General features: G+C 38.2%; 2 protein-coding genes across 7 annotated transcripts; both read right to left on the bottom strand.

The window, feature by feature from the left end:
- Window positions 1–27,502: 27,502 nt before the first annotated feature.
- Window positions 27,503–29,701, bottom strand: LOC104595417 (high affinity nitrate transporter 2.4). The gene is given in 2 exon segments (XM_019197376.2): window positions 27,503–28,777; window positions 28,891–29,701. Coding segments are annotated over 2 exon segments (1,635 nt in total). The 5' UTR covers window positions 29,692–29,701; the 3' UTR covers window positions 27,503–27,943.
- Window positions 29,702–37,574: 7,873 nt separating this feature from the next.
- Window positions 37,575–61,095, bottom strand: LOC104595083 (SNF1-related protein kinase regulatory subunit beta-3). 6 transcript variants are annotated; one of them, XM_088898800.1, is made up of 5 exons: window positions 60,941–61,095; window positions 60,179–60,293; window positions 38,524–38,619; window positions 38,085–38,433; window positions 37,575–37,994 (listed from the first exon to the last, which is right to left on the bottom strand). In XM_088898800.1, exons 3-4 carry the CDS (start codon window positions 38,548–38,550, stop codon window positions 38,107–38,109), a joined length of 354 nt encoding a protein of 117 aa, XP_088754926.1. In that variant the 5' UTR covers window positions 38,551–38,619; window positions 60,179–60,293; window positions 60,941–61,095; the 3' UTR covers window positions 37,575–37,994; window positions 38,085–38,106. The 6 variants fall into 6 exon arrangements, with proteins under 6 accessions (XP_088754926.1, XP_088754925.1, XP_088754924.1 ...); XM_088898799.1 differs by having other exon boundaries at window positions 60,914–61,070; XM_088898798.1 differs by having other exon boundaries at window positions 60,688–60,942.
- Between the last annotated feature and the right edge of the window lie 7,316 nt (window positions 61,096–68,411).

Here is a 68,411-nt window from a genome sequence, read left to right as displayed (position 1 = left end):
CATAGTTGACGACTTTATTAACTTCCCAAAATTGGGTCACTGATCTGGACAACTGGGATCGTCTGATCCGTGCCGATTTCTAGTTATGTCTGATTCGACAGTTTCTGTTTGTCGTTTGGATGCTGTAAATTAACCCATACGTTTTACCCTCTGGACTCTGGTTCAGTCGGACCACGGTAAAATTCCCTCTTGCGGCTTCATCTCCGGGGACTAAAATCCTGAAGACAAAAATATCCCATGTCTCAGATATTTTTTTATTAATTTCGTACTCAGTCGACATGGTGTGAAAATTAAGCCAGTTGTTTGAAAATGGTGAGTCATTAATCAAAGTGTTGTTTGGTTTCTCGATTACGAAGAAATCCTTGGGAATATTGGGCTTTGTACTTGCTTAGCTTAGTTTAGCCTCTAATTAATCCAAGTTAACAGTTTGACAAGTTTGACCTTATTATTGGGTTGAATTACGAAATTACCCCCATGGGGATGGGTACGAAGTAAATAGGAATGCCAGCAGGCAGCCCATCTACCCCATTCAGTCGCCTAGGGCCCATGACACGACATGGCACAAGATAGTTTTAAATGGGCCCGTCATGAATGCAAAGCGCAAGTAAATTCATGATTCACCAAACACTAATATTGGAGTGGGAATTCCGAAACGCTCGTGGCACCATTGAACTCCAATGGTGTGTCACTGTATCAGTCAGACCTGCTTTCAATTTGGAAGTTTTGAAAAACAATTTAATCTATGGCTACACACCCATATGCCGTATTGGGTCTCCACAATATTGGTCCATCCCTGGATGGAATGGGCTTCGGCAAGCCCCCCTCAATTCCCCTCGTAGCGGACTATATATGAAAAAAGTTTCCTGCGACCGTGTTGCATGCGACATCAATGAAATAAGAACACGTGGTTACATCAGTGTTTAAAATAAAAAATCAGTTGGTGTGATGTTTTTAATTTAATTTATTACAAATGCTGAAGTGTTTGTATTTTATTGAGGGGTATTCAAATTGATGGGTGTATTATATATATATATATATATATTGGTTTCATGTGATTATGCAACAGGGAGTGGCCCATCACCCATACCATAACCCACAACCCTTATGACAGCGAGATTTGATCCCAAGTTTTAGCTATAATGGGGTGGCCATTCGATATAGATTGAGTCATATTGATCGATATGTATCATATTGAGAATCTTCTAATACGTTCCTCCAAGGGGTGTTTTGGAGTCTAACTCGGTTCAAGGGATAAACATTCCTTAAACTGATCCCTCTGAATCAGGTTGAAGAAAAAAAAAAAAACTAAAAAAACGAGAGTGATTCACGATACAGTCTGATACATTGATACTGTATCGATATATATATATATATATATATATATATATATATATATATATATATATATATATATATATATATATATATATATATATTAAAAGCATACTGTGTCAATATTTTGAAGCTTACTTAGAATATGCTGATTGCATTGCTGTGTATCACTTACCATATGACCAATCACAAATAAATTTGCTAGTATGTCATACAAATGTAGCTCGAATACCCGTGTATGAAATAAAACACTGACATATTCACTCGTAATTGATTATATAGCAAGTGATACACAGCGGTGCGGACAGTAGGTTTGGACTCCAAAAAATCTACGAAACTTCAGCTAACCGGCCAATAGATCTATGGTATGGGCTAATTACATCTCTCCACCGAAAGGGGAGTCTTCCTGTTGTAAAGGAGAAAAAATCTGCTGTAGTCGCATGCTGATGTGAATATACCAGTGTTTGAAATTAAAAAAAAAAAAAATCATGTGATGTCTTGAAATTATTTCAAAAATTAGTGTATCCACATTTCATTGCCGTCAGCCACAACCAGAATTTTTTTTCCTCATAGTAAAAGGTGTATATCTATTTCAAGCTTCAATCCCTTTAAAGGCCTATTCATTTTGTTGGTATTTAGCAAGGGGTAAGTTAGTCAACCTGTAAATTGATCATGATACTCACATTCATTTGCTACTGTATTAGGTCCCACAATAATTAAGGACATCGGAGAGTATTAGCTATTCCCTCTTGCATGGTGCATAAACAATCTATCTAGACACCAATAAATGCTGTCTCCCTCTCATTGCTCTCTTTTTAACATACAAGAACATTGGAATCTCACTTATCAGATAAATTTTACGTGCCCAAGTAAACATACTTACCTAGGTAAATAAAACGAATGGTGCCTAAGAATTATATTCTTAGTGAGGAATGTCGGAGAAGGGGCACTTAGATAATTGTTTTTCTCCAAGTATCGCCTCTATTTTTTCTCAAACCTGTGAAACGTTACACCCACAGATTTAGTCATAGAGTGCTTTACCAATACAGTAAAAACCTGAGGAGAAAATTCATATATATAGGCCCTCAAAGGTTTGAAATCCCCTCTCCCTTTCTTGGTGGGAAAGGGAAGTCATTCTCAGTTGATTTTAATTCAACAAGTGTTCTCTTAGGCTGTGTTTGATTTGAAGGAAAAAATAGGGAAAGGGAAATATAGGAAAATCTATACAAGGTTTATATAGGTGTTTTTATATTTTCCTTCCTTTCCCTACTTTTTCCTTCAAGCCAAACATATCTTTCACTTTAGAGTCGGTATCACTTCATGAAAAGTTAACTGCCGAAATTATTTTGAGACAAGCTTGACACCAACCTACGAGGTCTCAAAATTATTTTACCATCTTGTAATCCAAGGATATAAACAAACTGTTGAGACAACATTTCCCAGAGTTGTTTCGAGTTTTGGATAAATGCACATAATCTATCATTGATTAACTAAAACCAATGCACCATCAACTCTAACCCAACCCTACTTTATATATTGGGTTGGCATTTTTCAACCCTAAACTCAATGGTAACCCAACCCAACAATCCACGTTGTACTCTTTTAGTATGGGACATTGTTAAACAATTCTTGTCTTGTATGTAAAGAGATGACGATGATAAAAGAATATTATCTTGTGTGGTTCAAAAATGAATTTAGGATCTGTTTGGTTTGTAGTTAGAATCGAAATTAGAATCAGAATAGGAATGGTCTCTTCCTATAATCTATTTGGTTCAGACAGGAAATGGAAATGGGATTTCATTCCCAAGGGAGGGGGAATGAGTGGCCATTCCCTCAAATGGGGAATGCCGCTCTACCAGGAATGGGAATAGGATTCAGATTCCGCCCAATTAGGGCAGCAAATTGGGCCGGGTTAGGTCGGGTTGAGGCCAACTGTAGCCCAATCCTAAGTTCTAACCCCCCAATCCGACCTATTCAATTCTAACCCTAACTAAATTCCTTCAACCCTAACCCAACCTGAAGTCAACTTCGAATTGGTCCCAACCCAACCTTCTTCTCATCCCTTATAATCTCGTAGAACTTCTTAATATGAGATCTTTATTCAACTTTCACTATATATATTAATCTTATGTTTTATTAGTATTTGTTTTATGATGTTTTTATTTGTTCTTTAAGTACAAGATTCAGAAAAACAATATTTGAAATGACTATAGTTTATTATGAGTTATGACTTATAATAGATCTTTTATGGGCAACAAGCTATGGGTGGTGAACAACAGAGAGGAGATAAAGAATTAAATATTCAAAAATATAAAATATGTTATTAAGGTTTTAGTATTTCTAATTAGGATTAAGTGAAGTGATTATCTTAAAAAAAAAATAAATGATAGTATGTGGTGGGGGCTATACAACTATCATGCATCTAAACTAATCAATGTATGATATATCTATACTACTTTCAAAAGCATGAATGGCTCAAGAATATTTCTGGAATTTTCTAAGGACAAAATTTACCCTTCTATATTTAAATTTATTGATAAAAAATGAGGGCAAATAGGGTAATTGGTTCTTGATATTAAATGAGTTGAAAAGAGGTAATTTAAGGATATTCAATTCTGAAGTGATTATCTTAAAAGAAATAAATGATAATATGTGGTGGGGGCTATACAACTATCATGAATCTAAACAAATCAATGTATGACATATTTATACTACTTTAAAAAGCACGAGTGGCCTCAAGAATATTTCTGGAATTTTCTAAGGACAAAATTACCCCTCTATATTTAAGTTTATTGATAAAAAATGAGGACAAATAGGGTCATTGGTTCTTGATATTAAATGAGTTGAAAAGAGGTAATTTAAAGATATTCAATTCATTCAATTCTCTCTCATTAAATTCAACATTTAAGTTATTATCTTGCATTCATGTTCATTGAATCATATATTTAAGTCATTTTTGTGTATTCTCATCATTAAGTTTTATTAATTAAATCCATACTTAGTAAATTAATAATTTCAATAACATAAAAGCTTATACTTTTAAAATCTACCTAGCAAAAATAGTGTTTTCATCTAGGTGGTGGTAAGAAATTAAATCATTTTGGGTCAAATAGGTTAATCCTTGTTTCCACAACTAAACAATAAAATTAAAAAATAGATAAAATGAATAGAAATTAAAAAAATTGGGAACATTTTTAACATACATATTAAATAATAATAAGTATGATAAATAAGAAATGATTTTATTAATGATGGAAATGGAATGTAAAATTTAAAACCAATTGGAAATAAAAATATTTTCCTATTCTCTCTCATTAAATCTTATATTTAAGATATATTTTTCTCATCATTAAATTCTTGTAATTAAATCTACAATATTAATTTTAATAGTATAAAAATAAATATTTTGAAAAGTAATTTGAAAACAAAACCATTTTTGATGGAGGCCCATCACAAGGCCCATCTCACCCCTAGGGGCGACAGCTCCTAGGATAAGGATAAGTCTAACTAAGATCCAAGAATTCAAGATAAGCAAGGGATCCAAGAATCCAAGATTAGCAAGATAAAGCAAGACTCTTCCAAGACCTTTCCAAGATTATCAAGAAAGACTCCAAGAAGCATCAAGATTAGCAAGATAGTCCAAGATTCATGCATCTATCCTAGTTATTATTTTCTAGTTCTTTTACAATTTCCAAATGTATTATAAATACTGCTATTTTCCCAGAATTATTCATCAATTCATACTTCATATTTTCAGAATTTCTTCAAGTTCTCTTCTTCCAATTTTCGCCACCTTTTCTCTCTCCTAGAGAATTCGGTGCTCCTCGCTAGAAGCTAGCGATCGCCCGGTGCTTGCATAGCCAGCCCGGTTTCTCATTGCTTCCACGCTGTGTCAGGTGGTATCAGAGTAGGGAATTCGCCCAGTCATGTCCAACCCAGACGATAGCAGTCGCAACCCACCCTGTGACGGAGATCAGGGGTTTCCAGCTGTTTGGAGAGCAATCGAAGAACAACGTACAACCACACGTAACATCGAGCAGCAGTTGGCAGAGATGGCTAAACAACAACGAACCTTGTTACGGGATGTTGCTCCACGGAACCGGGAACATCCACAGCAAATCGAGGGAGACGACCACGACAGACCACCCGTCCATACTATGCTACGACAACCAATCCTGGACGATGACAGTGATGATGATCTGGAATTTGGTGGTGCTCCAGTTCTTCCCGGCAACGACAGAAACCGTAGAAATTGGCACAATCAAGGTAATTTCAATCTCAGTAGGAGCAATGATGAATTTAAAATCAAGGTAGATATTCCTACTTTTAGTGGAGATCTTGGCATAGAGGGACTTCTGGATTGGATCACAGAAGTCGATAGGTTCTTTGATTACATGGAGATACCAGAGGAACGAAGGGTAAAACTGGTAGCTTTCCGATTAAAGGGAGGCGCATCTGTTTGGTGGGAACAGATGAGAGAGACCCGGATGAGAGAAGGAAGGGGTCCTGTTCGAAGCTGGAGGCGCATGAAACAATTAATCAGAGGTAGATTTTTACCTCATGATTTTGAACAATATATGTTTGAATCTTATCAGAGGTGTGCGCAGGGTTCACGTAGTGTTAACGAGTACACATCATAATTTTTAAGATTAGCAGAAAGAAACCAGTTGTCTGAAAGTGATAACCAGCAGACAGCCCGTTATCTGAGCGGGTTGAGACCGTCCATTAGGGACAAAATTGGTGTACAGATGGTTCTCAGTGTGCAGGAAGCAAGGAACCTAGCCTTGAAAGCAGAATTAATGTTCCAAGACAAGGCACACAGTGATAATTACCGCCGGTACAGCGGGAGCGACAACAGACCGACAACTGTCGACAGGAACAAATCAGTCCCGGCAGTACAACCTTCTCACCCGGCAAGCACAAGTAACGCTGGTAAGGCTACTACAGGAGGACATACTCGAGGTAATCCTTCCAACCCTCCTAAACCCAGTAATCCTTATGCATGGCCTGCTCCAATTAAATGTTTTAAATGTAATGAGGTGGGATATAAATCCAGTGACTGTCCCCGGAGGAAGGTAGTTAATATGGTAGAAAGGGAGGACGAAGAAGATATTGAGGAGGAAGTATACTGTGGACCTGATGGGGAGGATGAAGAGGGTCCATATGAACATGAGGAGTATATTTGTGTGGTAAGAAAATTAAAGTTGTCCTAGAAAAATAAGGATACTTCTCAATGGCACAAATCATTTCGGTCCAGATGTACTATCAAGGGAAAATTATTTAATTTAATTATTGATAGTCGTAGTCAAGAAAATATTATTTGCAGGGATGTCATCCAACAATTACAGCTGATTCCTGAAAAACATCCCAACCCATACACAATTGGGTAGATCAAGGAAGGAGGCGGCGTACGAGTGGAAGAACGCTGCAAGGTACTTTTTTCGATTGGTAAGTACCATGATGAAGTATATTGTGATATTGTTGATATGGATGCTTGCCATATTTTGTTAGGAAGGCTTTGGCAGTTTGATACAGATGCAAGGCACATGGGTAGGAAGAATACGTATCAACTTGAAAAAGAAGGTACACGTTATAGTTTGTTACCCATAGTTGAGAAGAATATTACAAATGTTCCAAAAACACATGAGAGGAATTTCCTTACCATCACACATCATCATGCTGAATTTGTTAAAGAATGTAAGGATACTCATGAAATACATTTGTTAGTCGTAAAATGAGAAGATGTTAATGATGAAAAAAAAATTCCAACTGAAGTACTGGGACTACTGGATGAATTCAATGATGTAGTTCCAGAGGAGTTACCAAATGAACTCCCTCCCATGAGAGACATACAACACCATATTGATTTTGTTCCAAGTGCCAGTCTACCTAACCTCCCACATTACAGGATGAGTCCTAAGGAGAATAAAATCTTACGGGAAAAGGTAGAAGAATTATTGAGGAAGGGACACATTCAAATTAGTATGAGTCCTTGTGCAGTACTTGCCTTACTTACACCCAAGAATGATGGCAGTTGGAGAATGTGTGTCGACAACAGGGCCATTAACAAGATTACTATTGGGTACAAATTTCCCATTCTTAGGCTGGACGACATGCTGGACCAACTGAGCGAAGCTGTAGTTTTCTCAAAAATATATCTCAGGAGTGGGTATTATCAAATCAGGATCCGTCCCGGAGATGAATGGAAGACAACCTTCAAGACTAGAGATGGTTTGTTCGAGTGGTTAATCATGCCCTTTGGACTAAGCAACGCACCCAACACTTTCATGAGGCTGATGAACCAGGTATTGCGCCCTTCGTTGGTAAATTTGTGGTAGTCAATTTTGATGATATTTTGATATACAACAAATCTATCACTAAGCATGTGGGGCATATTAGGGAGGTCTTGAAAACATTAAGGGAAAATAAATTATATGCTATGAGTGATAATTTATTATTCCTGGGATTTATTATAAACAAGGATGGTGTAAAAGTAGATGAAGAAAAAGTGAAAGCTATTAGGGAGTGGCCGACTCCATCCACTGTCACAGATGTCAGGCGTTTTCATGGGTTGGTAGCCTTCTATAGGCACTTTATTAAGAATTTTAGTAGTATCATGACTCCCATTACTGAATGCTTGAAAAAGGGTAAATTTGAATGGGGAGAAGAACAAGAGCAAAGTTTTGCTCTCATAAAAGAAAAATTATGTACTGCTCATGTTCTTGCCTTGCCAAACTTTAATAAATTATTTGAAGTTGAATGTGATGCCAGTGGAGTTGGCATAGGGGCTATATTGTCCAAGAGAAGAGACCCATTGCTTTTTTCAGTGAAAAATTATGTGAAGCCAGGAGAAAGTGGTCTACTTATGACAAGGAGTTCTATGTTGTGGTTAGAGCCCTGAAGACTTAGGAACACTATTTAATTGCAAAAGAATTTGTTCTCTACACTGACCATTAGGCCCTAAAATATCTTAGTGGGCAAAAGCAATTAAGACGTGATTTGCATGCTAGATGGTCAGCCTTCCTAGGCAAGTTCCCATATAAAATTGTGTATAAGACTGGACAGCAAAATAAAGTGGCTGATGCACTTAGCCGGCGTGTAGCTCTCATCAAGACCCTCAGTGTTGAGATTGTGGGTTTTGAGTGCATAAAAGACTTATATGCCCAGGATGAAGACTTCCAACAGGTATGGGAGAAATGTGTGAATAAGTGGCCAGCAGAGGACTTTTTTATTTATGGTGGGTTCCTTATGAAAGGAGAACAACTGTGTATCCCTTGCACTTCCCTCCGTGAAAAGATCATCAGGGATTTGCATAGGGGTGGATTAGCAGGACACTTGGGAAGGGATAAAACAGTAGAAGCAGTTAAGGGGCGATATTACTGGCCAAAATTGAGAACGGACGTGTCTACTATTGTAAGTAGGTGCTATGTTTTCCAGACAGCTAAGGGACAAACCCAGAACACAGGTCTCTACATGCCCCGACCCGTTCCTACTGCTATATGGGAAGACTTGTCCATGGACTTTGTGCTACCAAAGACCCAGAGGAACATGGACTCCAACTTCGTGGTGGTTGATAGATTTTCAAAAATGGCTCACTTCCTCCCATGCAAGAAAACAATAGATGCATCTGCAACAGCCAAATTGTTTTTCAGGGAGATTGTCCGTTTGCATGGGGTACCCAAGATCATCACTTCAGATCATGACACACGATTCCTCAGTCACTTTTGGATGACTTTGTGGAGGTTGTTTGATTCATCACTTAATTTCAGCACTACAGCCCATCCGCAGACAGATGGACAGACAGAAATGGTAAACCGGACCTTAGGGAATTTAACTCGCAGCATATGTCGGGAGAGGCCAAAACAGTGGGACTTTGCCATAGCCCAAGCCGAGTTTTCCTATAACAATGTAGTTCCCAGTTCTACAGGCAGATCCCCATTCTCCATTGTGTACATGAAGGTCCCTAACCATGCACTGGATTTAGTGAAGTTACCCAGAGTACCCGGCGCCAGTATCTCAGCAGAATAGATGGCAGAACAAATCCAGTCCATTCAAGAAGCCGTGAAGCAGAAGATAGAGCAATCCAACGCCAAGTACAAGATGGCCGCAGACAAGCACCGCCGACCTCAAGTGTTTGATGTAAGTGATGAGGATGGTCTTCTTAAGGAAGGAAAGAATTCCCGTAGGTACTTACAACAAGCTGAAGCCTCGGAAGTATGGTCCATACAAGATCGTGGAGAAGATTAATGACAATGCCTATGTAGTGGACCTACCAGATCATATGGGTATTTCCAAGACCTTCAACGTTGCAGACCTTCATCGGTACCTGCCAGAAATAACACTCTCCTATCCTAGTCACGACTCGGGGTCGAGTTCTCACCAAGTGGGGGAGAATGATGGAGGCCCATCACAAGGCCCATCTCACCCCTAGGGGCGGCAGCTCCTAGGATAAGGATAAGTCTAACTAAGATCCAAGAATTCAAGATAAGCAAGGGATCCAAGAATCCAATATTAGCAATACTCTTCCAAGATTAGCAAGATAAAGCAAGACTCTTCCAAGATTATCAAGAAAGACTCCAAGAAGCATCAAGATTAGCAAGATAATCCAAGATTCATGCATCTAGGGAGATCGGACGGTGGAGATCAAACCAAGAAGAATTCGATCTTATTAGATTAGATATTTGGATCTATCCTAGTTATTATTTCCTAGTTCTTTTACAATTTCTAAATGTATTATAAATATTGCTATTTTTCCAGAATTATTCATCAATTCATATTTCATATTTTTAGAATTTCTTCAAGTTCTCTTCTTCCAATTTTCGCCACCTTTTCTCTCTCCTAGAGAATTCGGTGCTCCTCACTAGAAGCTAGCGATCGCCCGGTGCTTGCATAGCCAGCCCGGTTTCTCGTTGCTTCCACGCTGCGTCAATTTTCTTCCCTTCTAGTGGTAGGCAAGCAATTTGACCATTTGGGGTCAAATGGATTAATAAATAATGTCATAATTAAATAATAAAAAATTAAAATAAATAATTATGAAATGTAAGAAGTATTTTTATTAATGGTAAAAATGGATGCCAAATTCAAAATCTACCTAGAAATTAAATGATGTCATAGTCAAATAATAAGATTTTTAATAATAAAAAATACAAAGAATCACAAAAAAATATAGACAAAATTTTGGGCACATATCTAATGTTATATATTTCTAAAAAATAAAATATTGGGTACATATCTAATATTGTGCATTCATTATATTAAACAAAAATTAGTTTATACATAAGAAATAATTATATCAATGATGGAAGTGTAATACAAAATTTAATGTCAACCTAGAAATCAAACAATTTTTATTTTTAGATAGTGGGTTTGTGGTTTGAGTCAAATGATACCATAGAAAAACAAAAATTAAGTGTGAAAAGTAAAAAATATTTTATATAATATAAATGAAATATATAATTTAAAGGGAAAATCATAGTCAAAGTCGGTTGTACATTTAATACTAGGTTGCTGGTTGGTCTAGAAACCAACAAAGCTCTAACAACCAGCTCTACAATATTTTAAATTATAAAAACCCCTGCCATGTCATCGAAGGCTTACGTGGCTGTTGCCAACATGAGACTATTAGTCCATGTTGGACACAACAAAAGCCTATACCAAAAATAGGTTTTTTGTTTCTCTCCCACTCCTTCTGTCTCTCCCATTCTCAGTTTCGATCTGTAGCCAAATCCAAACCTCTCTCTCTCTCTATTGTTCTCACTCAATGTTTCTCATTCTTCTCCCTCACTCTCTCTCTCAATCAATATCTCCTTCTCCCTCAATCTCTATAATTTTTCAGTTGGTGTAAATTTCATAGCCAAGAGTTTCTTGTGAATTTTTATCAAATTGGTGTAATAATTTTTGAACCATACCAAGTTGGTCTCATGTTCTTTTATATAATTTGATTAATACCATATAAGTGTATAAGAAAATAAAACAAATGAGAGAGGGAGAGGGAGAGAAACTGAAGGAGAACGATAGAAATTAAGGGAGAAGGAGAGATCGACCAAGAAATAGAATGAGAGAGATTGAGGGAGAACGATAGGTAGAGAGAGAGAACGAGAGAAATTGATATAGAGAACGTAAATACAGAAACCAAAAACCATTTTTATTTTTTTTCAAATCACATAGTCATTGAGCAGATAAAGATGATGTGAGTGAGATGGTGAGAGAGAGAGAGAGAGACTAAAAACTTTTTTTTTTCCAATCACCCAACATTTAAGGGCAATTTTAGTATAAGCTTTTTTGTTGTGTCCAACATGGATTAAGATTCCCATATTGGTAACAACCACATAAGCCTCTAGTAACATGGCAGACATTTTTATAATTTGAAATGTAGAACCGATTAGCAAAGTTATGTTGGTTTATGGACTAACTTGTAGCCTAATTTTAAATGTAAGTCGACTCTAACTATAATTTTCCCTAATTTAAAAGTAATCTAAAAGCAATAATTGAATAACAAATATTTAAGTTTATTTTTAATCATCTTGTTACTTTTGTTAATTTTCAGTTTCTATCTTAAATATGATATATCTAAAATTCGAATAATTAATATGAAGAAAAATTTCTCACATGCAACACATGTGCTTAATTACTGGTATATATATATATATGTGCTTAATTACTGGTATATATATATATATATATATATATAACGCAACCCAACTTTTTCGGATTAGGTTCGGATAAACCCAACCCAAGTTGCAGCCTTACACCCAACCAACCAGTTGAGATCCCTATTCCCACAAACCAAATTGGACCTTAAAAAAAAAGTCATCACCCTCCCCATCCGCCGCACCCATGTTTGTCAAACCCAAAAAGAGAAAGCCCTATAAATCATAAAAACTAATTCTGAGGCAACTCATATGCTCAGGTTCCGTAGTTTGAATTCTAGCCTGGCATACAAAAGGTGCATTGTCATTCCATCACGAAATGGAATGGGGGCCTCCTTTTCTTCTCCAAGATTTCCTTGCCGGACCATCTTATTGAATGGGACAAGTCGGCCTCATTTCACTATTGACACCGGAGCCACTGTCCTAATACTTTTCTGATGCAACGTACGTAGCCCATTGCCAAGAGGAAAAACTTTAAGCTATTTCTCCTGTTTAAGTTTCAACGTCAGATTGCCTGTCTATCCTATATTCCGGGGCCTCTGTCATAGGAGATTGGACACCACTTCTCTCCTAAATTCGAAAGAGCCCATGAGTTTATGTTTGTGATGATCAGATTTTTTAACTTTTGACTTAAGAGGGTGTTTGGTTTGCGAGCGTTTATTAAAAAAACACCACCACATCATTGTCACATATGAAACCATTATTTGGTTTTACCATTTATCAAATAAACAAGTAACCAAAATGCTTTGATTTATGTGCATGAGAGTATAAAACATTTGGAAAAATGTCAAATTCTGGTTTCCCCTAATATCCCGGTATTTGTTTAAACCAAATGCTGACATGACACTTTTTAGTGTTAATTTGAGATGGAAAGAAAAAAAGGTTCGAACTAATGTCCAAACAAATAACAAAACCAAAAATCTTTTAAGTAAAAAGCGTTTAAAATAAGATTGTACAAATAAACATTTAAAGAAATAAATGGCCCATCTATCAACTCTGTTGAACAGAATGTTCAAGCCTAATCAAAGTATGCATTTGAAAAAGGACTCTGTTTGGAGTTGGTTCACATGTCATACACCTTAGGTTTAACTACAAAAGTGAAAAAAACAGGCCCAAAATTAATTAATGGCTTTTGGCCAAAGGACTTTCATCAGTACTTCATGGGCCATCGCAGTAGGGCTGCAAAAGGATAAGGGTGTACATATCGTAATCTGATCTGATAAAAATATGAGAGATTCAATTTAGATTTGAATAAATTCGATATATAAAGGAGTCATATTTTTAGATCCCATTATGTCTAAATGGATATCCAAATCCAACTTAAATGAATCAGGGATCAAATCCGATCCATTTGCAACCCTGGTCCTGAGTCTCCTGACTCCAACTGGTCTAAAACCAACCACTAGATCTACTATAAGTCTATATTTCTTACTTCTAGTTTTGATTTAGTTCACGAGTCACCACATTGATCAGATTGAGTAGCTAAGGAGAGCTACCATACTAAAGTTTTGAAGAATCAAACACCCAGCGGTAATCACATTCCAAGTTGTTCCATCGGTGTTGAGTGTTGACCCAATTACAACAATTAAAGGATTCATATCTTGCATCAGAAAGCTCAACCCACGAGACCATTTAATACGGTGACTGTCAAGCTACTAAATCAGACCCACAATTGAAAAACGGAGCTTCCTTTAGACGAAGTCACAGAGATGTCTCCACATAAATTCTTTATAGCATATCAAGTAACAAACCGTAACTAAATGAAATAAACAGATGAAGATGTATAAATCAAAAAGCTCCTCTCAAACACAGAAAGGCTTGTAACTCATCTCTTATTCTTCATTCGAAAGTATTATGATTATGATTATATATTAATTATTACTATAAAAATATTGTTCTTTTTTTGTTTTCTGTGTGATTGAAGACTTACATCTCCACCCCAAAGTAGCCAGCAAGAAACATGGAAACCAGAGCCAATTATAATGTACAGATATGAATATATATATATACTGCCATATAACCTTCATAAGAGATCCAGTTGTCTATGGTTTACTGTGGCGCCTGCCCAGAGAACATGTCGTCGCGTCGAACGTTTGATAATTCACATATCGACTGGGAGCTGAAGAACGTCTAATCCCTTTCGGCAGGCAGCTCTTGACCTCTCGACCTCTGAACACATTCCTTTCACGATGAGGCCTGGGCTTCAGCAGGGTCGTATAGTCTTGGGATTTCGGTTCTAACGGCCTCGCTGCTTGCGCAACCCGAGACGGCGAGTTCCGCCCGGCCATTGTGATATCTAAGGGAGAAAAAAGCATGAGGAAGAAGAGCAAGACAAGGAAGGGAAGTCTGGAAGACATTTAAAGATTGAGGGGGGATGGAAGTTTTCTCTTTTGTTGCTTTTGGTGTTGCAGAGATGGGTTATAAGAGTTGGGGAGATTGGAGAGTCTTAAATAGGCTCGTGACCAACAGCAGTGTAGATACACCCAGCTCATCGCTAGCAAGCATAGTTGGAGCAGTCGTGATTCCTGAATCATGGTTGTGAGTTGGGGAGGTGCCTTTTGACTTGGATGGTGAGGATGCTCGTGCACTTCATTTACTCTCTCTCTCTCTCTCATGCTCAATTGTCAAAGTAAAAATTCTTCGATTGGTTTCACCTAAACCTTTGTTAAGCTCAATCTTCTTAAGTGCCAGCATGCATGAGCTCCCAATTTGACCACAACTGCATGCAAAATTAACAATGGCTAAAGGTAATGCAGTCTGCTAGTGGGGGTCGTTTAGTATAGAAGTCTGAAGTGAAAAGAGAAATGGCCAGGGCTCAGGAGTCTTCCACGTGGCAAAATGGTTGGGGCCCAAAAAGATTGTAGATCATCATTTAGGTCAAAGGAAATTTCAGTTATATTAGATTTTTTTTTTTTTTTTTTAATGGGGGGGGGGGGGGGGTTGGGTCAAAGGAAAAATTAATCCAATTAAAGCCTTGGTGTTTTGAACAAAAATAATTAATGTTGAGTTACTCATCAGAACTAATTAATTTCAAATCAAGCAGAGTAATTAATCGAATTAAGTAATGAGGTGGAGCTCAAAGTCAAGAAGGATGTAAAGTCAAAGTACCTGAAGTCAAATAGTGCAAATCAACATCTGGTGTAGAACCAGGTGGAAGGATGCCATTTGACCACGTAGAGGGGTAGAAGCCGACCTGTTGGCCGGGGTTGCCTTTACACATAATTTATCTACATCTCACCTGTCTCACCACTTTATATCCTATAAGCCTACACGTTGGAGGTATTAAGGGATGGCTTAGGTTACCTACCAACTTCATGGGCTAATTGCCAAGTGGCAACATCTTCAATTCTTTGATGGGAGCGAGCTTGAGGTGGCTTCCTACCAACTTCATCATGGCTAATGCCAAGTGGTTACATCTTCAAATCTTTGATGAGAGCGAGCTTGAATTGAGGAGGTTACGTGTGTCCATCTAGTTTGAAACTTAAAATTTCATCATTTCATTTAGTGCATCGATCAGGTGGTAGGAACTGGGAAATACTAACCACCACTTGCTGCCTTTATAGATTCAATTTACAGCACGAGCGTTCTCGGTTCGATCCAAAATAATGGATGATGAGGTGGTAATGATTTATGAGAGATTGATAGCCGACTTGTCACAGACGGCAGTGGCAGCTAGCTATTAGAGAATCACGGGCGTTGTCCGTCACGGACCGGCGGAGCCCTTAACGGAGCGGCGGAGTAGTCGTATGTTTTTAAGGGCTCTGGGTGGAATTCGCCGGAAAGCAAAAGGGGCCATTAATGTAGCTTCGTTATGAGACTGAATCTGAAATCCTGTTGCTTATCATTTTCTGTTTTGACGAATCAAAATTCAACAACCGGCTAGGAGTAGGTGTAGGGTCATGGAGGTAAGGGATTAAGGGTTTCAACAGACCGGTTTTGGGTTTGATCCTTTCCAAACCAAAATTTATTTGGATGGAGGACCAGTCCCAACTTAATGGTGATTGGATTGGACATGATTGGATTGAGTCAATGTCTGATCCATTGGTAGAAGATAAGAAGATAGGTGTCAATGGACTGCGTTTGGGTTGGAACCAATCTAAATTAAAATAAATTTGAACAGATTGGATGGTCCAGACATTGAATTGGACTGGTCCAAAATATTCATTGGATTGGATTGTCCCTGTTTTATTTGTAATGGATTCACATTGGATTGGATCAAATTGGACCAGATCTAGTCCAATTAACACTCTTACATGTAGGCTGAAAGAATGGGATTCATATAAAAATTATTAAAATTAAATTAAAATCTCTTGCATAAAACTTGATGTAAAATAGGAGAGATTGAACTATATCACTCTCAGGCCCTGTTCGTTTTTCGGTAAATTATTTACCTAGGTAAATGCAATTACCTGAGTATGTTTTTCTTAGGAAATACTTACCCAGGTAATTGTATTTATCCATGTTCTTTTATTTTTTGAGTAAGAAAAGGAAATGATCATTTTAGCCATAAAAATCCATTAATAAATTGGGCATTTTTATCTCATTCAAGTGTTGGAATCTTTCCCTCAGGTGGGAAAGTTATTTACCCACCTAAGAGATGGGTATCACTTACCCGTATAAGTGGTACCCATGAAAATAAACTTTCCCTGATCCCCACATTAATCTGAAAAAAAAGAACATGAGATTCTTGGTCAATGGGAAGCAAAATCCCATTGACCAACTTCCCCCTCTCAAAATCCAAAAAAAGAGAGCTCCCTTAAGGGATTGTGTTGATTAATAGATTGATTAAACTTAGTTTGGGAGTGTTTTATTTGAAAAACAAGTAATTATTTTAATAAACATTTAGGAGCATTTGGTAAAAAAGCATTTATTTTAAAAAGGGCTGGTGTAGATATTTTCCAAATGATGTAAGGGGTTAAGATAGGCCAAAAAGAAAATAAACATTTATTGAATAATCACTCAAAAGAAGTCCAAAATTTGAATTTCTCAAATTAATACTTATTTTGGAGTTATTTCACAAACACAAACAAGTGATTATGGGTATGATCCCGCGCAAAATATATGTTTATTGGAATAAGCAGAACTCCCAAACATAACCGAAGGCTAAAGCTCCACATGGTGGAATGGTTAAATCGCTTCTTCTCTGTTAATTGCTTTGAAACATAACAATTATGGCCACCAAATAGGGTTTGATTTTAAGATTCTGATGTGGTCAATGCAGAATAAGAGCATTAATTACCCTTAACAGTCCACAGCTACTTAATAGTGAGAATAATGTACCATGTTCAATGAATTGTACGGTGCTACATTTCATGGTTGCTTCTTGCTTGGGTTTTTGGCCTGGTTCCTGCTGGTAAGGATTAATTATTATATTTCATTGTTTACAAAATACCATAAGAAGAAATAAAGGGAATTATATTGGGGTATTTTCCGGCTGCTTGAGAAATCAGGACGGAACTGAAGATAGTTATTTTCTTTTTTCTGGGTAGAAATTAGAAAAGGCGATCCACTAAATAAATAACAAACAAACTAAATATAAATAGATTTTCGTTTAATGTTACTCATCTGCTTTGTGTTTTGAGTTGTTTCTTGGTAGGTGAATGGGCCTAGTTTTTTTTTTTTTTTTGCGGATTCGGGTTCAGGGTGGGGCATTTGAATTCGGGGTCAGGGATGAGACATGCAAAAGCCAACTCCTACTTGGGCAGGCTTGGGCCCGAAAGCCCAAACCAGGCATAGAGTAAATTATTCAAATCAGGCACTCGACAAATCTGACATTCTGACTTGCACAGACAAGAGCTTAAATTTGACCATCAATAAGCTCAGCTGCAATCGGATCTGCTGCTCACACTTGGGCGCCTCACATGCACATCCACCGTGCATTGGGAACATTTCCCGTGAAAAATAACTTATAAGTACGGGAGATCTTCCCAATGCATGGTAGGATGTGCGTGTGAGGCGCCCTATGTGAGGAGCAGATCCGGTCTTGGTTCAGCCGTGCAAATCTTAGTGCCCGTTTGGGAGGGCTGAAGTGCAACAGCTTCTACTTTTCTGACATTGGCCTCACACGGACAATTTATATGTTATGTTTGGTATAAGATTCATAGAGACCAAATCGGCTTTTAATTGATTATTTGAAGGTAGGGGTGATCATGGGGCAGGCTGGTCTTTGCACTTATGATAAGGGCTATAGCTTAGGCCCGGGCCTGTAACATAAGCCCTAGCCCAAGCCGGGTTGGGCCTGATTCTGGGCCAATGTCTTTTATATATAATATTTTATATATCTATAATATTTTATATTAAATGACATAACATGAATATAAATTTTTATTTTATATATTATATAATATAAAATATTACATATAATATAAATTATACATGTCATGTTATAATATTTATATATAAAATATATAATATAATGTAAAATAACATGTATACATATGTATACATTATACACAAAATGTGTAAGTTTAAATATATGCGGGCCGGGCCGGGCCGAAATGATCATCCCTATTTGCTTTGGCCTCTGTGAATCACTTATCTGTAGTGTCTCAAGACAGTTGAATTAGCTTAATTAATCTTCAGTTGAACCCTCCCAAACAAGCTCTTAGTTAAAGTTTGGGTTATTCACAACCCAAATTAGGAGACAACACGCATGGGATTTTACTTCCGAGTTGAAACGGTCACTCGTTGTCCCCTAAATATGGAGGTACGAGGTCAAACATGTGTCTCACATATACGTAAAATATAAGAACGTGAGATCTGTTCATGGGCTGCGGAAACAGATGGCCCGACCCATTTTTTGTTGGCCTTAGATATGATTTTAAGCCCGTGGGTTTTGGCTTTCTCAAAGAAGCCTGATCTAAGCCTGACACCAGTCCGATAATATATATATATATATATATATTATAAAATAAAAATATATATTTTATAGTGAGATCTTTTTATATTTTTCGGTTTTTAAAGTCATTTAATATAATTTAATCAGTTTTGTTGTTTAATAAAAAAACCCTATTACCCAATTTCCAAGACAAGCTTCAAGCTTTATATGAGGACTGGGTTTGGGTTCAAAATCTAAGCCTGATGATTAGGATAGGTTCAGGCTCAAACCAAGAATGTGTTTTATTAACATAGAAGCAAAGCCCAGCTAGGCCTGATCCATGAACAAAAATAATTGAAGTAGGTTGTATGAACACTTAGTGCCATTTGGAAAGTCTTTTTAGAAAGATCTTCTAGCAGTCCAAATGGCAAAAAAACATATTGAGCGTTTGGGGTCCTGTCTTTAAGGACAAAATTGTTTGGTAAGCGGCTCAGTCTATTGAGCTTTTAAGAACACGTTTAGAGGCTATTTATCATGCAGAAAGATCAGAAAACTTCATTTGGAGCTTTTTGAAATTTGGTGTTTTCTGTCTTTTTAGGTCTTTCGATGAACGTGTTTTCTCATCTTTCCATCTTTTGATTACCAAATAGAAAAAGACCAATTTCTGGTCTTTCAAGCTTGTAAAAGCCGAGAAGACCACACACAAAGGCTTGTTAAACACCACCTTAAATTTTATAGTATTATTTTAAGTTTTCATTATGATTAACCTGTTTCTTATGATTCTTTGAAAGTTTGCAATGATTGTAGTCTTTGGTTTTTGTGTTGGTGAAGGCTTTATCATAGGAAAGTGATGACTAAGGAAAGGATATATAATCTTAGCTACCCGATGCACAGGAGGGGCCAGGGAGTATGCATTGTTTATAACTCATCAAGCTCCCTAAGAAGTGGAATTACCTCTCTAGATACTCTTTCCTTTCTACTTGTATGTCTGCATCAGATCCTTTTGTTGGAAAATTAATAATGAAGAAGGTAGAATGGAACTTATCGGCGAACGCTTTCCAAACCAAATATCGGTAGTGTTGCAGAACTGTGAAGACAAGATTGGGAATTGCAGAGAAAATGAGGACTGAGTCATGCCACTTGGTTACTCTCTTTAAAACTGCATTTGCCCCTTATGGTGCAGATGGGTGAATGCGAATCGATTGTCAAGATAAAACAACCCACAAGCTAATAGTAAGTGTGCACACACTTACCAAACTTCTGTGCCAATCAAAGATGATGAAAATTGTGTTGTGTGCACACTGGTATGTGTCACTGGGTCGACAAATAGAGTGTTTTTAGTCACTCGAACAGACACAACACTTGTGCCCTTTCCCTCGGCCTCACCCCGACCCAAACCAACCCGGCCCGGCTTGGCGCACGAGCACCCCCAACCCCCCATATGCATGTAAACATCTATAGTGTTTTCCTCCTATGGGTCCCTACCCATAGAGAGAGCAAGCCTATAAATATATTCAAATCCAACTCCTTTTCCAAGCAATGTGGGACAAGAAGTCTCCCATGCATTCAAGAGGAGATAAGAGAAAAGGCAAAAGGCAAAAGCACAAAGGAGGGAGGAGGATTCTTGAAATTTTGAATCTTCCTCCAACAATTCCCCACAAGATTCAAAATTACAAGAATGACCAGATAACCTGAGCATTACAGTGAGATAGGTATTCATGGTGATGCATTTTGGTTTTCAATCAACACTTAGGTATGATAAATTATGTTATAGAGTATGAGTGAAGTTAGACTCCTTCAACCTTTCCTCTTTGTCGTAACTAGCTAATCTGCTAGCCAACTTAACTCATCGATTCTTCGGTGGTTCTTTTGTTTTGGAACATTTCATTCGTGTTTCATTTTTGGAATCATAAGTATTTTAGAGAGTCAACCCTTAGAACTCTCACAGAAACAGCCACACTCCACACTCACTTAGGTCGATTATTTAGCGTACATTGCACACACTGTTCTTAACCGATTAATTGTCTTATACTCACCCTCCTCATTCTGTAGTGAGCATTATCTTACTTTGACATTTGTAATAGGGCACAAATTAATAGAGTTTTTCCAAGTCATCTAGTGATTCGTTCTTACCCATTCAACATAATTCTAGGGATCTCCTTTCACATAGGTTGGGTGTCCATCACCAATGACTTATTTAGCGGGCTTCAACCCCAATCCTACTGATGCCTCATAAACCACTTTAGAGGTCTATGGTTAGGTTAACGAATCTATAAGGTATTTTTCAGACCTTACCAAATCCAACGTGATTGTACCTTCACTAAGGTATTGTCTTATTAAGTTGTGCCTTAGGCATATGTTCTTTATTTTACTGTTATATGTTTTATCCTTAGCTCTGGCTATCACTACTTGACTATCACAATTGAGAGATATAAATGGGACCAGCCGTCACCAAATTGGTATATTTTCCAATAAGTTTCTTAGCCACTTTACCTCGGACCCTGCTAATTCTAGCGTAATGAATTCAACCTCTATTGTCAAACTTGTATTACAAGATTGCTTTATCGATTTCCACAATACTCTTCCCCCACCTAGGGTAAAGACATGTCCACTAGAAGTACTATCATTTCAATCTGAAATTAAATTTGCATAAGCAAAGCCTTCTGAAATAGGCAAAAAACCCGAATAATGCAAACCATCGTTTACGGTTCCCTTTAGATATTTTAATAATCTTAGTCGAGCTTCCTAGTGTTCATTTTCGGGATTCTGATTATATTGCCTTAGTTTTCCAACCGCTATTAATATATCTCGTATTGTGTAGTTCATTAAGTATGACACAGATCCAATTATGCCTACATATTCCTTTTGTGAAATAGGTTCTCCTACATGTTTTCTTGAGTGGATACTACAGTCCAGAGGTATCTTGACAAGTTTACAATCATAATGTCTAAATTTCTTAAGTATATTTTCTATAAAATATGATTGAGAGAGGATATTGTTTCCTTTATTTATGGATTTTAATCCCTAGGATTGCATCAGTTTCACCCATATCTTTATTGTGAATTTTGGATAATAAGAACTGCTTTGTTTCTTTTACTACACCCAAAATTGTACCCATTATTAGCATAACATCAATATATAGGTAGATCATGTCTCCTTTATCATCTACAAACTTGTTGTAGATGCAATTATCAGGATCAATTCTGTTATATCCATTTGTGATTAACACATTATTGAATTTTTCATGCCATTGTTTGGGAATTTGTTTTAAGTCATACAAAGACTTAATTAATTTACATACCTTATTCTCTTGTCCTGGTACTATTAAGTCTTTAGATTGCTTAATATATATTTTTTCCTCTAATTCTCCATTTAAGAAAGTTGTTTTTATATCCATTTGATGAACTACCAGTTTGTAAATGGATGCTATAACAAACAAAACTTTAATTGTAGTTAACCTTGCAACCAGTGAACATGTATCAACAAAATCTACATCTTTCTTTTGTTTGAAGCCTTTAACAACTAATCTGGATTTAAACTTACCTATTGTACCATTTGGATTTAACTTTTTAAATATCCACTTACAGTTAGTGCCTTAGCTCCAGGTTGGAGATCTATAAGTTTCCAAGTGTAATTAGTGACTAAAGAGTTTATTTCACTTTTTATAGCATCTTTCCAAAATACAACATCAGCATCAGGAGAGGTTATAACTCTCTAATAGTTTACTAGGTTTTTGTGCACCATAAATGTGAATATTCCATCACCCAAGTTTGTTTCTTTCCTTCGCCTTTGACTTTTCCTTAAGATTGGTTCTTGATTAATAAAATTAATACTATGTGAATTACTAGCTTCTTGATCATTTAACCATTGTTCTTGGTCTTTGTTATAAACTTGAGGCGGTTCCTTATTTATAATTTCCTTTTTCAATGGAAAAATATGCTTAAAGAATTTTATATCTCTAGACTCAATTACTGTATTATACTCTATAACATTATCAATTGTTTTAATTATAAAGAACCGATAAGCTGCACTATTTTGTACATACCCAAAGATTACAGTCACAGGTTTTTGGTCCCAATTTCTTTTTTTTAGGTTTAGGTATTCCAACATTTGCTAAATAGCCATAAGCTTTTAAGTAGTTTAAACTGAGTTTCTTGTTATTCCAAAGTTCAAATGGTATTTGTCCTTTCTTCTTAGGAGGTATCCTATAGTACAAGTAACAAGGTGTTATAATTGCTTCCCACCAAAAGTTTAAAGGTATAGCTAAACTAATTTACATAGCATTCCTCATTTCCTTTAATGTTTTGTTAAGTCTTTCTGCAACTCAATTAGATTTAGATTGATAAGAAGTTGTGATTTCATGTATAATTCCATTTTCTTTAAAGAATTTTCTAATGAGTTTTTTATCATACTCGATCTCTTTATCTGTTCTAAGTCTTTTTATTTTCTTTCTTACATGATTTTCTACTTCAGTCTTGTAAGTTATAAAAACTTGTTTAGCCTCATCCTTTCATCTAAGTAAAACAACTTTTGCATATGTAGAGAAGTCATGTATGAAGGTTATATGATATCTTTTTCCTCCGCTAGCTTCATGAAACTTAAGATCCCCCCAAATCATTGTGTACAAGTTACAGTAATCCGGTTTCTCTTTCTACACTTGTATGAGGCTTTTTAGTAAATTTTGCTTCTACACATGCTTGGCATTTTTCACTTGTAAAATTTATAGGAACATTCAAAACTCCTAATTTGCATAATCTCTTTAAATAAGGAGCACTACAATGTCATAGGCTAGCATGCCAAATATCAAAAGATTCAACAATATAAGCAGAAGAAGCAATCTTATTCATAATAATATCAGAAATACTAAGTACAAATAGTCCACCAATATTTTATCTTTTTTCAGCAAATACATTGTTTTTAATCAACATAGCCTTGTCTGCTTCAAATATGAGCTTTAGTTCTACTTTGTTGAGGAGTGCACCTGACATCAAATTTTGTTTGATCTCTGGTACATGCAACACATCATTCATCATTAGGATCTTTCCCAAAGCCAGTTTCAGGAGCACCTTTCTCTTGCTGATGACCTTCAAAGTCTGTAAGTTTTCCATGGAGACTTGTTTTCTTTTAGTTTGAGTTGTATACTCATAAAAGGAGCAACAGTCCCCACATATGTGCTTAGTAGCACCGATGTCCAATACCCACTCCTTCGGTTTATCAATCAAGTTAGCCTCGGTTACCATGGCTGCAATGACATCATCAATCAAGTTGACATTTGGTTTTTCAGAGTCTTTATTCTTTTAGTGATGACAATATTTCTTGTAATGCTCGAGTTTATCACATACATAGCATTTTCCTTTCTTTTGTTGTCTTAAAATTTTGATCATGTTTCACATTCAAACTCTTTTTGAATTTTGTAGTAATTTCCTCCACCAGATTGGTTTTGGAAATATGAACTTCATCATTCTTTTTATTCTTTTCTTCTATTTTGATTTGAACCACTACTTGATCCAAAGTAGTGTCCTTTCTCTTGTGCTTCATACTAGTTTTGAAATCACCCTATGCATGTGGAAAATTCTCTATGAGAGAATCGGTTACAAATTCATTTGAAAGTATCATTCCTTCTTTAGCTAGTTCCCCCACAAGTACCTGAAACCCATCTATTTGGGTAGACACGTCTATGTCTTCTTTCATGGTAAAATGCAGGAAATTGACTATCACATTTTTTTTTTATTTCAGACATTTTTCTAGAGCATATTTGTTGTCTAAAGCATTCCAAATTTCGTAGAAAAAGTTGTAGGAATAGCAGACATTGTACGGTTCATTGGACATGCAATTTAGGATATGGTTCTTACAAAGGTGGTCATCAGTGAGCCAGTGTTGTGTAGAGGTGGTCAACAGTAAGACATTGTATAGTTCTTTGGACAGGCATTTCAGGATATAGAATGCTTTCAGTCACCCAAACAAACATAGAGATGTTTATTCACAGGCAAAGAGATGTATCTCTCTAGAACAAGCTCCGGTTCAAATAGACACAACCAAAAGAGAAAGAAACGTTTAAAAATAAAATTAAATTTAAGTTCAAAAGTTCAAACCAAATGGACAAAGAATTCAGGATATGGAGTGCTTTGAGTGACCCAAATAGACCCAGAGATGTTTGTTCACAGACAGAGAGATGTGTTTTTCCAACACTCTATTCATAGAGTGCTTTCAGTCACTCGAACAGACACAACACCTGTGCCCTCGCATTGACCTGATCCGGCCTGGCTCAGCACACACATGTGTAAAAAGCACCCACATTCCCCCCACATGCATGTAAACATCTATAGTTCTTTCCTTCTATAGGTCCTTACCCATAAAGGGAGAACAAGTCTAGATATATACTCAAACCCAACTCCTTTTCCAAGCAATGTGGGATAAGAAGTCTCCCATACATTCAAGAGGAGAGAAGAAAAAGACAAAAGACAAAAACACAAGGGAGAGAAGAAGATTCTTGAAATTTTGAATCTCCCTCCAACACCTTTTAAGCCAAAATTAGCTATAGATTTGATTATATTTTGGGAATGGACAAATTGAGATCTGATTTTGCATCTGGGTGTGCTATAAACAAACATAAACGAGATTGAAACAAGTAATATGCAGAAGCAAGAAACCACGCTTTCTATGTATAATATGGTTTTAAAAATAGAGAAAGATACAGAGCATTCTTAACCAATTACAATTTATTTATATATCAATGAATGTCATCTTTCTGTCTAGGTCCAACTATTTATCTATCATCAAGTCAAATGACGGCAATTTTTTAGGTACAAATAGAACTGTATCTTCACTCTGGATCGTTCTCTTGCAGGTTTGATGGAGACGCAAACTATTTCATAAAGCCTGTCTTACCTCTTCAGAGTTCAGACGCTTTGAAAATTTCTTTTGTGTACCCTTTTTAGATTAGAACTTAGAACATGATGAGTCGGTTCAGTGTTGTACAGCATATATACTGTTGTAATTTGCCTTTGACGTTTATTTGTTTTTTTTTTCTTCTTATTTAAACTTTGAAGATGGCTCTTTGCTTCCATATATGGGTCTCCCCTCTTTCAATGAATTTGTCATCATCACACAAACCTTATACCGATTATATGGGTTGGCTACATGAATCCTCACGTTTCATTAATTATAAATGGCATATCCTATGTATACTTGGACCCATGTCCTTTTTATCTATCTCCAACCCTTCTAATTTCTTCAATTCGTGACAAATCACTTCCTATAGTTTCTCCAACCCTTCTGATATATTTTCTTTCATTTTATCATCTATTGGAATTATTTTTTAGGTTTCTTCAAGTGATTTCATTGCTAATCCTATTCTTTTTAGTTTTTTCATTCTCCATCTTATACACGTTTGTGCCACCAATATCTTTAATATAGTTAATTTGCCTAGGCTGGTCCCATGTTTTTCATTCTCCATCTCATTCTCCATCTTATATGGCTGGTCCCATGTTTTGTAATTTACAGTAAATTTGCCTAGGCTCAATTTGGAAAGAGTGCAAATACAAATGCATACAGTACAAATACAATGTTTAAAAATAGTGTATGAAAGGTTTTGCACTATACATATTTGTACAGTACAAATACAAGGCACACCCTCAGTTTAAACATTTTACTGTACAAAAACAATGTTTAAAAATACTGTATATAAAGTTTTGTATGTACTGTACATATTCGTGTTTGCACTCAGTTTTGAAAGAGTGCAAATACAACTCTGATTTTCTCTTGTAGGAGAAAATTAGGCTCAGTTTGGAAAGAGTAAAAATATAAATATGTAGAGTGCAAGATCTTGTATTTTATATTATTTTTGTATGTATTTGTATTGTACATATTCGTATTTGTACTCCTTCCAAACTGAACCCTATAATTACTTTGATCCAACCATTGGTGTTGCAAAACCAAATTAAAACAACTTGCAACCCACATATAACCAAGCTTAAATAGTGTAACTTTTCTTGGATACTACTGTCAAAATCAATAAAATCTTTTAAAACTTTCGTTGATCTAAAATGCTCATGAATTTGTAGTCCTATATTTTTTTAGAAGGCTAAATTTGTAATCCTATATACTGAAGTTTTTTTTTTTTACCAATGAAATTTAATATATACTACGAAAACATGATCAACCATAAAATTGAATCCTTTTTTAATTTATGGTCAGAAAACATGTATGGAATTCCTTGAAAAATAAATCAACAATCCGGATTGGTTGAACATTGGTCCACAGCTTATTAGTTTCAACAATTTTACATTGTGCAAAAGTACTACATACTGAATATCGTTTAGGAAATATTGGAAGACGAGGTCTCAAAAAACAGAGCTGATTTGATTACGAGACAAATTTGCTGCTACTTATGTATGATTAAAATAACAGAAAGGGAACAAAATGATTAAAATCATCTTTTAAATAAAGAAAATTTTTACTTTTACCTTAACACCCATTAGAACTTAGAGGAGCTCTAAACAGAATGGAGTGGCGAAAAAAGCCAACCCCATATAGTTGGAATTAGATGATAATCACGATGACCTAATACCACTATTTTTTTTTTTTTTATAATTAAGCCTGATGTCATGAAGTATAGTCTGTAACCGTCTCTAACTAATTTTCATGGAAGCTTTTGAATTAAGAATTGAGGGACTGCGGTTTTGCCTTTCATTAATTATTGATATCGATCTTTGTGTCATTCTGGAATTAATTCAAACTACATATACAAGACCCCAGATAGCATAACTGGGTGATCAGCATTTGGTAATGGCATTCGGAATAGCTACAGAACTAATAAAGTAGCTAATAGTATATTGACATCTAAGTCATGCTGATAACCTGCTGGAGCTACAACTCATGTGTCAAGTTCAAAGCATTTATTGTTTTATTTCTGGTGACATGACATGATAGCTAGGGAAGAAAAGGCAAAGCCCTAATCATGGAAAGTTGGAAAATATGTAAATTTTCTTCCTTAATCAAGCAAAGCAACAGTCTTCTCAGAACTGTATAAATATCAGAAATTTTGGATGACACAGTAGCTGGCTAGAGGTCGAATTCCATCGTGCGAGGTTATTGTTGATTCTTTAGTTCTACTTCATCACATTGTACAGATCGATGATCTCATCTAAACATGTGTTGGCGTAGAGATGGGTGGCGTTGGTGCAGAAGCAATGGCTCTTTTGCCACGCTCCGATCGACTGTTCTCTGCAAACTTGAAGCTCCCTTCATGCAAGCACTTCTGCTTCTCCTCCTCAGTCCATTCGGATCCATAGTAGTACTCTTCTTTGGACTTCTCAGCGTCGGTCGATGCAGGCAAGAACATGCTTCCCCACTGGGGGAAGTGAACTAGAGTCACCGGCAGAGTGCAGGCTACAATCATAACCCCCATGAGAGATATCCCTGTTGCAGTAGAGTACCTCGAGCTTGTGAAGAACAACAACTGGGTCAGCCCTGAGCCGAAGTTCCCACCGGCACCGGTGAGGCCAGATATTATTCCCAGAGACCGCCTGGAAATGAATGGGATGATACCGAAGGTTGCACCACAGGCAGACTGAGCACCTATGGAGAAAAGAATCATTGCCATTATGGAGATAGGAAGCGAATTAGCTCGACCCGGCCAGATGCAGAAGACCCCTCCGAGAGTCTGCAGGATCCAGAGGTTCCATAGCCTACCCCTCATGCCAAACCTACGCGCAGCTACGTCGGACATGTATCCACCGAAGGGGCGAGCAGCGAAATTGGCCATGCCAAACGCAGCAGCAATGATGCCCGCAGTGTGGAGCTTGAGATCAAATCTGATACAACGAATCAAAGCAGTTTCATTAAATTGATTGTCAATATTGAACTCATCTATCCTCCACCTGTTCAACTGATCATGCATCCACAGAAAAATATGATATTAATGAATTGGGTATTGAGAGATGATGATGAATTAACCTGTCATGGCATACCAAAGCACCTGAACCAGAGGAAAAACGAAATGTCATGGCTTCTTAGAAAAGAGCATTTCGCAGCATTCATCAAGTCTCTGAGTCTGTTAATTAATAAGCCAACCATGTTCATGTAGTCTACCTTAGAGAACTTGTCTATGGAAACTTCTCCCTTCTTCTGAAGGCTTCCAAGGTTTCCATCTGGCAAATCTTGGCCAAGGGTCAAGACCAAGATTCCCATGACAATATGCAGAACTCCGGGGATGAAGAAGGCGATCCGCCATGCGGTGAATGGGGTGGTGCCGGTGCGGCGGATTACGTCGTAAAGCAAGGACATTAGGAGCTGAGTAGCCCCACCACCCATGTTCCCCCACCCGGCAGCAGTGCCGTTGACAAGCCCGATTATCTTGCCGCTGAACATGGTGCTCATCCAGTACTGGCACGACACGAATGTTGCAAGGGAGAAACCTATCATGAACCGGACGGCGACATACCCGCCGGCGGACGACACAATGGACATACAGAACACAGCGGGAGCAGCAAGCATGATGAGGAAAGCACACCCATAACGCGGGCCTAGTAGGTCACACACAGCGCCCATGACAAGCCTGGAGAAGATACTCCCGGAGACGGAGGCAATTCCGGCATTGCCGACATCACCCTTGGTCAGGTTGAGGTTGTCGCGTATTATGGGTACCAGCGGAGCGGCGGCAAAGGTGGAGACGAAGCAGGTGAAGAAAGAGATCCAGGAGAGGTGGAAGGTCCTCATATGGGGATTGGCAAATGAGAAGATCTTAAAGACCTTGGCCTTGTGCTCGGAGTCCACTGGTAAGGCGAATCCTGCGGTTGTATCTGTTGGGACAATGGGCGTGGCCACGGAGAAGGCAAAGCTCTGTTCTCTGCCCGTCACTCCGTGCATGGAGCTTCCAGGCTCACCTTGCATCTCTACCGTTTCTTAGCTACATTCTCAAACACACACACACACACTCGATCACAGAGAAAGAAGGCGAAAGAGTGCATGAGCGTGGAATGTGGAGAGAATTACAGTAAGGAAAAAGGATGGAAGATTGCTTGATATGGAAGAGGAAGTTGTGAAGGTGGTTTATTTATATGAGGAGGGCGTTGACATTGGAATTTGGAAGAGGCGATTGGGAAATTCCAATAGTCGTATTTGTTAGAAGGAACTCGGAAGTTGGAGCACACACATACAGAGAGAGAAGATACAAAAACAGAATCCTCGGCGCCACGTCTCAGGGCTTCAGTCTCGTCTCATCGTATATCCCAAAGGATGGATCATTTTGCCACGTAAGAACAGTGGTACTGTAGTGGGGGCCATTGCCATTCTTTATATACAATTACCAAAATACCCTACATGTTCACGTGTCATTCAATTCATTAGGGCTGCATGCAAGTGAAATGGATCGATCCCATAAATTCAAATTTGACCCATTAGTAGTATTTGGAAACTTGAATCAAATCTTATCTGTTGGATTAAACCATTTACACCTCTGAGCAAGTGAGTATTGAAGTCTAGTATCTGGTTCAGGTCCCTTAGCCTCTTCACCATAACACAAAAAGTCAAAAACCCTTTCTCCCATTAGCTCTTCCAATAGCTGAGGCGTGGTTTCAAAGCAAAAGTGGTGTAATGTCCTAAATCTTCCTTTTATTTATTTAACATTTAGGTAGATTCAAAAAAACAGGTAAGGTCTCTAGCTAGATGTAGCGGAGATTTGGATCGAATCCTGCCTGTAATAAGATGTAGGGGTTTATCGGTTTATGGGTTTGGATTTCGGAGAATGGATTTTGTCCTATAAAAAAAAACTGATATCATACGATACGATATACATCAATACAAATAATATTTTGAACATCATTATAGTTATTCCTTTACAATATTTCTCAAGCCCAAGCTTAATTTTTAGGGCAATTTTTTTAAACTTTTTCTATTAAATATAACTATTGTTTTAAACTATCCCTACTATTTATGATAATTGACACTGTTATCAAGTGCTAACGAAAAAAAATGGAATGTAAAATTTGTTTTCAACTATTTTTCAAATTTTCAAAATAAAACCCATGTTTCAGGATCGCTGCTCTATCTCCATTTCCATCTCTAGCTAATGGGAAACAGATTCCCGGCAACTACAAATGGAGAGAGAACCCCTGGCTAAGCCCCGGCAAGAAACTATTCCCACTCTCTTCAATGCCTCTCTTGCTGGGATTTCTGGCATTTAGATTGAGAGCCCAACCTGAAAGGACCTCTGGCTAAGTCCGACTCCTGAGAGCCCAATCTGTGGACTAACTGAATTGTTTGTAATTTACAATCCAAATACATATTGGATGTATCAACAGGAGGATCAGTCATTGCAATTTTTGTAACAGTGCCAAGGAAGAATAATAATCATTCCATTTGATCTTAAAAAGATTCACACTTTCTGAAACTTCACTAATAGTGACAATCCTTAACATATCTGGAGCCCCATTTCTTAAAGAGAGAGCAACATCGATTGCTTCTAAGGAATCACATGGCACAAGAGCCTCAAGAAACATTGAAACCAAACATGTAAGTCCATTGTACGCAGCTTTCCCATGCACTTCTGCTTCAATAGGAACAACCAATGTATCAATCCTATCCATTGAAGAACCCTGCAAGCTGCAAACAAAGAGAACCAAAAATTTTTCCTTCTATAGTGGATGAGAAATCTATCTCCCTGACAGCTTTAGTGCTTTGATCGAGGATCAATCTCCCATTTGTCATGGGGCCTATTTCCCACCTGTAGTAGACCAGCTTGACCATTCTTAATCTTCAACAATTCCTTAACATTCAAAAATGAATTCAACTTATCAGAAGCCCCAAAACTGTCCAGTTTACAAGAAGCCTTTGCGGAGTTTCAATCTGGGTTCGTTCGACCATTCAAGCATCTGAACCAGAATACCAAATTTGGGGTTTGGGGCTTGGGTGGGTTGTCAGAACTGCTGGTGATGCTGCTGCCTTTTAAAATAGGGTTTAATGTCTCGAAGCACACAAGCACACTTTGTTGCCAGGTTTTCTGAACGATCCGTGCGTCTCCTTCAATGTTCATTGTTGATGAACACGAAACCACCAATGTCACCGAAGGTTGTTATTTTAAGATTTCTTCTTTTGGTTTCTTCTTTGAATCAACAAGCTCCATTTTGAGACCATCTATTCAGTGGTTCAAGAAGGTGAACATGGGAGGTCTATTGTAGTCATGGTATTTAAAACCAACCCGGAGACCAAATTGGTCAGGGGTCCGGTTACCAGGTCGAACGGTTGGCCCATTTTGACAAAAAAAATTTAAAGAAAATCAATGGTTTTTAAAGAAAATCCGGTTTTGAGAAAATCAAAACCGGTCACCTGATCGATTCCCATTTTTTCTGGTCCGACCACCTAGTCCGGTCCAATTTTGAAAACCATGATTGTAGCAGTGGAGAGAGAAGAAGAAAAAGGGAGGGAAGACAGAGTGAGAGATATAGAGAGAGAGAGGGAAAGAGGAGAGGCGAAAAGGGAAAAGATAGAAGCATCCCACTGCAAGAAGTTACAAAAGTGGAGGTATTTTGACTCAAACGAAAAACATAGAAGCACCCCCAGTCTGATCGATCTCCTTGCATCTGCTTGCTCACTGGCTCCAACCCCGGTCTGATGTCAAACCCCAGTTGTGATTGCGGGACCTGTAGCTGGCACCGGCGTTCAGCCTGAAAATAATCGATTTGGGGGTCGAAGCCGTAGTGTCTAAAATGTTGAAGCTTTGGCATCAGAAATATCAGAGACTTACATAAGTGGGACGAAGGGTAATATTGAAATTTAAAAAAAGTATACGTCACGTGGTATCACATGTGTACGAATTTTGACATAACATTAATGGATACTAACGATAGGGGTAGAATTAGTCAATTGTCAAAAATAATAGAACTAATTTAAGACAATAATTAAACAATAAAAATACAGTTTGTTAATTAACTAAATAGTAAGAATAGTTTAAGAAATTTGGCCTAATTTTTTATTGGGTCAAATAACAAAACATCCCTTTCTTACAATCAAATAGCACATGTTAATAAATTAAAATTAGTTAATACGTATACCATAACGATGGTGACAAGAATCATATTGATATCGCCCTTAATTGTTACCCTTTCCATGTATTGAGAGGTTGTTTTTAATAAGATGACGAGACTCGACACATACATGATTACTTGGATTTGTGCTGGGATTTGGTGTAAAAAATAGAAGACGATCGTTTTCAAAAGCTACATACATTCCATATATGTTTAGACTTTAGATTACGTGGTTGTTGGGCTTTAAATTCATCACAAGTAAGAAAAACTTGCAGGGGTCTCTTTTATTTTAATTAAAAACGATGGTTTTTAAAAACGAATCGGTCAGGGGTCCGGTTACCGGTTCGACTTGAACGGCCAGTCCGTTCTAATAAAAAATAAAAATAAATAAAAAATTAGAAAATGATCAAAACCGTTCAAACGGTTAATCGGCTGATTCAACAGTTTGTTAACCAAAATCAACAGTTTTGAGGAAAAAAACAGTTTTAGAGGAAAACGGACCGGTTCCCGGTTTTTCCAGTCCAACCGTCCGGTCTGGTCCGGTTTTAAAAACAGTATTAAAAACTTTTCTTACTAGGACCCAGTCTGTGTTCAGGTTGCTATCTAGCTTAGACAAAAGAGTTGGAATTTTGATTTCTTTTGAACCCAATTGCAACAATACAAATGTATTTTTTTAAGAGTTAGAGTTTCGCATAATGCAAGGGCATCGCTAGCTGCTGGCTCATGAGGAATGGAGGAAACAACCAGCTCAGATAGAAAGAGAGAGAGAGAAAGAGATGGGTTTGTTAACCAAAAAGCATAAAGCATAATGAAGTTGCTCCTATCATGGAACGTTAGAGGTGCAGTTAGCCTCTAATTAGAGGGCAGATTAAGGAGCCTTTGCTCTATCTTTCTAATGGAAACTAGGGTTAATCCATCTTGAGGTGATAAGATAGTCAAATCTTTTGGTCTTTTTTAAGTTGTTTACTGTATGCCCAATAGGCCATGTGGGTGGTCTATAGTGATTTGGATGTAATCAAATACACAGACAGGTTTGTTCTTTGCTATTTTATGTGATAAATATCTAAATATATCACTTTTACAGATGCCTCTCCCAGCAAAAAATGAGCAACCAGTAGTATGGCAGTGGCTAAAAGACATTGGAGGAGCTTGATATGTGATGGGTGACTTAAACAATATTCTATATGTAAAGGACAATCTAGGAGAAGAAGAAAAATAACTCCAAGCCAAACAAAAAGATGTGTGGTAAATGATAAACTATTATGGTCTCATTATACATTATACATGTGGAAATTGAAAACAATATTATTCAAGAAAGTTTTGATAGGTGAGGTAATGGAGATGGGCCTACCCAAAAAAAAATGCTACATTGGAAAACTTACCTATTTTGGCATCGGACTATGCCCTGATTCATTTATTTATTTATTGTAACAAATAATTACTAAAATGAATATAACAAGCCTTTTACATTTGAGGCCATGTGGAGCCTTCAACCTGAAGTGGACATCGCCAATAAGCAAGCTTGGGAAACCACAATAAAAGATTCTAAGGAGTATGGAATTATAATAGCAAAAAAATTGAAAGAATAGAACAAATGTAAGCTTGGTGGCATACACAAGAGAAAGAAAGCACTTATGGAAACTCTGCAACATATCAAAAGGATGCTCCACCCTAGAAAAACAAAAGAAGGGTTTTCTAGAAATAATTAAATAATTTTCTCCCTAAGGAAGAACTTTTCAGGGCCCAACAAGCAAGAAGTAACAGGCTTTGGTGACAAAAATACTAGGGCCCCGTTTGGTTTATGGGAATCGGGTCTGGAATTGGAATTGGAATCGGAATCCTATTTCATTCCTGCTGGAATGGCATTCCCCCATTTGAGGCAATGGTCATTCCTGCCCCTCCCTTGGGAGTGAAACTCTATTCCTATTGATTTTAATTCTCATTACAAACTATGGGAATGGACTATTCCAATTCTGATTTCGGAGGATTTCGAATCCGATTCTGATTCCGATTTCAACTATGAACCAAACGGATCCTACATTCCTTTTTATAACATGGCCATGATTAGAAAAACTATAAACAAAATTACAGGAGTTAAAAGACAATAATGAATGGACCTCTAATATAGAGGAAATTAAACAAATATTTAGACAAAAGTCCAATAAAGATTCAATATATAGGGAATTGATCACAACATTGGCAAATTCATTGAGAATAAATGTCCTACATATCTGGGAATTGGAAAGGAAAGCAAGTCATGAAGAGATCTGAGAATCCCTCAAATCCATGCTAGCGTTCAAAGCATCAGGACCGGATGACTTGAATGTTTTATTTTTCAAAAAAAAAAAAAATACTGGACGGTCATACATGAAACTGTACAAAAAGTTGTCAGAGTTTATTTTTTACTCTACAAAATGATAAGAAAAATTAATAAGACTTTTATAGCCCTAGTTCCCAAAATCTAATCTACTAAAACACCTGTATGCAATGTCATATACACAATAATAACAAAGATATTGATTTAGAGAATTAAATTAATATTAACTAAAAATATCTCCCCATATCAAGGAGTGTTTATGCAAAACAAACAAATAATATATAATATCTTAATTGCATATGAAATCCAAAATACTATGAAACAAAAAAAAAGAAGGAAAATAAGATTGACATGGAAAAAGTATATGATAAACTAGAATGGGAATTTGTTGAAAAATATTAAAATTTGGATTTAATAGGGAATGGGTTGATTGGGTAATGGTATGTACTTTGTGCAGAACCATTAAAATAAAAAGAGCAAGAACTTAAGGGGTGAAAGCCAAAATTAAGGAGGTCCCAAAATCTAAATCCTTGACTTTATTGATGATTGTCTAATATTTTTCACAATTACAATTCCTACATCTGCAAAAATTAAGAACATAATGTGGGAATATGCAAAAACATCTGGACAACTCCCCAATTATGGGAGATTAGCCCTAACATGGTCAAAACATAAATCAAGAAAATTCCAAAAATTATTTGCATGCATTATGCACATACACCTAGAGTCAAGGAATGCATCATTCTTGGGGAACTCCTAGTAAATGGAAGGGTTACTAAACAAACTTTTAACATGACAATAGAGAAAATAAAAAAGAGACTTCTCTCCTTTGTGGACAAGGTCACATTGCTGAAAGCAAAGAAGGGATGATGCCCCAATACCTAATGAGATCATGTAGATTCACAATTAATGACATTGATAAATTACAATAAGGGTTCCTATGAGGAAAGAAATCAAACAAAAGACCAATGGCCCTAGTAAGTTGGAGCCTACCATGTCTAGCTAAACAAAGGGAAGGCATGGATCTTAAGAAAATGGAATGGGTCAATGGTGCAAATATAGCAAAATTGGGATGGAGAATTCGCAATGAAAATGAAAATTTACAGGTGAGAGTAGTTAAAAGCAAATCTCTTAAGAAAAACTTTCTTTGAAGCAAAAAGGAGGAAGATATCTCATGGGCTGGAAGGAAATCCTACACTACCAAATGGGGGAGAAGGAAAATGAGTTGCGCTGCATTTGGCATTCCTTGTTCTAAGGACTTATATCCTTTTTGCTGTTAAAAACTCAGTGTTCATATGGGCATTTTAACTGCAAAAAGGAGACAAGTCCTTAAAATAAGGAATGCCAAATGCAGCCATAGTGTGGGATGATGACCCAAAAGGGTAGTTCTCAATTAAGACTGCCTATAATATATCAAGCGAAGCAATAGAAGAAAGGGCAAACTAGGATAGAGAGATATGAGAATTGAATAAGCATGTGATTTTTGCGGTGATGAGGAAGACCCCCAAGTCATATTATTCATGAGATTTAGCTTTACAAGGCAAATTTAAATGGTGATAAGCTCCATCACCTTGGGGCCCTGGAGTTAGACGAGGATGGGAGAATAGTGGTGTTGTAATAGAACATGAAAAAATTCAAAGACCTATGCTAAAGACTATTGGGAGAAAATTAATTTTAGTAGTCTAAGAGCACAAGATATGCACGTGTTCAATTAAATATTATTCATATATGATATATGGTATTTTGACTTAAATCTTATGACTTGCTCCAAACTAAAACAAATGTCCATTTTATATAATATAGATATATAGAAAAACACTGTAAGTCATTCTAAGAAATTCTTAATATTATAAGCTAACCCAACATTGTGCAAATTTTATACTCAATTGCACTTCCATGCATTTATATTAATGCAAATGAAGTTACACTGCAAACAAATGGTAATTTGCACAATGCTTAATTAGTTTGCTAAGACCATGTTTGGTGAGATGTTTACGTCCATACATCATTTTTCCCGCTACATTTCTTATTTGAGTCATAAATGTAAATGGCAATTCAGTCGTCCGTGACATGAAGGCTCTGTTCCACTCAGTTCTAATCTCTAAGATCATAATCCACTTTCAGTGGTACAGCTTTAATTTAAGGTCTTGAAAGGTCAACACTCAACACCATAGTTGTACTTGGAAAACGAAAATGCAAACTCGACTAAGCAACCCACTGAGTCAAGTCACTTTTAACTTTTAAGGGAAATATGCCAAGACTCGGGTCGAATCACAAATCTGAGTCATCAATTTTATTTATTTTACCACCCCACTCGGCTTGAGTCGAGATTGACACGCCGAGTCATCAACTCATCATTGTAGTGTTGCCGTGTTGGGCGAGTCATACTTGAGCCCCGGGTTTTCCATCAATATTCGTACCTGGCTATTGGAAACTTTACATTTACAGGCTATATAGCCTGGAAAAATATTAAAATAAACTTCATACAAGTACAGAACTACAAAATTTAATGTATTTGACTGGGTAATTCTATTAACCAACATTTTCAGTAATATTCTAAGTAGCAAGTAATCACCATTTTAGCTAATATTTATAGTCAGATGGTGTGCCAGAAGGTTCTTGGATCATAATGGATGAGCCTGCAAGTCGCCTTGGAGAGAATACAAGCATTTGGTAGAGAGATGCGAGCACAGGGAGCCCTATCCTCCCTAGGACCCTAGCTGTGGAAGAAATCATGGAGGCGATCCTTAGAAATAAATTGCAATTCTGGCCTTGTGGTACTACTCCTTGGAAGAACTAAGTATAAGACACAATATGCAGAACTTTAAAGCCCAAGATGATAATGACCTAAGCAGCTGTAAAACAATGAAAAATCTTCACTCCTATCTCCAATGTAAGTTCAATGACAACTCTTCCCACTGTAACAAGGAGAAAATAGACCCTACCTAAAGAAACAAGAATTGCAACTCAAGCACTTGCGCTTCCCCTTCTTTGAATTGGTTTGTAAAGCACAACAGTGACAAATTTTGAACGGAAACGATGCGTTATCCCAAGTGCCACTACTGATCGTGGACTCTCCCTATTCTCTATGTAGAGATGATTGAGAATAACATTTTGAGGCAAAGGAAGGGTAGCAGAAGCATCTCTGCTTGCTGGAAAGCTCAACAAGGTGTGTTGCAAGTGAGGAGGAACAATAGGCGGGTCCCTTGCTTCATCTTCATTCCCAGGGTATGGGTTGTTGTAACTTGAATCGGGTGAGTTGGGAACCTCAAAACCCACAACACTAACTTCCTCCTGCATCAGGGCTAGGAGTGTAATCCATGACATAAAATTCAGGTGATCCAAGTAATCAGGAATACTAGAATCACAAGGTTAATTGCATACCTGATCTTCAGCATACATATTATCCATGTTAATAGAGATGATAACTGGCTAGGAGTACCAAATCATCAATAGTGGATAATTATAGTGTCTATGAGCCTGAAAAGACAACAATTACTCTTGCATAAGTACTCTAAAAATACCAAAAAGGGAATACTAGTTATGACAGAAATTAATCATTAAAAATGTGAAAGGAATTTCTATCACCATTTTTAAATATTTCCTAAATAATTCTTATTCCTAGGCTGGGAAGGGCAGACCAGACAGACCTGAATCAAAGTGATCTAATTATATAGGACCTGTATGTGTCCCAATTATAATTGGGTTGGGATTGGTTTTGGTTGTTCCAAATTCACACATAATTGTATATATAAAATCATGTGTATGTATATTGGCATATAAGAAAGATAACACCTCATCCCTAGTCTAATACCTATTTTCTCATGTTATAATTGTAATATTCTAAATCTGTCAATTTAACCAATAAGTAGGTTAAAAGTATAGCTGTCAATTATATTTGGGTCTTATCAGTTAGAGACCTGGTTGTCCTGATTACTTTTCAGCAAAGAAAAAAGATTGTACTGATTACAGACCCTATAAGGTCTACTTCAGAACTGGTTCTGCACATTTACTTGTTGAGTTGGAACAGGATCTACCCTGACAAGGACCCTATCCAACCCACTTATCAGTTAGAGACCTGGTTGTCCTGATTACTTTTCAGCAAAGAAAAAAGATTGTACTGATTACAGACCCTATAAGGTCTAGTTCAGAACTGGTTCTGCACATTTACTTGTTGAGTTGGAACAGGATCTACCCTGACAAGGACCCTATCCAACCCACTTACAGCACTACTTATTCCAATCGCCATGCAGTCACACAGTTGTCTTCTAGTTATTCACTATGAACAACTGAATGATCCGATAGCTCTATACTGGAGATATCCTGAATATTAAATACCAAACCATGTTTTGGTATTTTCTTCCCCCAAAGCAACCACACAATGCAAGTTGAATTACAGAAATAGATGTAGAAATAAACCTGTTTTACCCTTACCAGTCTCCAAAAGAACAAAAGGAAGAAAATTATGTGACAGATGAAGGGACAACTTGAATGATCTAATTTCTTGCACAAACTCAACAGGCATCAATCAAGTTTAAGATTGTTACTTCAACAAAGTGTATGAAAGAACACCAATAGTCTCTTCTTTTTCCTCTTTCCTCTGCATGTAAGAATGTCAAGATCTTTCCACCAAATATGCAACAGTACGAAGATAATTGATTGTTTTCATCTTTTTTTTTTCCTTTTTTTTTTTTTGTGTGTGTGTGTGGGAGAGGGGGGGGGGGGATGGAACATAAGAATTATAGGGGAGTAGTGGCAGTGAATGCAGGTTAAGAAGCAGTGGCAACCCCAAATAAGTCACTGGCAATGCATTCAGGGACGTTTAGATTCATCAGAAGTGAAATGTCGTGACACCATCCCTGTTAGGATTTGAAGACATCTGTGGCATTTGATTGTAATAGCCCCAAATCACACAATTTCTTATCTCTCCCCTTTACACGATTTGCAGTCTGAAATTCAAGTTTCTCAGACCTCCGAAGACCCAGCTCTCTCCCTTTATAGACCATGAACTATAGAATATGTGGACATGAGAATCCACCTGAATTTTGCAAAGTAGATACCAGCAATCTTTCTTTCAAGAAAATGTATCTAATTCGTTAAAAGCAACAAGAGGGGTGCATGAAATGATGTGCATCAAAGCCAACCAGGAGGAAAAAAATGTCTAGCCTCAGCAAGTAGTGAGCCAATCTCCACGGGCCACCATCCTTTTCCTCTAATCATTTTATTGTATTTGCTGAATCGCCTTCAATGGTTAAATGAGTTTATGCCCAAATCTCTTCTATGCTAAGCCCAGTCAGAGCAGCCAACACCTTGGCCATTGTAGAATCAACAGCCCAATCAGGGCACTAAAGGCCCAACAAATATTTCCATCCCTTTCTTGGATTAAACCTCCAATTCCTGCTGCGCCAGTGCTTACCTAAAGCACTTCCATCAAAACTCAATTTCTTCTCCAACTCTTCCTTTGTGATATAAACCCAGTGGGAGACAAGAGTCAAAGGTGAAGCATGCAGAAGCTCCACCACACTCCTATGCAACTCACTCACGAAACATCCTTTAAAGTCCACAGAATTAAGTGCCCACATGTTACACAAATAAGTAATATGAGAGATCAAGCCTTCCACGGATCCGGATTTATTTTCAATAATCTGGTTATTTCTTTCTTCCCACACTCTCACATTACCACATGAATAACAGTACACCAACATGTGTTTGTTTCCTCTCCTTCCAAGACTTTTAGCCTACCACTGCCAAAAAAAATCCAGAAGAAGCTTGGGAGCTACCCAACTGTAACCACAACTGCCCATGGGCTATCAGCAATGGAGTTCATCCAAACAGTACCATCTCAGAATCACCTTTTACCAATAGTTTATCATAGCTTAGGAAAAGGCAAATTTCAGACCCTAAAGTGAGTAGTTTGTAATCTTTCAACGAGTCCCTTCCAATTGGCCTGGAATAGACCAAGACAGGTTCCCTAGCAGCCCCCATAAAGCATCACCCACACCTAAGGAGCTCAGTGCCTATAAGTATCCAACAAAATTCAGTTTAAGCCTTCTATTTTAGAGGCCTTGTACTGTGATAAGATTCCTCCTTTGTAATTTTTAGGGGTCTGACCCCTGTTTGTTTTGTACACCTTGTGTACCCCCCCTCTCATTTTTCAATGAATTAAGTTAACTTTTCTCAAAAAACAAAAAAAGATTAGGATGTCAAGACATTATTTTAAATTATTTCCATGTGGTTAAAAATACACATATTAAGCATCTTTTTTTGAAGATAAAGCAATAAATTTTATTAAAACAAAAAAGAAGTACAAAGAAAGGTGATGAACAATCGCCCAAGGGAAATTAAAACCCAATGAACAATCAACTAAAATAAAACAAAACCCTGCCAAGTAAAACCCCACACAAGTCAGCCCCTTACAAAAGGAAACAAAAGCAATTTAAAACCAACAAAGATCCCGATCATCAAACAAGCAAACGACTCCCTTTCCAGCCCCAAGCACCCACAAACGCCACCCAACAAGAACCCAAATCAAAAGCCCAACCCACTAACGGACTCTTATTCATTTTCTTCTTGTTCAATTTTTGAATGCAATCTTCTTTTTTTTATTTTTGATCAATGAAAATGATTTTATTAAAAAAGAGAATATTAGTACAGAGAATGGGTAGCCTCGGCTACCCCAATGTCCAAAGACATTCCACCTAAAATTTGCTTTGTAGACTTACAACAGAGCCCAAAAACAATGTTCCCTGTTAGCCCCTTGCTTTGCTAGCTGATCTGCAAACCCATTTGCTGCTCTTGGAGTCCACTGAAATAATACCTGCATATCCTTTGTGGAGTGATTAATTTTCTTAATCTCATTTCTGAATACCCATGGAACCTTTCCATCCTGCCTCAGCCAGCTTATCACCACTTTGGAGTCACCTTCTACAACCAACTTCCTTACACCTATTTCCGAGGCCTTTTGTATACCGAAAACCAGAGCTTTTAGTTCAGCTGTAATGGAATCTCCCCACCCAATAGGGCCAGAAAACAGCCCCACTACATTGCCCCTGTCATCTCTAATGACCCCACCAATACCAGCCATGCCCGGGTTGCCAAAACTGCTCCCATCAAAGTTTAATTTGAGGAATCCCGCTTCAGGAGGATTCCAGCTTCTTACTACTTTCTTTTTAGCAGATGATGAGGAAGCTACAGCCCTCCAGTTCCTGATTATATCATTCACAGTAAAGTCTGAGAATGACTCCATCGATTTTACCCATGAAGTCACTTTTAACATAATCCCCTCTATCAGTAATTCCTTACACCTTTTCTTCCCTTCAAAAATCCTCAGATTTCTTTCCTCCCATAACATCCAAAGTACTGCTGCCCGTGTGCATCTCCATAAGGTTTTCCCCCTTCTCTTTGGCCACCTGAAAGTGGAGGCTTCAAACAAACTCCCCAGGCTCACTGGGGTCTCCCACCTGCAACCAAAGAGAGAAAAGAACCACTCCCATATGCTGCTAGTTACAGGACAGGAAACAAAAATATGAAGAGCAGTTTCACCATTAGATTCACACAAACAACACCAATTAGGTGAAAGGCACCAGCCAGGCCTCCTCCTCTACATCAGATCACAAGTGTTAATTGCACCATGGTAAACTTCCCAACAAAAGGCACCCACTTTAGGGGGAATAGGGCGACACCAGACTTCACAAAATGGAAAATGGACCCCAGGTTGAAAGAAGTCAAAGCTTTGAAGAAGGACGCACAACTGAACTCACCAAGGGGGTTCGGTATCCAAATTCTAGTGTCTTGCTTGGTAGAATCTATACAAATCCCATCAAGCAACTAAATAATAGCTGACACCAAATCCAACTCCGAGTCACACACATTTCTGCGGAGACCCAGGTTCCAAGCATACCCAGATAGTGAGGGAGAGGGGGGCAGGAAATCAGCAACCGGTTTTCCTTTAAAGCGGGACAGCAAAAACTGAAGGGAATAAAGTCTTTAAAGAAGAGTCACCCACCCAAACATTTTCCCAAATTTTGACTTTGTTACCTGAGTTGAGATCAAACCTAACATGATTGAGGAACAATGGGAGGAGTTTGTGAATCACTTTCCACGGTGAAGCACTGGAAACCCTATAAGACACCCCAGCATCCCAACCATTTTCAGAGAGCCCATGAATACTAGTCACAATTTTGTGCCACAGCCTATCTGTTTCTTGTGGGAACCTCCATAACCACTTTCCTAGTAGAGCCTCATTCTTTTCCTTCAACCTTCCTAACCCCAATCCTCCAAATTCTTTCCTCCTAGTTACAAGATCCCATCTTACTAAATGATCTTTCTTCTTCTCGCCCGGTTCCCACAAGAAATCCCTCATTATTCTCTCTAATTTCTTTCTCACAGCTTGAGGCAAACTAACCACCGAGAGGTAGTAAACTGGAAGGTTTGCTAGGGTAGACTTGATAAGAGTAATCCATCCCCCCAGAGAGATATAATTCCTCTTCCACACCGCAAGTTTCTTTTCAAACCTCTCCACAACTGGATTCCAAAAATCTATGCTTCTGGGATTTGCACCAAGGGGGAGCCCTAAATACTTGAGTGGCCACTCACTGCTTAAACACCCTAATTCCTTGGCCCAAACATTAATCTCTTTTGGTGCTAAATTGATCCCTGCCACCTGGCTCTTGTGGAGATTCACTCTTAGATTTGTCACTTTTTCAAAGATTTTTACCAACATTCTCAGATTTCAAAGGCCTCTTATCCTTGCAAAAACCTTTGACGCTGTTATCTGTTGTTGACTCTTTCTATTTTTCTGAGTTCTGCATATTCTGATTGTGTTTAAATTTCCAACTGCTTCTTCCAATTCTCCAACAGATTTCTGACCCATCCTCCCCTCTTAGCCTTCTTTCAGCTCTTTCAACTCTTGAGTTATTAAATTCCTTCGCAAACTCCTCCCCACCTAAGAAGAACAAACCCAAAATCCTGCTGACTTCCACTTCTTTATTTACCATTTTTTCAATGTTGCCATTCTTCTCCACCTCATGGACCTCGTCAATCATCACATCATCCTCACTTTCCTCCCCAAATCCTTCTCTCTCCCCTCTCTGTTTTCTTCTAAAGGAAGAGCCCTATGTCTTTTTTTTTCTTTTGATAAATGAAGAATCCTATATCTTTTCCTTTTGTAGATACAAACCCCACTTCGATTCTTCCTTACTACGCCCTCATTTCCCCCTCCCTCATTCCCAACCCCTTTCTTCCCTTCTTTCACCTCTACTGAAACATTATCCCCTTCTCTTCCTTTTTCCCCTCCTAGCTCTTCTTCCTTTGTTGTTTCCTTCGTTCCACCCCGCTCTTCTCATCTCCTTGACCAATCTCCTTCTCCTCCTCCTTTCTACCTTCTCTTTCCCGCATAGTCCTAGCTGCCTCTTCGCTATGTTCTTCGTCCATCGCTCCTCTTTGCTCTTCCAAATCTCCTTTTTCTATTTTTTCAAAATCTTCTTCCTTTCCATTAGAGCCTTTCTGAAAGTCGCTGCCATCCCCTTCTTCTCGTTGAATAGCATTATCAACATCAATCGCAAGTACCTCTTTGTTCTCCACACACCTCTTTTTTCTTTGTCACTCCTCTCTAAAGTCACTGAGTTCTTCCGTAGAATCAGATTACTCGAACTCATTTGGCCTTAAATCTGTTGTAGCTTTATTGGAGAAGATGATAGACCACTGTAGCTATCTCCCAACTCCTTTGAAAACTGACTCATGTGACAACTTAAAATGCCACATGAATTAAAACTCATGAGACCCTTCAATTGGTTCAAATTTGTCTCACCCAGATTTAGAAAAAACTCACCGAGATTACCCAGCAAGTTGCTAAAGGTCCTTTGGATCCCACCTGGTTCGGAGCACCCGCCCATGGAGCCTGAACCGCTTTCTATCCTTCTTTTATTTCTTAATCTATCCGGATCTGACATTGTGCCTGACTTAAATAAATAACTCAGCAAACGTTCATATCTCGAAATTGCTCCCTCCCTGTTGTAAATCATTCAATTTTTCTTTCCTTTCCCATGCATAATTATTGACCCTCTCCTTTCCTTCTGACCTTTCCTCTTCCATATCCAGTGCGGCTATAGACTTCTCTTCACCTGGCATTCTTCCTTCCCATCCATCACTACCACGTGGCCTCCAATCTGCCACCTCAACTTCGTCTTCAACCTCCCGCCCATTCCCCCACAGCGACCATTCAATTTCCAAATCTATCCACAACTTCCTCCACTAACCATCAAAAAAGAGCTCGATAGCTCATGGGACTACCTCCAACTTTGGTCCAACTATCCTCAAGCTCATTGCATGAAGATCAGAGGTGTTCACCACTTCTAAATCTCCTCTACAGACATTTGCACTTTTCTCTAGCACTTGGTCCTTCCATAATTTAAAAAAGGAAGGCCAAAGATTTTAATCTCGTCTTTATTTCATTGCACGATGGGTTCCAATTCTCGATCAACACATTGCCCTCCTTAGTATTTAACTGATTATTTCATCCTTAAGATCACCCATCTCCAATATGGATTTCTTCTCATCGAAAGGAACCAACCATGGTGAAGCGGAGGAAGGCAGCATCTTAACAATTTCAACTACAAGTCCCTTCCAATTTTCCACCTTTTTGTTAGGACATACCACCTTTCTTTTCCTCCAATCCTCACCCTTCCCTGTAAACAAAACTTTCGGGACTCCTGAAACACTATTAAACACTTCGACCTCCAATGCTTCTATCCCTCCTGCTTTATCAATCTGAAATTCATCATGGTTTCCTTGCTCTTCTAACAAGGCATCCTCTTTCACCCCTTCTTCAGAACCCTTTTCAACATGGATCAAGTAGTTTTGCAAGGAATTTGTGAACATCTTCCAACCATTGTTGTTCTTGCCTTCAGGCAAACAGAGCATTTGTTTTCTCCCTCCTTGAAATTCTTCTGTAACTATGACGAACCAACCCTTCTGGTTCCATCTGAGCGTCACCTCATATCTCCGATCTAAAGAAAACAACAAACTCCTCCACCCTTGTTTCTTGATGGAAGTGTTGCTCTGTCTACAAAACCTTGTAGCCATTGTATAGCTTCTCCAACCAAGAAAACTATAGCCATTCTCTCTTCCCTTACCTTCAAGGACCAGTGTCTTTTGGTTCTTTGTTCTTCCAATACGAATTTCCTGGCTTCAACCTACAACTCTTGCCTCCACTTAGTCGCGTTCACGAACCTTCCTTTTGCCATCATCATCGTCATCAAATATAATCCCTTTGCAGCAGTTACATGAATAATCTAAGCAGGGGCCATTGCTTGGTGTAATGGTAAAATCTCTAGCTGCCAAGTGTGAGAATGCAGGTTCGAGTCTGAGAGCAGCCACTTTGTGCAAGAGAGAGAGAGAGAGAGAGAGAGAGGCCAAAGATTAGGACCATGTCCAGTATACCCCTCCCAAGACCCCAAATAGTTGGGACCAACATTGGGTAATGACCTTTATTTATCATCATCTAAGCCTTGTCCCAACCATATGGGCTCAACTACATGAATCCTATTTCACCGATCTGCTTAGTGCCATATCCATTGTTAAATTATGGGCACTTAAATCATTTATTATTACTTCCACCCAAATCCTTTTCAGTTTGACCCTAGCTCTTCTAGCCCCCTTCAACTTGTAACAGATAACTTTTTCTATCAAGTACTGTAAAAGGTCTTCTATGCATGTGACCAAACCATCTCAATCTATTTTCTCCCATTTGATCACCTATTGAAGCTACTCCTCGATGAATGGAAAGAGGCTAAGGAAGTAAAGTCGTGGAGTCTTGGTTTTCCTTCCTCAATTTGCTTCCTTTGGTATTTCTCTGTTCCTCCTTGATTATCCAACTTCAAAGAGGACATCCAAAAACTTGAGGAGATCTTCTGACATAATCCCTTTTTCTATCAATCAAAATCAAGAAGGTATTCCTGATGATATATAAGGAGAAGGACCCCTACTAAATGGGGAAGCATAACAAAGCTGAAGTATGTAAACAACAACATCATTGTCTTGGCCTCTTTGTAGACATGGTTGCCTGACTGGCAATATATTCATGGCAAGATTCTTAATCCTATAGAAATGAGTGATTTCCCCATAACCCTTAGAGAAAGCTGCATAGATGGTAAGAGAAAGGAGGTAGGAAGCCCAAATAAGTCACTGGCAATGCATTCAGGGACATTTAGATTCATCAGAAGTGAAATGTTGTGACACCATCCCTGTTAGGATTTGAAGACATCTGTGGCATTTGATTGTAATAGCCCCAAATCACACGATTTTTTATCAACAACTGTAAAAATAGAAAGTCAGTGAGAGATAAACCCTCTTATCTCACCCCTTTACACGATTTGCAGTCTGAAATTCAAGTTTCTTAGACCTCCGAAGACCCAACTCTCTCCCTTTATAGACCATGAACTATAGAATATGTGGACATGAGAATCCACATATTTTGACTGATATGCTTACCAAACAAGGGGTGGGGGCTATGACGTAATTCATTTGGGGAGGGGCTAAGAGATTTTATCCCTTCCTCTTGTACTTAATATTTGTCTTAAACTCTTAATAATATTTTGACTTTGTTATTGATAAAAAAATATAACAGAAGATAAAGTAAGGTTGGAATCAAGAGCAACATTGCCAATACCTGATATCAGGGAAGTGGTACCATCAGCTAGGATAACAATCTGTGAGAAGGGGAAGACAAAGATGCAAAGACATCTGGAGACCCAGTTATGTGATTCAAAGCTCTAAAATCTATAACCCAGGAGCTGGTTTTAGAACTAGAAGCAAGACAAGCTACACCTGCCATTGCAAGAGAGGCTACACTATTGGAAGATGGTGGTTGATGAAGCCTCTCATACTCTTCTTGAGTAATAGATACCATCTTCTTACCTCCTTCCACATCTTGTTCATCTATAGGATTCACATGATTACTTGATGGATCCTCACTCATTGGCGCATGATTAGCCCAAGCAGAAGGCATCCATGCAAATCATAGGAAAAATTAACCATATGTCCTTGAAGTCCAAAATAAGTACACATATGTGGGGCTCCACATCTATTGCCACCTCTACCACAAGGACTTCTCCCATATTGCTAATTTGCTACCACTACCACGATCCAAACAAACTATTTGTAGACCACCACATTCACACTTCTATCATGTCCCCAACTAGCTCCTCTAACCACTGTTGATGCAAATCTCTATGTAGGTGAAAGGAGCTCATTATGTGTGGTAAACACCCTTCTAACACGAGAAAACACCTCAGAGAGAGAGGGAGGAGATCACCACTCCCAAGAATTTGAGAACAAACTGGATCATATTCAGACCTCAACCCAGAGAGAAATCTAGCATTATATACCTTCTAATCTATAGATAATGGTTGATACAGATTCAACTCATTCCTCGGGTTCTGGAGAGTAGAAAAATATTCTTCAACACTCTTATCACACCACCTTGTTGAAGAAGAAAGTACTCCTAGTCAATGCTTTAAAATGCGGAGGCATGATGCAAGGCGTTCCACTACCTAGAGGGCATGAGGCGTAGTTCAAACTGTAAGAGGCATAAGCCTCCCAAACACAAGGATGTGTAAGCCTCCTTAAGAAGAGGGGGAGGAGGAAGATGAGGGAGGATGTCATTTTTCTTTATTTTTAATAAAAATCTTTTATATTGACAAGAATGTAGATGCATAACACTAGCTGAAAGGGAAGGGGGTCTTGTTGAAGTGGAGGCAAGTGAGTCGGAGCAAAGCAAGACCCCTAGCACACAAAAAACAAAGAAAAAAAAAGGGATGAATTGAAAAGGGGTTGGGCCCAGAGCCCCCAACCCACTTTCTTTCCCTTCTCTTTCCTTCCCTTTCCCTTTCCCTTTCCCTTTTCTTTCTTTTCTTTCTTTTCTCTTTTTTTCTTCTCTTTATTTCTTTTTCTTTCCCTTCCCTTTCTTTTCCTTTCCTTTCCTTTCTTTTCTTTCTTTCTGTCTTTTTATATGAGGTGTGTGTGAGGTGCATGAGGCATATGCCTCTAGCATGCCTCATGAAAAAGGCATATGAAGAGTACACCTCAGACGTATCAGCGCCTCAGGGCATTTTGGGGGGCACCTCACCTAGAGGCACGCCTCCTTGTCACGGGGGTAGTTCTGCAGCGGAAGAAACCCGTGCGGCGTCCTGGCCAAGGCAGGCCAGGACAAGCCTTTCTGCGCTTAGAGGCTAGGAGTTGCCCGATGGGATGGCTCCACCAACGTCAGTAGCACTGGATCATGACCTCAAGTCCAATGGCCGGGGCACTCTCCTGGCTCAGACCGGTCCATGGGAGGCGCCGCTTACGTGCTAAAGGGGGACAACCATCATGGAAGGCGACCATGCGCCGATAAGGTGACTTGGCACCGATGTGAAGGGTCTCCTGTATGCCGATGATGACAGGCACCTGTGTGCCATGATGATAGGCAACCGCTTGGGCCGGAACACACCCGTGCGCTAAGGGCAACGGGGTAGCTCACTCAGCTTGGGCAAGGGGCTGGCGAAGTGAAGGGACATGCTTGAGCCAGGCCCGCATGCCAAGCCTCCCTTGAGTATCGGTAGCGCAGTGCCGGTCCAACACTGTCCCCATGAGCAAGTGTGCGCCCATGAGGAACCCTGGTAGCCATGCTAGCCGTTAACCAAGGCCGCCCCGCAAGGGGATGAAGGTCTAGGAGTGCCAAGGTTAGGCACCCAAGGAGGTCGACCACCCCTCCTCAAAGAGTACGTTAAGCTTCTGGTGGTCTGCCTGAAGATGACATCAGTTATCCCAAAAATCTTACAGGCGAAAATGACGGGCATGTCCCTAACGTAAGCCTGCCAAGCGTAGGCAAGGCTAAGCCTGTGCTGAACCGTAACAGGCTCCCCCACTCAATCCATTGTCGTCCTCGACAATGGGTCTTCCTCGTGAATGGGCGTCTGTGTCCCGCGCCATTCACTTCCTTGCCAGTTCCAGGGCTCGCCTGGCCAACCCGGGTCTTGCCTATATTGGTGTCCATTTATGGGGACAGAACCATTTCACCATGCCGGCCTGCCTGGACTTCACCCCTTGTGTCGAGGTTACTCAAACCGCGCAATGGCTATGCCGTTGACTGTGAAAGAAGGGCCCTCGAAGAAATGTGTGTGGTGCTTCGCGGAGGTCCGCCCCATGTATCATCTTTACCTCAAGGCTCAACCGTCTTCATGGTAGCTTTTCTGTGATGCTACCGAACACGTTGATAGGTCTACTCCTCATGTTGGCGATGACACGGGTACCCTTTCACCATGCTGGCCTGTCGACTTCACCTCGCCCTGCGCGGGTTACTCAAACCTAGCCATGGCTTATGCTCTCTGGGCCCTCGAAACTACGCTTCGCCTCGCCGACTCGGGCTACATCTTCACTCCGAGGGGGCCCCACTGCTGCTGCCTCAAGGAGACCTGACCGCTTCAAACGCGAGTGTGGCAACTTTTACCCATGAGTTGCCGAACATGCACTCGCCTTAAGATGAGCTTCTGCTGCTGCAAGTGTTCAACCTGAAAACTGAGCATGTCCACCTAAAACTTTGCCGGTGTAGGGCCGCCATGCTCCAACGGCTAGCGTAACCGCATTCCAAATAAGGCCCACGCGTCTGCCCCCGCATGAGGACAACAACCAATGCGTCTGCACCCGCAAGGGAAGCTGTTTTAGGGTCATTGGAATGGGAACGCGAACATTGAATGGCCTCTTGATAGGCCTGATCTGAATTCTGCTCAGGTAGTGTACCCACATTCCTATCAAGGCTCACGCGTCTGCCACCGCATGAGGACAACAACCAAAGCGTCTGCAACCGCAAGGGAAGCTGTTTTAGTGTCATTGGAATGGGGACACGAACTATGAAATGGCCTCTTGCCAGGCCTGATTTGAATTCTGCTCGATCCTGGGTGGAGGTGACTAGGGACCGCACCCCACAAAATGTTGCTTGTCGAAATGACCGCTTCAACTGGCTCTGGGCTAATCTGCTGAAAACCAACTGCTGTTGCAATTAGCCAACTTGCTCTGATACCAACTGTCACGGGGGTAGTTCTGCAGCGGAAGAAACCCGTGCGGCGTCCTGGCCAAGGCAGGCCAGGACAAGCCTTTCTGCGCTTAGAGGCTAGGAGTTGCCCGATGGGATGGCTCCACCAACGTCAGTAGCACTGGATCATGACCTCAAGTCCAATGGCCGGGGCACTCTCCTAGCTCAGACCGGTCCATGGGAGGCGCCGCTTACGTGCTAAAGGGGGACAACCATCATGGAAGGCGACCATGCGCCGATAAGGTGACTTGGCACCGATGTGAAGGGTCTCCTGTATGCCGATGATGACAGGCACCTGTGTGCCATGATGATAGGCAACCGCTTGGGCCGGAACACACCCGTGCGCTAAGGGCAACGGGGTAGCTCACTCAGCTTGGGCAAGGGGCTGGCGAAGTGAAGGGACATGCTTGAGCCAGGCCCGCATGCCAAGCCTCCCTTGAGTATCGGTAGCGCAGTGTCGGTCCAACACTGTCCCCATGAGCAAGTGTGCGCCCATGAGGAACCCTGGTAGCCATGCTAGCCGTTAACCAGGGCCGCCCCGCAAGGGGATGAAGGTCTAGGAGTGCCAAGGTTAGGCACCCAAGGAGGTCGACCACCCCTCCTCAAAGAGTACGTTAAGCTTCTCGTGGTCTGCCTGAAGATGACATCAGTTATCCCAAAAATCTTACAGGCGAAAATGACGGGCATGTCCCTAACGTAAGCCTGCCAAGCGTAGGCAAGGCTAAGCCTGTGCTGAACCGTAACATCCTGGCATACACCTCCCATGCCTTTTAAAACACTGCTTAGGAGTTAGGAGTACAGGATGCCAAGTTCTTTTCTGACTTAAGTGGTTCAGCCTGGGGTATCATTAAGATTAATGTCATGCCATGCCAAGTGTTAGTGCAGATAGACACATTAGTCCTTTAGTTCTATTCCCTAGTAACAGCGCTTGGTTATATCTTATATGTGATTTGTACAAGTAAGATTTGTTTGTTACTGACTGCATTATCACAAGGTAAGTTTTGTATTAATATGAAAGGGAATGAATGTATTTATATGCAATCCATGCAAATAAGAATCTAAATATTCACAGTACCATAACAAAGTGGATCAAGATGTATTATGTAGCACTTCACCATTCCACAAGCACACCTCAAAATCAACATAGAAAGAAAGATTTTAAATGATATGCATGTCTTGACTCTATCCACCGCATGATCCTTGCTCCTAGATGTTAACCAAAGATGTGGGAATTCCTTTTCTTCCAAAAATGACATCAAAGATCATCAAACCTTAAAAAAACACTTTGGCAACACCGCAACAGCTAAATTCAGAATTTAGTGACTCTACTCTAGGCCCAGCATCATATGCATGCATTACTCAACACATTCTTCCTCAATGTTGAGTGGTCCATAGACCAATATTTTAATTAAAAAGTAAAAAAAAAAAAAAAAAAAACAGAAGCCAAATTCGAAGGTCACCTTGGTAGGGTTTGGAGATCACTAAAAGAAAAAATTGAGAAACATCATTCTTATTTGGCAGAACATGGAGCTATTCATCATGAAATGCAAACCCTTAGATCAGAATAGCATTAGTGTAATATGAGAGAGAGATAAAGAGAAGGGCAGTTGAAGAAGAGGTTGATAAGAAAGAAGATTCACTGGTTGTTAGCTGGTCACAAACTCTGATTGACTGGTTGGTAAGATTAGTTTAATATTCAAATCATATTAACAAATAGAAATTAACATATGAAAGTTTATATTATAAAACAGTATGAACCATGACTCATGAACCAGGTTGAATGACTCAACAGTTTGAATGTTTGAGCAAAACAGGTTTTCATTAAGTAAACAGATTTTTGTATAATAACAGGTATGGGGTTGAGCTACACCATCTTGGCGAGTCAAACAGTTCAACTGTCTAGGTCAACAATGGGTTGAAAACACTAATTCTAGATTCTATTGATCAAATCTAGATCTCAAGGCTATCAAGTGTGTTTTCTTGGGGTAGTAATTGACTCAAAAAGGGTATCAATGTTTTAATCCCATCTCATGTAAGTGGTTTGCGTCCATGGATATTATATTTTGACTCCACACGCTTGTTTTCTCTTAGTTTATCCATTCAAAAGGAGAGTTTTTGTGAACAGAGTCCCTTTGATATTGCTCCTTCATCTTATCAAAATGGTAAGGGAATTTAAGGTGTTCAAGAGATGGCCTAAGACAGTTCCTACCATGTCATTGGATTTCTTGGAACCAAGTCCAAGTACCTCTACTATTACTACTCATGACGATTCATGCCATAATGTGAACAGTCCTTGTGATATTGATGCTTATATTGCCTTATAGAAGGAAAAACATTCTTGTACTAGTACAGTTCATTCCATCTCTAATTCCTTTCTATAAGCAACTATTTCCATCATATTCTACATTTCTTTCTTCAATTTCTTTTGTTTCTTTTCCTAGCAATGTTATGTAGGTTCTCTCTTATCCTAAGTGAAAGGAAGTTATGAGACAATAGATGGAAGCACTACTAAAAAAAATCATACTTTGGAGTTAGTCTTCTACAAAGAAAATAACCTATGAGATGCAAGTGAGTCTTCACCATGAAGTATAAGGCTGATGGATCCATCCAAAGGTGTAGGCCAAATTAATAGCAAAAGGCTATACACCAAGACCTATAGGACAGATCATTAGAAGATCTTTGCTCTAGTTGCGAAAAGTTAACTCTAAGGGCCCTTTGTCTCTTAAACATCTTATTCATGGCCTTTATACCAACTAGACATTGAGAGTGCATTCTTGAATGGACATTTACAGGAAACAAGTTTATATGTAACTTCCACCTAGGTTTTAAGTTCCTAGGAGTGAAGAGAATGTTTATTAGCTGAAGAAATCTATGTACGAGCTGAAATAGTTTTTAAGAGCTTGGTTTGAGAGGGACATAGAAGAGGTAACTTATATCCTAAATAAGTAAGAAGCAATTAGTTGGGGCTAGGTCAAGTGTTGAAGCTGAATTATGGTGTGAAGTCATTCTAAAAAGAAATCAAGTATCTGTAGGGGGAAGAAAAATGGAAGTATTACATTGATTCTCTCCATAGTATTCTGAAGCTCTTCCTTTCAAAGGTTTCTTGGGAGCAAACTCAAACACACAATTACCAGCATACAAGGACCAAATTACAACTTTACATTGATAAAAAAAAAAATTACAATTTTACATGAAAATTAAATTACTTTCATAAACCCTATTGACATGCCAAGTGTGGTTTCTGTGTGTAGGAAACTGTGGACCCCACATTAGTGTACTCGTGGAGCAGCATAGATTTAATTAAGTCTTGATTAGGATTAGCTTTCCTAGTAGGATTAGTTTTAATCTTATCTTATCTTATCTTATCTTGCCATGTAAACATTAAGTCCTATTACAATTATGAAACCATGTATATAAATTCAAAGGGTTGGGTGGCTGTTTAACACAACCAATCACTCTCTTCTCCTAAAATCCTTCCACAAGTTCTTCTCCATCTCTCATGTTATCTTCTCCTCTTCTCTTCTAATTTTCTTTTATTTTCTGTTCAAATCTGTAGTCTTGTACGATTACTTGGTATCAGAGCTTGGATTAGGGATTCTCATGTGAGTTTGATCCAGCTGACCACATAAGAGTTGCCTAGGGCTGGAAGAATAGAGAAAGCTCTCTTCGGCTCATTCTTGGAGGTTATCTACAGCAGCAGTCCAAAGATTGGATCGTATCTTTGATAACCAGGAAGAATCAGAGGAAGAGAAAAGGATCAAGATCAATCCTTGATCAGTACTAGAGGTGGCAATCAGAATTTCAAAGGATTTCTGTTCGATCAGTACTAGAGGTTGTGATTAGAATTTCCCCTTCAAGATTAGAGGATCAAGATCAGTTCTTGATCAAGACTGAGAAAACCCTCAAGTTTCAGGGCTGTTATTGCTTCAGGACTTGTCTCCCTCGATTTCTTTGCTCTCTGGAAGATCCAGTAGAGCTGTTTCAGCAGGACTGTTACAACAGAACTGTTACAGTTTTTTTTTTTAATGCTATCAGTCTCAATAGGCCGACTGTCACAAAAATTAGGGCTTCTTTTATTGCTATTACCTGCTGCAGACCCAGTAGGCCGACTGGTGCAGTAATTAGGAAGTTTTTTTTTACTGATCATTAATGGAGTTTAAAAGCCAAGAGGAGGGTGTTTTGGGGACTGGTTCAAGTAGCATGTCTAAAAACACCTTCCAAATTACAACTGTAAAGTTTGATGGTTCAAACTACTTAGAGTGGGCCCAATCAGCCATGATGGCCATTGGGGGAAGAGGAAAGCTGAACTACTTGTTGGGGGATGTAAAGGAACCAACTAAGGAGGATCCTACTTATGCTAGGTGGATTCAAGAAAATTATTTGGTGATGACATGGCTGTGCAACTCCATGCAGCCACACATCAGCCAAAATTACTTATGGGCAAAAACAGCTAAAAAAATATGGGATGTTGTGAAAGAAACCTACTCTCAGCCCCTTAATGTTGCTAGGGCTTATGAGCTGAAATGGGAAGTTAGAAATCTCAGATAAGGAGAAAAACAAGTCTCTATTTATTTTTCAACCCTAAAATCTCTGTGGCATGAAATTGACCATCTTGAGACAATGAAATGGGAAAGTCAAAGAGATGCACAGACTTACAGAAGACAAGTTGAAACTAACAGAGTATTTGAGTTCCTGTCTGGTCTAAATTCTGAGTATGATATTATAAGACAGCAGCTGTTGACAAGAGAGGGTGTGACTCTGTCTCGAGCCTATTCCCTAGTGCACAGTGAGGAGACTAGGAGAAAGGTTATGTTGCAGCAACAGCCTTTCGAATCTGTTCTGGTAGCAGTTAAACCCAAGTCTAGGGGAGATAAGGAAAGGACTATGAAGAAAGAGGCTAAGAAGGACCTAGTGTGTGAACATTGCAAGAAACCTAAACACACTAAAGACACTTGTTGGAAGTTGCATCCACATCTAGTTCCAGCAAAACTCAGAAACAAAAAGGGGAATAACAATATGGTTGTTAACACTGATAGTGCAGCCTCAAGAGGCACTCCTCTAGACACCCTAGCTACTGTCTAAGCTGCTCTGACACAGTTGGAGAGTGAAGTTAGTAACTCAGTACCATCTCCTTAGCCACCATCAGCTCCTTTAACCTCATCTTTTGCTCAATCAGGTAATCGGGCCTCAGCTTATCATGCTTCAGCTCCAGGTAATACAAAGCATTCTTGGATAATAAATTCAGAAGCATCCGACCATATGAATGGCTTGCCATCACTTTTTTCTACCTATCATTTATCTTCTGATAAAGACAAAGTGTCCATTGTTGATGGATCCCTTGTCCCTATTGCTGGCAAAGGAGACATCAAGTTGTCTGATGCCATTTCCCTATCTTACGCCTTGCATGTTCCTAAGCTTAATACTAACTTGCTTTCAGTTAGTAGCATTACAAAAAAACATAATTGTTCCTAAGCTTAATACTAAAATGAAATCTCCATTTACCCTTCTATACCCTGATAAAGAATTGTTCACCATTCCACTTAAAACCTTTGGTTGCACTTGCTTCGTTCATATCCTTGGTCCTCATCATTCCAAATTTGATCCTAAGGCCTCCAAATGTATTTTCCTTGGTTATGCACAAACTCAAAAGGGATATTGTTGTTATGAACCCACTTCTGGAAAAAGATTTGTCTCAATGGATGTCGCTTTTTTTGAGGATAAACCCTATTATCCATGGGTTTCTCCTCAGGGGGAGAATAGTGAGGCTGGGATTAGCACATCAGAAGTTCCTTTACCAATCCCATTAAGTGAAGAAGGGCGTAGTGGGGAAGGTTATTAAAGGTGCAGGGATGTGAGAGTCTATCACAGACGATGGAGACAAGTTTATTTCGGACATCAGCAGTTCAGGCCAGTCCCAACCCCCTCTGCAGATCTAGATCCCGGTACCACAGTAGCCCCAGTTCCTTCTGCAGATCCAGGTACCATAGATACTACAGGTGAGAGACATCCCGCCATGGAGCCTTCACCACCTTCATTAGATGATATTGACCTTCCCATAGCAGTCCATAAGGGCAAGCGCCGTTGCACCACATCCACAGCTCACTGCATTTCTCAGTTTTTGTCCTATGATCATTTGTCTTCCTCCTACAAGTCTTTTCTTGCATCCATTGCGGATATTCCCATTCCCAGAACAATACGGGAAGCATTGGCAGTACCAGAATGGAAAGATGCAATAAAAGTAGAAATGGATGCCCTCATCAGAAACAATGCCTGAGAAATAGTTGATCAGCCCAAAGGAAAAAAACCAGTTGGATGTGATGGGTATTCATTGTGAAACATAATGCTGATGGTTTTGTTGAAAGGTACAAGGTATAAGTCCTGATTAATTGCAAAAGGATTTACTCAGACATATGGTATTGAGTACTTAGAAACTTTTGCACCAGTATCAAAGATGACCACTATCAGAGTCCTATTATCTCTTGTAGCTAATTACTCTTGGCCATTGTATCAAATGAATGTTAAAAATGCCTTCCTCAACGGAGACTTGCAAGAAGAATGTAGGCCTCCTGGATTTTATGGTATGGAGACAGGAAAAAAGGTTTGTCGATTGAACAAAGCCTTATATGGACTAAAACAATCCCCCAGAGCTTGGTTTGACAGATTCAAACGAGCCCTTGAAAGGTTCGGATATGTGCAGGCCCAGTCAGACCACACCTTGTTTATTAAGAGAGTGGCTTCTTTTGTAAGTTTGCTTGATGTGTATGTGGACGATATTGTAATAACAATAAGTGATGCTAGTGAAATTGAGTCTCTTAAGCAACTCCTTCATCAAGAGTTTGAGGTAAAAGATCTGGGGGAACTAGATTCAAGCAACTTCTTGGGCATTGAGGTATCTAGATTCAAGCATGGGATTTTTGTCTCTCAACGAAAGTATGTTCTTGATCTGCTAGAAGAAACATGAAAGTTGGGAGTTAAGCCTGCAGACACACCTATTGAACAGAACCACAGGATCAATGTTGAGGGAGGAGAGCCTCTTGAAGATAAAGCTATGTTCCAACAGTTAGTTGGAAAACTTCTCTATCTTTGCCTCACACGACCCGACATCAATTATGCAGTCAGTGTAGTTAATCAGTATATGCACTCTCCTAGAACTACTCATCTCCTTGCAATTGAGAGGATATTAGCATATTTGAAGAGGTCCCCAGGCAGAGACATTTTGTTCAAGAATAATGACCACATGAAGATAGAAGTCTACACAGATGCTGATTGGGCTAGTTGTGTTGATGATCGAAGATCTACCTCTGGATATTGTGCCTTTATAGGAGGTAACCTGGTCTCCTGGAAGAGTAAGAAACAAAGTGTTGTTTCTCGCTCCAATGTTGAAGCTGAATATAGGTTCATGGCAAATGGTGTGGCTGAGATCCTATGGTTAAGATCATTACTTAAGAAATTGGGTATTGTTTATGAAAAACCCCTAATGTTGTATTGTGATAATCAGGATGCCATTAATATAGCTCATAATCCAGTACAGCATGACAGAACTAAGCATATTAAAGTGGACCGGCACTTTATCAAAGAAAGGGTTACATCTCAAGATGTACGCCTTCCCTACATCACCTCCAACATGCAGCTTGTAGACCTCACCAAGGCTGTTTCAAAGAAGAAATTAGAAGAAGATCTATGCAAGTTGGGAATAACAAACATCTACTCCCAACTTGAGGGGGAGTATAGGAAACAGTGGACCCCACATTAGTGTACTCGTGGGACAGCATAGATTTAATTAAGTCTCGATTAGGATAAGTTTTAATCTTATCTTATCTTATCTTGCCATGTAAACATCAAGTCCTATTACAATTATGAAAGCATGTATATAAATTCAAAGGGTTGGACGGCTGTTTAACACAACCAACCACTCTCTTCTCCTAAAACCCTTCCACGAATTCTTCTTCTCCTCTCCTCCTCTTCTAATTTTCTTTTATTTTCTGTTCAAATCTGTAGTCTTGTACGACTACTCTGTGAATAAAGGACCACTAGTAAAATCAAATCCTCCTTGCAACAAATAAGTAACTATCTAAGAGAGAACACATAATGACTTAAATTTGATATGCAACTTAACAAAAAGTTCAGATTTTGGTGATAATAAAATTTATGTGTAGGTATATGATGGTCACCTAGACCATCAGAGCACAGAAGGCACTAAACCAATACAATATGAATGCCTGCGATGAGTTCACAACTCACACGCACATCTGCGATGAGCTCGGAACCCGCACAGACATGCGATGAGCTCATGACCCGAAATGAGATGCGATGAGCTCAAGACCCGCGCGGGTTTGCGATGAGCTTAAAGCCATCGTACAACCGCAACGGGTGCAAGCTCATCGCAGGTCAGAAACATGTGCGTCACTAATAATGCATATGACGAGATGCCTCACAAGTATAAAGAGGACATACAAGATAAATAGTGATGTCACCCGCGCCACATTAGTCTAAGAGGCTCGCGAAAGAAAATAATACACGTGTATTATGAGAATCTTTAGATGAAAGAAAAACACGTCCTTGAGATATCTCATAAGACACGTGGCAAAACCCTAGTGGTGTTCCCTGACAAGTGACACCGGATCTAAGATTCCCTTCCCTAATGGGAATCAAACACTTTTGGCTCCTTCCTTTCGGGGCCTCAGGATCTCTCCCCATAAATAGGGGTCCAACCCGTAACGAGATCATCACCCTAGCCTTTAGCCTGTCTCCTGCTCCCGGCCCCACAGTCATTGAAGGAGACCCCCACACCTTACCTCCCTACTCACAATATGTCCTAACAAATGAATTCAAACCCTGGCAAAGACTTCACCCTCCTCTACAAACAATCTCTACCCAGAAAGAGTTCATATTTACAATGTAAATAAATCTTAAGGCATAAAATTAAATCAAACAGTGTTATCAAGATAACTTTTTGAAGAAAAAACAAACCTGACTGGCGCAGGCAATGTCCTTCAAATACGAAACAGCAGGTAGCTCCTCGCTTCGAAAGAAAGATAGATAGGAAAATGCCAAAGAGAAGAAAATATTTATAGCGGAAGCTTATCTGCAAAACCATGCAAGCCCAGATGAAATTGAAGTCAACCCATCAACCTATCAAAAAACCATGGGAACAAAGAAAACTCAACAATCTAAAGCATGCGCTGGAAATAAAAATATCAAACAAATCTCTCAAAATATTAAAAAAAAAAAAAGAAATTTAGAAGACAAGTTAAATAAGACCCACTAACCCACCCGCAAAAAACGGGTAGCAAGAAAAAAATAAAGAAGAGAACTCAAAGAGTGATTACGATAAAATAAATTAGAGATTTTCAAATTCAAAAGATGAAAAACAATAAAATCATATGATCCCATAACGAGAAAAAATCTTGCCAATAACAGAAAAAATGGCAAAAAAAAAGCAAGATTGTAATTATTCAAGTACCAAATGAGGAACCCACCAATGCTCCATCCCTTCTCCCACCAGAAAAAAATCGGTCCAGAGAATCAGACAAGAAATCTTCAAAGAAAACCAAATCTAAGACAACAATCTTCCTCGAATCCCCTCTTCCCCACAATCAGAGAGATTCTTGAACCCAGAAACAATAGACTAAAATAAATAAGGTAATTTCTGAAAAATAAAATAAAATAAAAAAAGAATCCAGATTCCAGAGCGAAACAAGTTACATGCTCATGGAAAGGCCGAGCCTGCACCTGGTTCTTGATTTTGGGAAGCCAAGTAGCAACGGTAGCCTGCTCGCGCGAGTAGGAAAGCGAAGCTACGCGCGATCTGTGTTGGTCGGTGAGTGCAAATAGCGCGTGTATGAAGTAGGAACAGGAGCCTGCTCCTCGGGAACATGACATATTAGATACCCCAGCTTTTGGCTAGTGACAGTGTTGTCAAGGGAAACGTGGCAAGAAGCAAGGCATGTGATGGGTCCCCCTGAAAGAGATCCTACGACTACAAGGCCAACAACTTATTAGTTCAGTCCAATCAGCCATTCAATTTAGTGGACAAGTCCAAGATTCTCCTATAGATTCCACAAAATGCCTAGAATTTGCATTTGCAGTGGCTACTCTAATCAAACAGCTTTTTTTTCAGGTTCTGAGAAGAATTTTAAGTGGAACTGACATCCATCCACTCGCTGAATGGTTGAATCATGGAAGTGAACTAGATTACAAACTAAAAATGATTTTTTTTTCTTTATTAAAACCCAACAAAACCAGAACAAACAAAATCTCAAATAAAAATGTATGAAATATTCTTTTCTTTTTTTTGATAACCCAGATAAAATGTTATGATACAAGAGACCTGATGAATCACAAGTTTCGAGATCATCAGTTTACTCGTAAGGCCTGATTTGTGTGCAATGTAATTTCATTTGTACTGATGCAAAAAGTATGAGCAAAATTTTTCACATGTAATTGATTCAGACGGTCGGATCATTCAGCCAGACAGTGGTCAGGGTACTAGTTTTGTTTCACCCCTAATCCTTATTTTTCCCAAAAATCATTGAATTGATTAATGACATGTTGATCCGGACAGTAAAACCATCAATCCTTTTAATCCAGACAATGGCTTTAGGCCAAATTTTTATTTTAATTTTTTAAAATGTTATGGACTGATCGAAATGTCTGGTTGAAATTTGAACCACTGACCCAAAACCAGTGGCCAAAGCGATTCGGGTTTTGGATCGAATTTTAAAGTATGAGAATGGAAATGGGTTGAAAATAAATTCTGCTTTCTTTTTTGTTTCTAAATTTATTTTTATTTTATTTTATTTATTTGTGGTGAACAAAACTTAAAAGCATATTAAAGTAAAGCCTTAAACAATGGTGAAGAAAAATTTACACCTTTCTAATTTGTACTAATGCAAAATAAAATTGCATAGGAGCAAGTTTTTTTATTGTTTATATCAATAGGCATTCTAAGATTTTCGCCATTATATTTTAGGCATCAAAGTCACACATATGTAGGGCACCATTATATTTTATAAAAAATGTATTTGAGTGATCAATGTAAAAGAAGAAAAATATGAATTGTCACATCACTTATGAAAGTCATTTCAACATGAAAAATGAATGTATAGAACTAATCTTTCATAATTACTAGATAGAACTAATCTTTGATATTTAGTAGCGGAGGGCCCAGTGTTGTAAGTGATTACAAAAGCTAAATTTGTATAGAAAAAATGAGTTTGCAAAAGGTAAATTTTTTAATTAATAGTTTTTAGGAAAAATAATTTATTTGAAATAAATAGAAACTTATGGATAATAACATATTTAATTTAATAAAATAAAAATAATAACTAAATAAATAAAATTTTCAAATTTGAAGTCAATTTAAAATAAATAAATAAATCTTGTTGTTAAATAAAGAATCAAAATCTTTTTTTCTCATTCTGGCTAGGCTTTGGGCTTTATATGGGGGGTCGAGATCGGGCTCAAGATCTAGGCCCAATGGTCCAATCATGTTCGGGCTTGGGCCTGAATATGTTTTGTTGATATAAAGGCAAAGACTAACGTGGCCTATGAATAGGTTTAATCCCAACCCTGGGATGGAGGCAGGGGGACCCCAAGGAGCCATGGACCCCCTATGGCCCAACAAATCCCCCCCCCCCCCAATCCACTTAGATTTTGGCATCACTCAAAATTCCTAGCTCTCCATAAATTACCCCCCCCCCCCCAATCCAAATAGATTTTAGCCCCCCTCATGAAAAATTCCTATCTCTACCCCTACCCAATGCAAACCTAACCTATTGATAGCCCTAAATTATTAGGCTCGGGGAGAAAGAGAAATAATTTGTTAGTAAAATAAATTATTAACTAATTGAATAATTTGGTAAATTAAATAAATAGAAATCTATGGATAAAAATTTACTTAATTTTGTAAAATAAAAAAATTATTTATTTATTATAATAAAATAAATAAGTAACTATTCATTTATTATTAGGACATGAATGGTCTAAGTTATCTAGAACCAAACCCAACCCACTCACAACCCTAAATATTGGGTGCATGTTGAATTAAATAAATAAAAATATGGATAATAATATATTTGATTTAATAAAATAAAACAATAATTAATTAATTAAAGTTTTAACTTTTGAATTCAATTTAATATAAATAAATTGATTTTGTTGTCAAATAAAGAATACAAATCTTTTTTCTCAATTTCTTGGTGGAGCTTCGGGCTTTATATGGGGGTTGGGCTTGGGCTCAAGATCTAGGTCCTATGGTTCAGTCATGCTCAAACTTGGACTTGAATATGTTTGATTGATATAAAGGCAAATGTCACATCCCAATGTGACTTGTGAATAGGTTTAATCCCAACCCCAGGGGTGGAGCCAAGGGGACCCAGGGAAGCCATGGCCCCCCCATAAATATTAGGCTTAAACCTAAATATAGGACTGCCAATAGATCGAGTTTGGGTTGGAACCAGTTGTAATTGGAACCAACCCAACATGGAAAGTTGAGGGCCCAAATTTGGACCCTAACCTGATAGGGTTTGTAATTTTTGGATCGGAATCGAACCAATAAGTTCTCGAGACAATCGAGTCTAACCTGATAGACCCGATTATAATAAATAAAAAATAAATATTTATGTATAATATATATTATATGTATATTATATATATAGTTTATTTATTAAATATATATATATATATATATATATATATATATATATATATATATATATATTCTAAACCAATAGTAATTGGGACCCTATATCAGGATAGAGAATCGACCTGTTAGTTCCAGTTCCCAGAACTAGAATCGATCCAATCGGTTTGGGTCCATCGGGTCAGACCCGGCCCATTGACAACCCTACCTAAATATTGGGCTCAAGGGGAGATAATAATTTGTTAGTAAATTATTTCTAAATAAATAAATAATTTAGTAAAATAAATGTCTATTAAAATCTTTCTCTTAATGTCAAATCTCCTTTATTTTACTTATTTTGTAAATAATTTATTTACTTTTATTAACTAAATAAATGCTTAGTTAACAATAATAAAATAAATAAATAAATGTCTATTAAAATTTTTCTCTCAATGTTTAATCTCTTTTATTTTATTGATTTAAAATACTTTATTAAATAAATAAATGCTTAGACATTAATAAAAAAAATAAATGAATAAATAAAAGTTGAGATAAAGAATATGAGGAGAAATAGAGAAAGAATTAAGCAAGATAGAAGATGGATGACATTTTATTTTGTAGGATGGCATAATTGCAAATAATTATATATAGCATTTATGTAATTTTCGAATACCGTAGAGGCATTGCTGTAAAGAGAGTAAATTTGTCGTATATGTGGCATTTCTGTAATTTTTGAATGCCTTAGAGTTGATTAAATTGGAAGATTTGTCTTATATGTGGCATTCCTATAATTTTTGAATGCATTAGAATCAATTAAATTGGAATTTTTGTCTTATATGTAGTAGTATTGTAATTTTTGAATACCATAGAGGCAATTACAAGTTGGAAAGTTTGTATTATATATGATAGTCATGTAATTTTCGAATAACATAGGGGTTTTACGAATCAATCACATAAGGGGGTTTGTCTTCATGTGGCATTCTTGTAATTTTTAAGGAAAAACAAAAGAGACAAAAGTTATTGCTATATTCCATTTCTTGCATCCTCACGCCTTCCTTTATACACATTTCACCTTGATATACTTATATAGAAAATTGAAACATCAAAATGGATGTTCCAAGTAAAAACAACAATTTGTATTGATTAGATCAAAACATCTCTCTCACAAATTTATATTGACCAACCTAAAATGTTTCGGGCAGCTAGAAACAATAAGAGTACCAAATAGTATTGATCAACCCTAATGCTTCGGGTAGAAATAATTTCTCTCAAACTATTTTATATTGATCAATCCCCCTCCCTCCCTTTTGCACATGCCATTCAATTATGTTGTGTTTGATTGGAAAGAAAAGGTAGGGAAAATGTTTCTTAACATGGATATAGAAGATCTCAAAAAATCTAACCTTGATTTATGGACGGAATTCAAGACGACATTAGGTTGTGTTGGGTTCAAACTAGCCTAACTTTAAAGCCTTGTTCCCTTCTTGGTAAGTTATTTATCTGGGTATATGCACTTACCCAAATGTATTTATTCATGTTTCTTTTATTAGGAATGGGCGAATGGCAACTAGGCAGGCATCATATTTTCTACCTCGATCCCGATTTTGAAATAAATCCCCGTCGGGGATAAAAGTTATCCTCCATCCCTCGAAATTATTTAGTTAGTAGTATTTCTGAAAAATAAATGTACTTAAAATAAATAGAAAACTAAAATATAATAACATTTTAAATATTTTTGATATATAAATATTATAAATAATATCATATATAACAATATATATATATATTTAATATGAATAATATTTCATATATATAGTCGGGGTCGAGGCTGGGCGGGGACCTGGATCCCTATTAATCCCCATCCCCGTCCCCACCCCACTAAAGCAATCCCCATCCTCGAGTTGGGGAAGTCGGGTACCCATCAGGGATGGGGAAAAATGCCATCTCTATCTTTCATTTTCCAGGTAAGTAAGACAATGACTATTTTGACCATAAAAGTCATTATTAAAAGGATCAATTTTGTCCTATCAAAGTATTGGCAACTCTCCTTTGGTGGAAAAGTTACTTACCTACTTATGAGATGGGAACCACTTACTCGGGTAAATAATACATAGGGAAATTTTCTATGAATCCCACATAAATGTGAAAAAAGATGGATTTTTTGGTCAATGGGAACCAAAATTCCATCGACCAACTTCCCCCTTCTCAAAATCCAAAAACAATCAGACCCTAAATATACAAGACAGAATTATGGTGTTGATGCCACATTAAAAAAAAGGAAAGAAAAAAAAATCTTAGAGGTAGTTTTATTTGTTTAGAGGAGTAAGGAAGAAATTGATATAACCCCCACCTTTATATGAGAGAAAATTAAAGTAAGAGGAAGTGGCCGAAATTTTGTATCAGTTTTTCAGATGCAAAATTTGTATTTTTAATTAATACAGACAAAAAGAGCAATTTTTGCATCAGGTGAGTATGCAAATCATAATTGCAAATGATTACAAAATTGAACTGAGTGCAGAATTTGTATCCCTTTCAAATTTACATTGCAAACAAATGGAACTTGGTATGAAAGTTTTCAAGGAGGCTGTGAGCTCTTTAATTGGGTTGGTTACTACATCTTTGATTTTTACTATTTAAATATGGAATTAAACAGAACATGAAATATGATTCATGTAACCAACTTGATATAGCCAACGCCCATATAATTGGGATAAGATTTAAATGATGATGACAACGAAGATCCATTAAAATATAATTCAGTTCAGTTACTTCAATTATTATCAAATGGCCCCTTAGCCTTAGAATAATCGGTGCATACTCAATATGAGATATTAATGGATAAAGTGGGCTTGGGCTTTTGGGTTGAACCACGTTACTTGAGGCCTCAACCCTAAACTTAACCTGACATTCAACCCAAACCCACCTTTGACTTTTTTGAACTGGGTTTGGATTCAAAGGTAAAAGATGCATCCATATTTAGTTATATGAAGCCAGTCAATTGCTTTGACAAACGCTTCCTACTAGGATTGAGAGTACATGAATCATGACCAATTGACCATTCACGAGAAGGTTGAGACACTGTAATACTCTAGGCAAGCAATACAGAATAATTTGGAGAGTAAAAGATGAAGAAAAAGAATAATATATGTGATTATAAAATTAACTAATTTCTTCTATTACTAAAATAATGTTCATGCACAACTCTTCTAATTAAATGGTCCTATAGGAACTGCAATCATTATTCATAATGCAAATGATAGCTTCCACATTCACCATCAGGGATCAACATATCTGACTTGGATAGGACCCAATCCCTTGAAATGTAAAACATGAATAGATCAAACAGTAGGATTCTAGTTTGGAAATTGCTAATGGTGATGCTAGTTTGGGAATTGGGCTAAGGCATCAGTGATGATAATGGTGATGATGAATTCAAGAATAACCACTCTAATGAAATACCTAAGAGATCAACGGTAATGACATACCTTTCAAGTTTGGAAGGAGTACAAATATAAATACATACAAAATATATAGTTTTGCACTCTATATATTCATATTTGTACTCTTTTCAAACTGAGCCTAAGGAATACAAATGCAAATATATAGAGTGTAAAACTATGTATTTTGTATGTATTTATATTATACATATTTATATTTATACTCCTTCCAAACTGAGCCTAAAGTCTGTTCATCCTTCATTTGTTTGTCCGAGTGAGAAGGTGATAAGGCTGCCTGCTTATTTGACCTCTGGAAGCTAAGATTGACAGGGAATGGATTTCAGTTTCAAGCTTATAATTGGACATTGAATAAATTTGTATGGAATGGCCAAACGGGATTCTTCATTTAATTCAAAAGAAGAATTAAATGCATGGGCTCGACTGTTTGGAATATAAGCTTTGGAGTGTTACCCTACTCAATGGCATTATTGCAGCTAGACCTAGCAGAGACCTTCATCAGATTCTAGTTTTGTGTTCATTCCTTGCACCCGTTAGATGCACTTGAATTTATAAAACAAAAAACTATTTCTTAATTTTATCTCAGTTCAATATTCAAAGTGAATGTTTTCTTTCATTTTGCATTAAGCCTTGACGTCACTATCTCAAGAGAGAATAACATTTAGCTCTTAATGTTTTTTTCCCATTAATTCTGTTAGACTTGAAAGCAATATTACTGTTCGGGTGATAGTTGAGCTGGTCAAGAATGCCATGTAGCGATTTCTGTGGCCCTTTCTTTTAAGCAACGTCAACGTTATGTGTAATGGAAGAACATGATTAAGAAGGTGTATTCTGCACAAGGAAGTGGATTCCGATGGGGAAGAGGGAACCTCCCGAAGACCTTGGCAGACACCCTTATCTCAATAACCTCAGAAGCCCTATCCATTTGGGACATTGACACTCAACTATAGTAGGTATTCCTCGCTCGAAGTAAGGGACTTTTGGAACTCTGCACTCTTTGAATACTTCTTTGCACTATCTCTTCAACTTGGACTAGCACTGCCTCAACCTGCTCGTCCTAGCCACATCCCTTTTTATCCTACTGACTTGAGCGTCGGGGTACCTACTCAGGGAACAACTCTTCAGG

Source organism: Nelumbo nucifera, chromosome 2 (assembly GCF_055504915.1).
Source record: "Nelumbo nucifera cultivar China Antique chromosome 2, China Antique-T2T, whole genome shotgun sequence".
Taxonomy (NCBI): Eukaryota; Viridiplantae; Streptophyta; class Magnoliopsida; order Proteales; family Nelumbonaceae; genus Nelumbo; species Nelumbo nucifera.
Note: the sequence above shows the minus strand (reverse complement) of the source record. Positions and strands in the feature narration are given on the sequence as shown.

What these genes read in the sequence shown, in the direction of transcription:
- LOC104595083 (XM_019197443.2), bottom strand. Translation starts at nt 38,466, where the DNA reads ATGTCATGGATTACACTCCTAGCCCTGATGCAGGAGGAAGTTAGTGTT.